Here is a 70625-nt window from a genome sequence, read left to right on the forward strand (position 1 = left end):
AGCTCATGGAGAGGAGGGGATGCTTCTGGACCATGATGCAGGCTCCTGGCGGGTCAGGTGTTCCGGAATGAAAGACTGCTTAGACCTGCATAGGCTCTCTCCCTCCCTTCTTTTCACCTCTCTAATGGAGAATTTGGGAACAAAGGGCTTACCAGAGCTGCACAGGAGGCAGCTGCTTCTAGGAGGAGGGACATCCTAGAGCACAGCTCCATAACTGATACCTAAAATTATGCCATGAGTGTTGCGCCCTCTCCAAACAACTCTTGATGATACAGATTTCTTGGAAGAAAACAGGATCTAGAACACCTTAGTGTAACTGAGTGTAGAGCCAGGATTTTGGTGTTGATAGAACCCCGAAAATAAGAACTTTCATAGGTACAGAGAAGGGAAGATCGGCTGCTTTCCAATATGGCTAATGTCATATGCTGACCCATAACACACTCTGGATTCTCGATATTTATAATAAAACTGATACTGGTGTTTCGTACTGTGGTTTCTCATGTGTTCAGCATACCAAATGGCTCATCAACTTCTGCAATGCATTTTTCTGGTGTCGCCCTCCTTCAGCAGCCCCAATGCTGTTCACAGTCCTAAGTGGGCCATCTCCTCCCTTAAGTTTTCTGTTTCCTACGGTTGCCCCCACCACTTTCCCATGCCCCCACGTCTGCCCTTAGGATGAACCAGAGTGGGATATGGCACCCTCCAAGCACTAGCAGCTGCAGCTGCAGAAAGCCCTGGCCTTTCTGAAGTAGAAGATGGAGTGAGCATAGCTAGAGGAAGTGCAAGCGCGCCGACCGAGAAACTGACTTTACCACCTCCCCCGCCCTGGTCCTTTCCCCCAGTGCTCGAGTGCTCGCCCTTCTCAGAAGCGGCACCTGCCCGGGTCCTTTCAGCATAATGGGCGGGGTTGTCTAGTGAGTCTCGTCCATTCTGGGAGGGCCTCGGTGTGTGACGTCAACAGTTGCCGGGTAGGTTAGGCCCAGCCGGGTTGCAAGGAGGGGCGGCGTTTAGAGGACATCCTCCGTGGTGCTCAGAGGAGCGAGAGTCCTGCGAGGAGGTGCGCGCCCAGAGGGCGGTTCTTGCGGGCGGCCGTAGGTTAGGGAGCCCGTCGGACGAGGAGAGGCCCTGAAGGACCAAGTCCAAAGATTCAGAGGCTGCGTCCTCGCCCTGGTGCCGCCTTCCCCACATTGCGAGTATATTCTGCTGCCGGTTGCCCCAGAACCTGTCCCCACCTACTCCTCTTTCCCCGACTTTTATAAAATGATGTTCCTACGGACGCCCCAAGCCCCGGAGGTGAAAAGTGCCCCCAGCTTCTTGCAGACTTGCAGCTCTCTGGTCGGGGCTAACTAAGCCTTGGGCGGTAACAGCCACCCCCCCCCCCCGTGGTAGCTGCTCCAGGGGTCGCCCGCGGGGCGGCGTGTTGGTGAGCCCGCCGGAATCTCAGCGCCAAGGCGGCTTTCGAAGCCGCTCGCTGCCCTTCGCCCCGTCCGTTGACCGTCTGACACCCTGTGCTCCCCCAGCCGCGGTAAGGGCGGAGAGAGAAGCCTGTTCCCAATACGATCGATATCCCTGGTCTCCAGCCGCCCACTGGCCTCCTCTTGGAAAGGGCAGCGGGATGTGGAAGAAATTCTGGTTCCCTCCCCTTAGGGCTGCGGGGCTTTCGCTTTCGCTTCCTTCTCCGACGGTTTCTGGGTCTTGGGCGACAATGGCGCTGCTGGAGGTGTGCGGGCCCCCCCGAGGGCCGCGGAAGGCTTGCGCTTTCCCCGCCTTGGGAAGCCAGCTGCGCTCGGACCCCGGACACTACAGTTTCTCCCTCCGATCTCCGGAGCTCGCCGTCCCCCGGGGAATGCAGGTCCGCCGTCCCCCGGGGAATGCAGGTCCGCCGTCCCCCGGGGAATGCAGGTCGGGGCCCCGAAGCAAACCGGGGCGGGGAAGGGGGGTGTGTGTTAGCAGGCGGGGAGGAGGCGCAGAGGAGTGGAGGGTCGCCCTTGAGACCACCCAGACGCCGGGAACCCAGGGGAGGGGGCATCCTTTAGTGAAGGAGAACCTTCCAGAACCCGGTGCCAGGGAGGAGGCCACGTGGGAATTGGGGCTGACCGCTCAGGGTTAGAAAAGATTAGGACAAAGAGTTAGAGGTGTGGTGGAGGGAGACCAGAGGGAGACCAGAATCGCCAAGCCTTTCTCCTGGGGCGGTCCTTTGCTCTAGGGGCTGTGGAGTGCCTCGGAAAACCCGGGAACTTTGACTGTTGGCCTCTCTCAGCCACTCAACGTTGTGTGTCTTGGCTCAATCACTTCGTCTAGGTCTGGGGCATTGCTTCGGTAAAATGGGGATATTATTAATAAGACGTGTTGTGAGGGTTAAATGACCTATGAATGGAAAAAAAAAGCATTAAAGTCGGCCTTAAAATGTTTAGTTACGGTTAACATTTATTTCCTTTCTTATCCATTGAGTTGGAAGATGGAAAAGGCTGGCGTCACCTGCTTCTTCTTTTCCTTTTCCCAAGTCACATCCTTGTAGAGATGGGTTATTAACTCTTCCGGTTGTTAATGGTTGGAGAATTTCTGCCTATCTTCTCACTCCCAAATCCTGGTAAATCCTTATCCTTTCCTAGAGCCCTGTGTTTCAGAAGTTTGCAGTGCCCATTTCTCTGCTTTTTCTCTCTCATTAGCCCACTGAGTTCTTCCAGTCCCTTGGTGAGAATGGAGAAAAGAACATTCGGAATGAGATGGTCCATGGCACCACCACACTGGCCTTCAAGTTCCAGCATGGAGTGATTGTGGCGGTGGATTCTCGGGCTACTGCTGGGAATTATATTAGTGAGTGTGTGTGTTCCCCCCGGTAGAATATGGGGAGCTGGGGTGCCTCTCAGCAGGAGCCCAACATCTGCACCAAAGCAGAAGAAGATACTGATTTTGGACACACAGGGAGAGCTGTGGGGGTCAATCTACCTCTCTCAAAACTCCATCTTCTTGCAGGCTCCTCAAGGGTTAACAAGGTGATTGAGATTAACCCTTCCCTGCTTGGCACCATGTCTGGCTGTGCTGCAGACTGTCAGTACTGGGAGCGTCTGCTGGCCAAAGAGTGCAGGTAGGCCAGGCCTCTTATTGCTCTCCTAAGCCCAGTGGTCAGTCCTGGATCTTGGAACCTCCAGATCACTGCTGCTCATCCTTTCACCCCAGTGCTAATGTAGCATTTTGGTACTAATGTAGCATTAGTACCAAAAGAGCCTTTTGGTGATTAAAAACCTTGTCCCAGATCTCAGCTTGTACTCTTGCCAATAAGCCAGATAATTTATCAGTTACTTAGCACTGACATCATCAACCCTGGTGGGACAGTGTCATTTACTAGGATTTCTTTATGTGGTTTAGATTCTTTAAATTCCAGATCTCTCCCTGATCCCAAAACCATTCTTCTTAAATGCTTGTCTCTTTAATTATTTCCTGCACATCAAGTGGGCTGCTCAGACAGCTAGCCTTCTCCTGCCACCTCTGAATCTGCTGCCCCCACCACCCTGTTGTACCCAGGCTGTACTACCTGCGGAACGGGGAGCGTATCTCAGTGTCAGCAGCCTCCAAACTGCTCTCCAACATGGTGTACCAGTACCGGGGCATGGGCCTCTCCATGGGCAGTATGATCTGTGGCTGGGATAAGAAGGTACGTGCTCTCCATTCTTCATATTCCCCCTCGACTGATGAGAGACCAGATTCCCCATGATACACTTCCATCCCCTCGCTTAAAGGATGGGTGGCACATAGAACACTGGGTTATAGAATTGTTCCAGCATATCCATGGACTATTTCTGGGTCCAGATATGGACCATTGTTTTGTAAGCTTGTTCCTTTTGTTGAAATAGCTGATTCCAACTTTTTCCCCCTAAAGTTCTATGGTTGTTACGAAAGTGCTCTCCTAGTTCAAATGTTTCTGGGTAGTTCTTATTCTTTTATCCACTTTTTATGGCTCACACTTGAACCTGTATATTACTAAAAACTCCCTCTCCGACTCCAACTTGGAAACTTCTTGCTTCCTATAGGGTCCTGGACTCTACTATGTGGATGAAAATGGGACTCGGCTCTCAGGAAATATGTTCTCCACTGGCAGTGGGAGCACTTATGCCTATGGGGTCATGGATAGTGGCTATCAGCCCAATCTCAGCCCTGAAGAGGCCTATGAACTGGGCCGCAGGGCTATTACTTATGCCACCCACCGAGACAGCTATTCTGGCGGTATTATCAACAGTAAGAAACCAATGCTACCACCCTCCTGGGTGGGGAAGGGGGATTTGAGATTGGGAGAGTTAGAGGAGGCAGAGTGGTAGAGATAAATAAATAAATCTTTAAAAAGGAAAGAGAAAGAAAGAAAGAAAGAAAGAAAGAAAGAAAGAAAGAAAAGAAAGAAAGAAAATCTTTTTAAAGATTTATTTATTTTAGAGAGAGAGAGAGAGAGAGAGCACATGTGTGAGAGTGGTGGGTGGTGGGCGGGGAGGGCAGAGGGTGAGAATCTTCAAGCTGAACCCACGCTGAGGGCAGAGCCTGATGAGGGGCTCGAACTCACAACCCTGATATCATGACCTGAGCCAAAACTAAGAGTCAGATGCTTAACCGACTGAACCACTCAGGCATGAGGAGGAGGTTTTTGGCATCCAAAGAGGGGGCATTGAAGTTTCAGTAATAAAGTATGTGTTGAGGGTATGTTTGGGCCTATGATGTTGTCATCTTCCACATAACATCATTGACAGGAACTTGAAGTGAAAGGTGACTCCATGTTCATTCTCATTTGCCCACAGTGTACCACATGAAGGAAGATGGTTGGGTGAAAGTGGAAAGTACAGATGTCAATCAACTACTGCACCAATACCAAGAGGCCAATCAGTAACAGGGGTGGCTGGGCATGCCTTTTCTGGCAAAACCTGGTCAACTCAGGGACTTGGGTTGGCTTATACCCCAGAGCAAAGGGAAGCCTAACCTGAGCCCCGAGGGAAAGAACCAGGGGCCAGTGGGGGTAGGGTAGAGTTTACCTTCCTGTGTGTTCTCTTGTTTCAGGTAGCTCCCCCCTACCCCACCCTCTGGGTGCCCCACTAAGTAGAATAAAGGAAAATGGTTATAAATTCATTTGTGTCTTGGGTGAGTGGGGTTGGGGCTGGGATTGTGGGAAGGGGATGGGAGATAGAAAGGCTTTCCCTGAGAAGAGACTTGAACCCCAACCTACGAAATGGGGCCTCACCAAATATTTCTCTTGGGTTTTCCTTCCGAGCTCATTTCTCCATGCCCTCAGGAAGGTCAGTCAAGATCTGTGGACACATATGTGCCATTTAATTTAGGTCAGGGTTCTCCTTATAGGGACACAACCTGAAGACTCCTGTGTGGTCCATTATTAATGGTTTGGGTGTCTGGGAGTAGAGTGCTAGAACAACTGTCTTTGAGTTTGTGGAGTCCACTGAAAAAGCTTCTATTTCACATGTCTATGGTGATTGTAAGCATGATACATTTACTTCAAATAATAGTTTGGGGACACTGGATATTGAATGCAAAGTTGGACATTAGGGGTTCAATTTCATGATGTGTCATGCTCAATTGCAAGATGACAAGACCATGATTGAAGAGGAAGAGGACTCCCTCCCTGAGGAGGGAGATATGAGGGAAAAGTAAGCAGGTTAGGAAAATGAGACAGACATAATGAGGTTTTCTGAATCATGCTGGAGCTGCAAGGAGCACAGACAATGTCACCTCTTAGGGAGAGTGAGTCAAAGAAAAAACTTGAAAGTAGTTAGCAGCTGAATACAGAGCTTGCTTCCCATCCCCACCCCCACCCCCCACCCCCCATTTTGAAGAGATTCTTAAAATCCCAGAATGGCGAGGTTGGAGAAATTTTAATAATCCTTTACTTCAAATACCCCTCCACCCCTGCCTTTAAACTAGAAGGAAGTCACTGATAAACATACTAGTAACATTTCAAAAGGATGGTTTGGAATTCAAGTGATCCTACCTTTGGGGATATTTTGAGTTGGAGAGGCAATTTCTTCTTTCTTTCTTTCTTTCTTTCTTTCTTTCTTTCTTTCTTTCTCTCTCTCTCTCTTCCTTCCTTCCTTCCTTCCTTCCTTCCTTCCTTCCTTCCTTCCTTCCTTCCTTCCGGTTTTATTTATTTATTCATAAGAGACACACACAGAGAGGCAGAGATATAGGCAGAGGGAGAAGCAGGCTCCCTGCAGAGAGCCTGTTGTGGGACTTGATTTTGGGACCCTGAGATCAGAACCTGAGCCAAAGGCAGATACTCAACCACTGAGCCACCGAGTTACCACACTCCACCTTTTTAAAGATTTTATTTTGGGGAGGTAGTTTCAATCTGAAGAGCTATTTCTGGGATAAACCAACCAGCATGTTCCATAGATGGGCTGTGGGTCAGGCAGGAACTATAGAATCCTGTTTAGGGCTTAATGTACAATAGACCAGGAAGCAAAGTCCATTCTCCTCATATGACAGAGGTGCTCCGAGAACATAATTTGAAACGACCTAGAGGCATTCTGAACACGTCCTCTGCTCAAGGTGCCGTATTGAGGAGAGCAGATGAAGATAAAAAGAATCAGGGCCTTTCAGCTCAAAATCTGTGCAAGTGGAAACCCACTTAGGCCCTGGTGAAAGTGTCTGGAACCCTATATTTAGGAGAGATCTGAGTGTTTCTCGCTCAGGATCTGGCTCTGTCTTGATCCCAGACCCTAACACTGGCGCCTGGATTGGAGAAGAGGCAGTTCTCAACATAGGATCAGAGCCTGAGGCAGTACGAGCTTGAGAATCAGAGCTTGAGGCAAGAAAACCCAGTTGTTCTCCAATTACAAAACATTTCAGTCCCTGAAATAGCTTTATTTCACTTAATAACAATTTAAAACCCTTGCAGGAGCTTTCTGTTCCGGGGTAACTTGCTAAGCGCCGGAGGCTCGAGGCTCGCGGCCGGGCGTGGCGAGCGAGCGCCGGCTCCGCCCTGGGCTTCGGCGATCGGCAGGTGTCGCGCGTCCCCGCTGGTCGCCCTGCTGGGAACCGGGGCCCGGTCTGGGGAAGCGAAAGTGAAAGTGTTGGGTGCGGGGCGCCCCGTTTGCCGAGTGTCGCCGGCGCGGACGAAGGTGAGCCAGGCGAGCGCGTTTCCGAGCCCGGTGCTCGGCACGTAGCGGAGAGCGCTCCGGAGCTGCAGTCCGAGGCCGCCGGTGGGTTCGCGCGGCCGGAAGCCGCGAGCGCCGACCCACGCCCCCGCTGGGCGCCCCCGCGCCCTCTCTGCGGGCCCCCGGGCAGCGCGAGGACGCCGGGCGGGGAGCGCAGGCGGCCCCGCGGAACGCGGCGGCGGCGGCGGCGGCGGCGGCGGGCGGGGGGTCACGAGAATTTTATACGGGCCGAGGCTCCCTCCGCGGGCGGGACGCCTTCTGTCTGTCACAAGCGGGGCGTACTGCTGGGCCCCGGGGACGCAGGCGGGCCTTTTGGGGTACGACTGGGTAAAATGAGAAGCCGAGGGACAGGTTGGGCCTAGTCGGGGTGGTGAGCATAAGGGCAAAGATGGGGACCCCACCTCTGTAATTGCTCATCTTCTTCCCCCAGCTAACGCCATGCGGTCCCCTGACCTGAGACCCTGGGCCTTCCTGCTGCTGGCTGACTGGGCTCTGCTCTGGCTGCTTCAGGGGACTCTGGGGGCTCGCCTTCCCCGGGGGCTTCCAGGCCTGTGGCTGGAGGGGACCCTGCGGCTTGGCGGGCTCTGGTGGCTGCTAAAAGTGGGGGGGCTGCTGGGACAGGTGGGGACCCTGCTGCCCCCGCTCTGCCTGGGGACTCCGCTCTTCCTCTCCCTGAGGGCCCTGGCCCCAGGGCTCTTGAGCGCCCCCCTAGTCACAGTGGCTTCGGCCCCCTGGAGCTGGCGGCTGGTGGGGCACGGGGCTGCGTGGCTGAGCTGGGCAATGTGGGCTCTGCTGAGCTCCCCGGAAGCCCGGGAGAAGGAGCAGGGCCAGGAGAACAAAACAGACTTGATGTGGAGGCTGCTGAGGCTCTCCTGGCCAGACCTGCCTTACCTCGTCGCAGCCCTCTTCTTCCTTGTTGTTGCTGTGTTGGGTGAGTCAGGAAGAGGGCCCTGGGAACTGGAGGTGGGCAAGGGCCCTTGGTGCCAGCTCGGTCATCTGTTCTCCTTCATACCTCTCTCAGGTGAGACGGTCATCCCTTACTATTCTGGTCGTGTCATTGACATCCTGAGAGGTGATTTCGACCCTGACGCCTTTGCCACCGCCATCTTTTTCATGTGCCTCTTCTCCGTTGGAAGGTAGGTGATGCTCAATTGGATCCGTTTGCGAGCGCCCCATCTTTACACGGCTGTCCATTTCCTAGCTCTGTTGTCAGGTCCTTTTTGTACACCGAGCATAAAATACTTAAAATATGTGTGAGTTGTTTATTCACCATTCTATTTCACACACTCATCCATTCATTCTTTCAATCCCTGTATTTACCAAATTATGCTTCCAATCCATATTTGCTGTTTGCTGAAAGCAGTTACTCAAAAGTGTACTTCCTATTGATCAATTCACTGCCTTTTTTTTTTTTTTTAAATTCAGTCCTCAGTTCTCTTTGCTTCTTTGCAGCATTTGGCTTTAGAATAGCCTCTTATTATTTTTGATCTCTTTTTTCATTTAGTTTTTATGGACTCTTCTTCTTCTTCTTCTTCTCTTCTGCCTCTCATGGTACACTTTCTCCAGCCTTATATTTCTTTTCATTCTGTGCTTTCTCCTCTGCTTCTCTCACTTATTCTCTCCTTCTCTGCACCGGTGTCCCCTTCTTCCCCCATCTCCTTCTTCCTCCACAGCTCACTGTGTGCTGGCTGCCGAGGGAGCTGCTTCACTTTCATCATGTCCAGAACCAATGTGCGGGTCCGGGAGCAGCTCTTCTCCTCCCTTCTGCGCCAGGACCTTGGTTTCTTCCAGGAGACTAAGACAGGTGGGGCCTGGAGTCCAGGTCTAGGATTCCCCTGGACAGTTCTTGTCCTTTAGTTACCTCCACCCGTAAACAGCCTCTCTTCCCACCTGTACCCATGGTGCCAGGGCAAGGAGCTTCTGTGCTCTCTTTTGGGACAGGGGAGTGAGGTGGCCTCCACTGGTCTCTGCAAGTGAGGGGGGTGTTTGGAAGTGGAGGCTCTGTCAATGGGGAAGGCTGTGACGGGGAGTCCCTGGGGTTCTGCATTATACCTGGTTTCCTCACTGGCACTGTCCTCTACAGGGGAGCTGAATTCAAGACTGAGCTCAGATACCAAATTGATGAGCTGCTGGCTTCCTCTTAATGCCAATGTGCTCTTGAGAAGTCTGGTCAAAGTGGTGGGGTTGTATGGCTTCATGCTGAGCCTGTCACCTCGACTTGCCCTCCTCTCTCTGCTCAAGGTGCCTCTGGCAATAACTGCTGAAAAGGTGTACAATGTCCGCCATCAGGTATGTGGGGATGTTAGGGGATCCCTGTATAGTATTTGTTTTTTTGCGATTGGCTTATTACTTTGGTATAATGTCCTCCAGGTTCATCCATGTTGTAGCATGTGTCAGAATTTTCTTCGTTTTTAAGGCTAATATTCCATGGAGGCATAGACCACATTTTGTTTATCCGTTCTTCTGTTGCTGGACGCTTGGGTTGCTGCCACCTTTTGGCTCTTGTGAATAATTCTACTGTGAACGTGGTGTACAAATATCTGCTTGAGTCTCTGCTTTCAGTTCTTTTGGATAGATACAAGTAGAATTGCTGGATCTGACTGTAATTCTATTTTTAATATTTTGAAGAGCCGTCAGTGTACTAGTTTTCACAGTGCCTGCACCATTTTCCATTCCCACTGGCAATATACAAGGGTTTCAATTTCTTCACATCCTTCTCCAATACTTGTTATCTTCAGTTTGTTTCTTCTTTCTTACATTCCCCTGTATTTAAGACTGGAAGTTTGTACTTTTTGACCACCTTCCTCCAATCAATCCCCTACCCCTGCCTCTAGTCTCTGGTATCTACAAATCTGATCTCTTTTTCTATGATTTTTTTTTTCTTCAGATGGCACATATAAATGAGATCATACAGTATTTGTCTTTCTGTCTGGCTTATTTCACTTAGTGTAATGCCCTCAGAGTCTATCTGTGTTGTTGTAAGTGGCAGGATTTCCTTCTTTTTTATGGCTGAGTGAAATTCTGTTGTATACATTTATGCACTGCTTTTTAAAGAATAATAGCGATTCTTATATTTTTGAGGTGATTTTTATTTCCACCATGGTTTTGATTTGCATTTCCCTAACGTTCAACATCTTTTCCTGTGCTTGTTGGCCACTTTTGTATCTTTTTTGGAGAAATGTCTGTTTAAGTTCTATGCTCATTTTTTAAAAATTGGGTTGTGTTTTATTTGTTGAGTTGTAGGACTTCTTTCAGTGTTCTGGATATTAGCTCCTTATTAGATACCTGATTTGGAAATTTTGTCTTCTATTCTGTGGGTTTCCTTTTCTGTTGATAGAGTCCTTCGATACACAAATCTTCTTTAATCTTAACGAAGACCAATTTATCTGTTTTTTTCCCTCTTTGTTGCTTGTGCTTTGGGTTCATATCCAAGAAATCATCACCAAATCTAGTGTCATGAAGCTTTGCCCTGATGTTTTCCTCTAAGAGTCTTAGCTCTGGTTTAGGTTTTTGATCCATTTTGAGTGTCATTCCCACCTTGTCCCTGTCCCTGTTAGCTAGCTGTGGCTCCTTAGGAAAATTATCCCTTCTTTCTTCACTCAGACAGTGAGGGTGGTGTGAATTACCTTAAATGAAGGAGCAGAAAAAGCCTGTATCCCCTGCCCTATCCAGCACTGAGAGCTCATCATATTTTCTTTCCTCCCTCTTTACTCATTAGTCTTTCTGGAAAGAAATGTGAGGAAGGAGGAAAGAGGACAGTTTGATATTTTTAGGTCAATGAGTGGAGCATCCCCAGGGCAGGGATGAGACATAGGGGTCTCCTGTCTTCTGCTACATCAGCCCCTTGCATCCCCTGGCCCGCTTTTGCAGGCAGTGCTTCGGGAGATCCAGAATGCTGTGGCAAAAGCAGGACAGGTGGTGCAGGAGGCAGTTGGAGGGCTGCAGACTGTGCGCAGTTTTGGGGCCGAGGAGCACGAGGTCTGTCTGTATAAGAAGGCGGTGGAGCGATGCCGGCAGCTGTGGTGGCAACGAGACCTGGAACGCGCCCTCTACTTACTCTTTCAGAGGGTGAGAGGCTGGTGGCTGGCAGGAGTACTCAGTGTGGGGCTGGGGGAGCGATGGGAAACTTCAGGGCGTCCTGGGGACCCTGCTGCTCAGCGTGGTAGGAGTGGAGAAGGCAAAGAATGCGGACTCTTTCAGTGCCTTTCTTTTTGCCCTCCAGATGCTGCACTTGGGCATGCACGTGTTGATGCTGAATTGTGGACGGCAGCAGATCCAGGCTGGGGACCTCACCCAAGGTGGGCTGCTCTCCTTTCTGCTCTACCAAGAGGACTTGGGCCGTTATGTGCAGGTAAGTCAGGAGCCTGGGCATACTCTTTTTTCCCCCATTTTTCTCTCTGGTGAGCCTTGAGCTTTATTTGCTCCCCTTAAAAATATAATACAAATGAAACAAAATCCCAACTGATTGTGTTATGGGGGACTTCAAACATATGCAGAAAAACCAAAATACCTATAATGAGCCTGCATGTACCCATCACCTTCTTTAAAATTATCAACTCATGGCCAATCTATTTCAACTGTACCCCCACCCATATTATTTTGAAGCAAATTCAAGATACAGTTTTATCTATAAAAGCCTCGGTACATACATGTCTCTAAAACTTAAACATTTAAAAAATATAGCCATGAAGCCCTTATCACACCAAAAAAGTTCAAATCAGTAATTCCTAAAATTTATCAAATACAGTGTTTATATTTCCGCTTGTCTGATACATGTAACATATGTTTATATATTACATTTATCTCTCTCATGTATGTCTGAGGTAGCATCAGCCATCAATGTTCATTGCCTAGATCCATTATTAGGGGTTGCAAGACAGTGACACTTTACCATTCCTCCATTTATTCGCTGGAATACATCTATCCAGGAAAGAAGACTTCTCTTCATCCACTCTTTGGTAAACCAGTGGTACAGTCTGAGTAGGAAAGGTGGAATAGCATTTAGTTTTTTTCCTATATTTACCAGATTTCAAAAATAGTTACTTCATCTTGGTCTTTATTTTATAATTTTCCTAGATATTTGTGAGATGTCTTTTATGTATGGAGAACTGTGCTAGGTACTCTGTTGGCTTCAAAGATGAGGTGGGCACAGTGCCTGTTTTTTTTTTTTTTAAAGATTTTATTTATTTATTAGAGACACAGAAACAGAGAGAGAGAGAGGTAGAGACACAGGCAGAGGGAGAAGCAGGCTCCATGCAGGGAGCCCGACGTGGGACTTGATCCTGGGTGTCGAGGATCACCCCTGGAGCAGAAGGCAGCGCTAAACCGCTAAGCCACCGGGGCTGCCCACAGCGTCTGGTTTTAAGGAGCTCCCTGTCTAGTTAGGCAAAACAGAACTTACTGTGCACAAGTAATACAGAACAGTAATTGGAAGGTCTGGGGATAGAAGGAGCGCTGAACAGGAGGAGTATGGACCTCTCTATCCTTTGTGTTGCAAATTGGCACACTGGGGTATTGGGTTGCCTTTACATTCCATCCAAATTGCACATTTCAAGTAGGCAATCCTTTTTGGATGAGGGAAGGAGAAGCCTGGCTTGGGCAGAGTGTGGCCTGGGAGTGTGTGAAAGCTGGGGAGTTGGTTTCTGGTGAAGCAACATTTGACTAGCTGACTCCTCCAATTCTCTTTTCCAGACCCTGGTGTACATGTGTGGGGATATGCTCAGCAACATAGGGGCTGCTGAGAAGGTGTTTCAGTACTTGGAACGAAAGCCAAACCTGCATCCTCCAGGGACGCTGGCCCCTCCCACTCTGCAGGGCCTGGTGGAATTTCAGGATGTCTCCTTTGCATATCCCAACTGCCCTGACCAGTCTGTCCTCAAGGTGCCTGAAAGGGGCCACAAGGAGGGAATGTGGACCCGTGGCTCTCAGGCAGCAAGGCCTCTGAGAAGTTGATCTTACCTTTGACAGAGAGAGAAGGGTAGGGAACTGAGGTAAGCCTCTAACCCTTGCCTGGCCTTTCCAGGGGCTGACCTTCACCCTTCGTCCTGGCCAGATGACGGTGCTGGTGGGGCCCAATGGGTCTGGTAAGAGCACCGTGGCTGCCCTGCTGCAGAATCTGTACCAGCCTACCAAGGGGCAGCTGCTGCTGGATGGGAAGCCCCTCTGGCAGTATGAGCATGGCTACCTGCACCGACAGGTGGGTGGTCATAGAGGAGGAGGAGGGATAGAAGAGAGGAGGGAAGAAGCGTGTGCAGAAAGCATGGGAAAGGGGGGTCAGTGGGAAGAAACCCAAGGAGTCCACTCTGAGAGAGGTAGGCCAAGAGGAGAAGGGGATCCCTGCCACGGGGGTTGATGTGCAGTCCCATGCTCCCATCTCCTCTGCACAGGTGGTTTCAGTCGGGCAGGAGCCTGTGCTGTTCTCAGGTTCTGTGAGAGACAACATTGCCTACGGGCTGCAGAGCTGCAGTGACGAGAAGGTGCTGGCAGCTGCCCAGGCTGCCAACGCAGCCAGCTTCATACAAGAGATGGAACATGGACTATATACAGGTAACTTCAGTCAGTGGAGGACCTGGAGCTGCTTCGTGGGGGCGTGGGTTGTGTCCCTGTGACTCTATCTGCTGTTTCCTTGCCCGATGTTTGGCTCCGACTTCCCCACCTTCTCCAGCACCAGGAGTTCTCAAGTTGCCCATCTGGTTTGTTCCTGACAGCCTCACAGCCATTGGTAGTGTTCCCTCTCTGAGGGCAGCCTAGCAGGCCCTGTCCTCCCTGCTCCTGCTCTCTTGTGAGCACTCCTGATGGGTACTAGTGGAACTGCTGGTGTGCACTTGTCCCTGCTCCTGGGGAGGATGTTGTTGAGGCCACTTGTGTCTGAGGAAAGGTATTTCTCGGTTTTCTCAGATGTAGGGGAGAAAGGGAACCAGTTGGCTGTGGGACAGAAACAATGCCTGGCCATTGCCCGGGCCCTCGTGCGGGACCCACGAGTCCTCATCCTGGATGAAGCCACCAGTGCCCTGGATGTCCAGTGTGAGCCCGCTGTGAGTACTGGTGTGGGAGGGTGGGGGCAGTGGGCGCCTGAGGAGCACCCCTGAAGGATCAGCCTACACAGAACTGGGCAGAGAGAAGATGAACGGCTCACTGGTGGAGGGTAATCACTGGTGGAGGGGTATCTGTGCTTCCCCGGGGGGCAGGGAGTGGAATGGAGGACATGGGGTGTGGAGACACCCTTCTTCCACAGCTTCCTTTACTACCTGCCTCCTGCAGTAGGACAGCTGAGAGAGAAGCGCAGGGTAGACTCTATCATCTACTCTTCCTGACTTTCATCTTTCACACCTCCTTTACCTGATGCTACAAGAGATGGTGCCCAGTTGGGATATGGTGCCCATCCTGTTCTTACTTTTCTTTTCTTTCTTTCTTTTTTTTTTTTTTTTAAGATTTTATTTATTTACTTGAGAGAGCAAAAGTGAGAGGGAGAACACAAGCAGGATGAGCACAGAGGGAGAGGGAGAAGCAGATTCCCTGCTGAGCAGGGAGCTGGGGCTTGATCCCAGCACTCCAGGATCATGATCTGAGCCAAAGGCAGATGCTTACCTAACTGAGCCACCCAGGTGCCCCTGTTCCTACCTCTCTGAGGTATTATGATCCCCCCTCTTCAGCTGCAGGATTGGAAATCTCATGGGGACCGAACGGTGCTGGTGATCACTCACAGGCTGGAGACTGTGCAGAGTGCTGACCAGATCCTGGTGCTCAGGGAGGGAGAGCTGCTAGAGCATGCACAGATCCTGGAGGGGCAAGACCTCTATTCCCGCCTGGTGCAGCAGCTACTGGAGGACTGAGGCCCCAGGGCTCCAGGGCCCTTCTCCTGGCCATCTCCATGATCCAGAGTAGCTCGTGCTCCGAGTTTCCCTGGGCTTGTGCCCCTGGATAGTTGCTCCTGGAGCTGGGGGCATGATGGAAGTTTGGACCATGTGTGCTCCTACCACGGCTGGCAGTCGAGGTGGGGAGAGGTGGTGGTGCTGTCTGTGTCCAAGAGCCTCATTTCCCTGGTGCTGCATAGCATATTGTGGCATGATACATCTATTTAAAAATATTTTCCTTATTATGTAAATAGCACGTATTCATCAAGAAAAGTAAAACTAACCCTTGTTTCATTTCCCAGAGGTCACCATAGCTACTATTTTGCCAGCTATCTTGTGTCTTATGTGTTCTTTGAGAGAGATATTACCCAATGTGACATAAATATTTGTGAGGTTGCCTTTCTGTATCTTTCCCCATTCACACTGATGCCTGATATTTTGGAGGAGGCTAAGGTATGGAGGGGTAGAGCAGGTTCCTAATTAATAGTGTTAATAAAACATTAATAACATCTGTCTATAGAGTTTTAATGTGAATAGGAACTATGCTGAATGCTTTTCAGACATTTTAGTCCTTTTCCTCAACCCTGTGAGATTGGTTATCTCATCTTACAGACAAGGAAACTGAGTCTCAAAGAGATTAAATAACTTTCCCAAGGTTACACAGTGGTGGAGTTGGAGTTGAATCTAGGCCTGACCCCTGAGTCCACAATCTTAAACAATAAATTATGTTATATCCTGTGTTCATAGTCTCAAATCCATAATCAGATCAGGCAAATAGCTCTGAAATCACTGCTTTCTCTCTAGTTCTGTTGTTATTATAACTTTCATTTAGTCTTAGACAATTCCATCTCCAAAGAGCCTTCCCCTCCATTGGTTCACCTCTTCTGGCCATTCTTTGTGAAGTCATTTTTCTTTCTAGCAGACACATAGGGCAACGTCACTTCTGTAACATCCTTCAAGTGTTCTTCATTCCTTTCTGCTCACATCTTCCTCAGAGCATACGAGGTTGTGCAGCCCACTCGCAGCACCCTTTCTGTTGCATTAAGCTCCAGCTGTGGCAAATTCCCTGCCCTCCTCATGTCTTTGTGCCTTTGCATATGGTGTGTGCTTGCCATTTCTTGAACTACCCTTTCCGATTTACCCCAAGTCCTTCAAGACTGAACTCAGGGGTCAGGTCTTCAAGGAAGCCTTTCCTGATCTCAGTCTGGAGAAAGTGTCCTCTCCAGGCTCTTCTATCACTCCAGGGTTTACGTCTTTCAAGGATTAAACTCTTTGTCTTCCCACCCCTCCGTTCTTTCACTAGACCATGAGCTCCTGGGAGGAAGGCCATATATCTTATTAAGCTTTATATCAACTCCCTGGCACAGGGCTCGATTCATAGTAGACCACACAAATTAGTAAAGCTTCTCAGTCCTCCCTTCACATGCCAACCACTGAAGATTCAAGGCTGTGTTCATTACTGCCTTTTGGGAGGGACTTACCTTTGAAGGTTCCTATTCTAGGAAAGAGAAAGTTTCACATTCCCAGAGACAGCAGGTACTTTCCAGTTCTCAAACGAACTAGCCAGAACTTCTGCTGTTTTGCCTTTTTTTTTCTGCTTGGCAACCCTTGGGAATAGGGTGGGGTCAGAGTAGGGAGCTTCTTATGCAGATCAACCTTTGCTTCAGTCTGCTTTTTGTGTCTTGAATATCACCTACCATGAAATACCCACTTTTTTCCTTCTCCTTCATTTTTTTTTTACTTTAAATTCAATTAATTAACATATAATATATTATTAGGTTCAGAGGTAGAGGTCAGTGATTCGTTAATCTTATATAACACTCAGTGCTCACCCCATCATGTGCCCTCCTTCATGTCTGTCACCTACTTATCCCATCCCCTCACCCATTTGGAGAGAGAGAAATCTGGCCTAATTCCTTCCCCCCTCAACCAAACGTCCTTCCTCTATGTATATGATGGGAATAATAATTCCTGTATCTCCCAACCTAATGGAAACTGTTGCCCCTCATGGGGAGGGCATCTTCCTCATGGAAGATGGTCTGTTAAAATTCTTTGATATCCTCAGTATAGTGACACCCATAGACTCCTAATACTTTAAGCCCAGAAGGCATCTTAAAAGTAACATAGCAGTCAAATCTTACTTTACAAAAAGAGAAACTGGACTGAAATTGCATGGCTACTCAGTGATCGAGCTGGGAAGAAAACCCAGACATCCAGTGGGGCAGTTCAGAAAGATGTGGCAAATCTCAGGACCTTAAGGTCTGGAAAGTTGGTTATCTCAGGGAAATTCCTAAGTAGGTCCTATATCAGGGACACATTCTGAAAATGTTCCTGGAGGTCAAAGTGTGGAACTTAGGCAAATACCAACGAGTGTGCTCTGGTCCTGTAACCACAGATAATAGTAATCACCCTGCCTACCATCTAACACCATTTCATCTGTCCACCACTTAACTTCTCCTCCTTATGTACCTTTGTCAATCTTTCCCATTAGGTCATATTTTATTAATTCCAAAGGAAGATATGAATGGAGAGGGGAAACCTTAGGAAAGTCTCATGGATTTCTTTGGAACTCCCAGATGACCTCCCACTCCATCTACTTTGCCCTATGTGGAAATAGTGTTGAATTCCAAGTCCATTATGCCCTAGCTGAGTCGGATAGCCACTTGTAGTCCACATGGCAGTTGTGATTCAAGAGGAGGAAGAGTACAGTTGTCAGAATCTTGGAGAAGTAGGAATGAGGAAAACAAAGATCTTCCCAGTTTTTGGTGCCAAGTGAGCAATAAAAGCACCCATCTGATTGAGTCTGGTGTCCATCTAATGATCCTAGCAAATACTAGGTTTTGAAACTAGAGTTTTATGTACTTATAAATTGTAATAACTTTAATGACAATAATCATTCAAGTACTAGGCTAAGTGCCTGACATATATCTTCCTACTTTAAGATAATCCTAAGTGGCAGATATTACTGTATTAGTTCTGAGAATGAGAAAATGGAGATTTAGGCACATTTACTAACTTGCCTGGGTCACAAAGCTTGGAAAAGATGGACTCTGCCCAGCTTTACTACAAAACTCCTCAAAAGAGTTACCTATATTTCCTCTATCTGCTTATTCTCCTACTATTCTCTTTTTAAAATATCATTTATGCAAATAAGCAATACACTAATGCGATTTAAAATCCAAAAGCCACAAACAGGTATGCAGAGGAAACCCTCACTCCCATCCTTCTCGTGGTTTACCAAGACCCCTTGTATACACAACTCATGCGTAAGCCTTGTGTTTATCCTTCTAGAGAAATTTCATGTATATTTAAGCAAATATGTGTATATACTCTTGTTCCCTATTTTTACAAAGAGCAAGTCCTTAGATCCACTGTTCTGAACTTTATTTTTTACACTTAGAAATATATGGCTATATAGAATATATATATATAGAATATATATAGAGAATATATATATAGAATATATATATATTCTATTTTATGGAAGTATCATATTTCATTTAGCTTGTCTTCTCCTATTGATGGGTAGTTGGGCGGTTGGATGTCCTTAGCTAATATAAGCAATGCCTTCTATAGATATTATAATACACATGTGCAAGAATATCCATAGGATAAAATTTTAAAGGGGGAGTTTCTGAGTCCAAGTGTATATACATTACTAATATTGATATATGTTGAAAAATTGCCTTTACAGAGGTTATATTCATGCACAGTTCCATCAGCAATATGAGTTTATCTGTTTCCCCATATTCTCACCAATACAGTGTTAACTTTTTAGATTTTGTCAATCTTACGGAAAGTGACATCATATGATAGTTGTCATTTGTTTTTCTTTTATTACCACATACATAAGGATACTAAATTCAGCAAGAAAAATTGGGACACAGGAAACAAAGATGAGAAACATACACATATACAAAGCAACAGCAACAACAACTCATCTGCCTAAAATATGCATGAGGAATGAAAAATGTCTATAAAAATCACCAACAATTATGACTATTAAATTTAAGGACATGATGGAATGATCACAGCACGAGAATGAGGCAGATAAAGTAAAACATTCTAAAGTCTTTATCTTGGGCAGCCCAGGTGGCTCAGCGGTTTAAGTGCTGCGTTCAGCCCGAGGGTATGATCCTGGAGACAGGGGATCCAGTCCCACGTTGGGCTCCCTGCATGGAGCGTGCTTCTCCCTCTGCCTGTGTCTCTGCCTCTCTCTCTCTCTCTCTGTCTGTCTCTCATGAGTAAATAAATAAAATCTTTAAAAAAAATTAAGTCTTTGCCTTATTTGGAAGGAGGGTAGAATTTAACTTTGGATATTGCTAATTTAGGTAGTGATGTTAAAAATGCAGGAGTAAAAATAAAGCTACCCTATGACCCAGCAATTGCATTACTAGGGATTTACCCAAAGGACACAAACATAGTGATCCAAAGGGGTACTTGCACCCGAATGTTTATAGCAGCAATGTCCACAACAGCCAAACTATGCAAAGAGCCCAGATATCCATTGACAGATGAATGGATAAAGAAAAGGTGGCATATATATAATGGAATACTACTCAGCCATCAAAAAGAACAAAATCTTGCCATCTGCAACGACATGGATGCAACTAGATGGTATTATGCTAAGTGAAATAAGTCAGAGAAAGACAAATACAACAGGATTTCACTCATGTGGAATTTAAGAAACAAAACAGGATCATAGGAGAAAGAAGGGAAAAATAAAATAGAATGAAAACAGAGAGGGAGGCAAGTCATAAGAGTCTTAACTATAGGAGATGAACTGAGGGTCACTGGAGGGAGATGGGTGGGGGGATGAGGTAATTGGGTGATGGGTAGTAAGGAGGCCACTTGATATGATGAGTGCTGAGTGTTATATGCAACTGGTGAATCACTAAATTCTACCTCTGAAACTAATAATGCAGTATATGTTAATTAAATGGAATTTAAATTAAAAAAATTTTAAATGTAGGGCTAACTCTTAATTAATATAATTAAAATTTAAAATTACTATGCCTGTAAGAGGAAAATAGAGAATACTTAAAAATGTTATCAATTTAATATGTGATGGAGAAAAAAAGGAAGCAAAGAAAGAGCATAACAAAATAGAAAACACAGTATTAGTAGAAGCAAATCCAGAAAATTTAGTAATCCCAATATATGTAAATAGATTAAATTTGAAGTTAAAAGAGGTTTTCAGATTGGATTAATAATACAGTTGTCCTGCTCTTATCTGTGGGGGATATGTTCCAAGACCTCCCAATGGATGCCTGAAACCACAGATAGTAACTGAACTCTATGTATACTTTGCTTTCCCCTATATGGACACACCTATGATAAGGTTTAATTTAAAAATTAGGCACAGTAAGAGATTAACAACAGTAACTAAAAATAAAAGAGAACAAATATAACAATATACTGTAATAAAGGTTATGTATTGCTTCTGTCTCTCAAAATATCTCATCTACTGTGCTCACCCTTCTTATGATGATGTGAGATGATAAAATGACTATGTGATGAGATGAAGTGAGGCAAATGATGTGGGCATGGTGACCTAGCATTAGACTACCACTGACCTTCCGACCTTCTGATGTCAGGAGGAGGATCATTGACTTTTGGGTGGCAGATGACCATGTATCACTGAAGGTGAAGCAGTCAGTAAGGGGATCACAAAGTCCAGTTACACACTTCCCATTAATCACAAAGAAAACCTAAAGACAGGAAAAGGTTAATCAAAACATGCAATAAGATATAAACAATCAACACCAACAGAAGACAATGTTTGTAGTTACTTTGATACCTAGAAATGTAGTCTAACATCAAAAGAATTAGTAGAAAGATGATCATTGAATAATGATAAGAAGTTACTAGAACATTATATTAAAACAGATCAGTTTACACGTAGCAAAAAATAGCACAAAATATACATACAAAATATGTAGGAAAATATAGATGGAATTATAAAAAGAAATTGACAAACAGAAACTTATTTCTCAATAATTACAGATTAAATGGAAAAATGAGTAAGGATGTAGGATAAACCTATTGGTGACTTTGTCTATAATTATCTGGGAGTCTAAAATTATCTCACAAAATGGATAAGCCAAGTATTAGCATTTAGAACACATTAAGTGTACAAAGGTAAACACAAAAAAATGGAAAAGGAGAGGATTTAAGCTGTCAATTTTATGATGTTCATAACCAACAGAAACTAAAGAAAGAGGAAACTAAATGAAGAATAAAATTATCAGGACAATCCCAAAATATACACCATTTAAAATATCTGAAAAACTGCAACTTAGAAAACACGAGGCACAATGAAAGATTTTCTAAAAAAAATACTCATATAAATGGTATATTTAACAGAAAATAGTATCACAAATCACAAATTACACTGAATTTCTTTGCTAAAATTGCAAATGGGCTTAACTGATATATAAAATAAAAATCTTTTTAGATTAGATTGAAAGAAAAACTACTGTTTGTAATATACAAAAAACACACCTAAGAGTGACTCAGAAAGTTTCATTTGTTTATTCAAAAAATAAAATCATGGGAAAGGCATAACAAAAGAATGCAAACAAGAAACAAACAGAGGTCACAACACCATTGTTATAACAGGCAAAATTCAAACGGAAAAAATTGAGTGAGACAAGAAGGCACTTTTTAATGTAAAATGTAAAATTCATAATGAGTATATAAGAGCATAAGAGATGTGCATTTAAGTTTAGACAGCACATAAGTAACTCTCATTAAGCTGAAATTAAGGGAGATACAAGGAAAACATTCAGAAATGTACTAATATTAGGTGACTTTAATTTGCTTTTCTCAGTGAACAAAAATAAGTATGATCACAGAAGATATTCCAACAGTATAAAATTAGATCTGATGGATCTATATTAAGACTTCTTCATTAAAAGTACAGAATACATCTTTTCAAATTCCAGCAAAACATTAATGAAAATGGACTACATACTATGGTACAAAGAGCCTCAATAAGTTCCTAAAAGTAGAAATGATATAGATACTATTCTCTGACCATAATGGAACAAGCCAGATAACAATTTAAAAAATCAGGAAAGAGAAATACTTCTCCACATAGAACCTTAAAGAAACTGTGTCTTTCTTGATCAGAGAGAAAAACAAACATGAAAAATTTCTAGAAGAATTATAATTAAAAATCATATATCAAAAGTCATGGGATATAGCTAAGGCAGTACTCAGCAGAGAATTCATGGACTTAATTGCTTAAATTGATTAAAGGAAAGAATGAAACCAAGATTAAGTGAAAAGAACAATACAATGAATCACAGGTAATAAAAATAAAGCAGAAATTAAAGAGTTAGAAAATGGAAAAATAGAATAAATTCAAAAGCTTTAAGAAATTTCAGTAAAATAAACCACTGACAAACCTAATCAAGAAAAAGTAGAGAAAATAAAAAATGACTAGGACAAAATTAATACATGAACAGGGGAAAATTATAGATTACTTTGTTCAATTTTATAAAAATACACTTAAAATTTGGATTAAATGAATAATTGTCTTGAAAAGTTTAGCAAAACCAATCCCTTTAGGGGTAGACTATTTGTGGGACGCCTGGGTGGCTCAGTGGTTGAGTGTCTGCCTATGGCTCAAGGCATGATCCTGGGATATGGGATTAAGTCCCACATTGGGCTCCCTGTGGGGAGCCTGCTTCTTTCTCACTACCTATGTCTCTGCCTCTCTCTCTGTGTCTCTCATGAATAAATAAATAAAATCTTAAAAAAAAAAGAGGTAGACTATTTGTATAGAATATTTCCAATGAAGAAACAGGAAAAATTGTAAAAGAGCTACCCCCGTAAAATCTCCAGGTACAGATATTTAGGGCAATACAATAAAGACTTTAAAGGAAAAAAAAGAGAGAGAATTCTAATCCTAATTAAATGGTTCAAGAGCAGTAATTCCAACAGTATTCTTTTAGTGAAGTAAGTATAATATCAATGTTAAACTATGACAGTGCACAAAAATAAAAACTATAAATAAGAGACACCTGGGTGGCTCAGTTGGCTAAACAGCTGTCTTCAGCTAGGGTCATGGTCCCTGGGTCCTGAGATTGAGCCCTACCTTTGAGCTCCCTGTTCAGCAGAGTCTGCCTCTCTCTCTCCGTCTGCCTCTCCCCCAGCTCATGCTCTCTTGTGCACTCTCTCTCTCTCTCAAATAAATAGATAAAATCTTAAAAAAAAAAAACTGAGAGAACAAAAAACCTAAATGAATTTACTTATTAATATTGATACAAAAATTCTTAAGAATATTTACAATATTCTGTTTACAACAGAATCTAGCACAAGTTGGAAAAAAAACCACCTCAAAATAGGGTTGAGTTTGTTTCACAGAGCCTTTTTAAAGTTCATAATATTATAATTTAGTGGATATTTCCTAAGAATAATGAGTTCAAATAAACAAATAAGCAAAACAAAATGCCACCAACATTCACTTTTCCAGCATAATGTGATAGACAAAACCATCCTAGGAGAAATACTGACACTAAAGCACAAATTAATACATTGGGTGGATCCACCCAGTCAGCAGTCATATCAAAGAAGTGATAGCTGATTAGAGCCCAGACTTTTGGTTCCTCATTCCCAAATTTATTCTCACTCACTAAGATCACGAATTTGCTTCTGGCACCCCAAATTCTTTTTTTAAAATTTAAATTCAATTAGCCAACATTGACTACATCATTAGTTTCATATATAGTGTTCAACAATTTATCAGTTCTGTATAATACTCAGTGCTCATTACATCACCTATCCTCCTTCTCAGCCAATTACCCCATTCCCCAGCTACCTCCCATTCAGCAACCCTCAGTGTGTCTCCTATAGTTGGGAGTCTCTCATGATTTTTCTCCCTCTCTGATGACTACCCATTCGGTTTTCCCTGAATGGTAGATTCCCTTCCCTTCCCCTATGATTCCTGTGCTGTTTCTTATATTCCACATATGAGTGAAACCATATGATGATTCTTTCTCTGATTGACTTATTTTGCTCCGGTTCCATCCATGCCGATGTAAAATGGTATTTATCCTTTGTGATGGCTGAGTAATATTCCATCATGTGTATACACCACATCTCCTTTATCCATTCATATGTTGATGAACCTCTCAGCTCTTTCCACAGTTTGGCTATTGTGGACATTGCTGCTATGAACATTGGGGTGCAGGTGCCCATTGGATCTCTACATTTGTATCTTTGGGGTAAATCCCTAGTAGTGTAATTGCTGGGTCATAGGGTAGCTCTATTTTTAACTTCTTGAGGAACCTTCATGCTGTTTTCCAGAGTGGCTGCACCAGCTTGCATTCCCACCAGCAGTAGTAAGAAGGTTCCCCTTTCTCTACAACTTGACCAACATTTGTTGTTTCCTGTCCTATTAACCATTCTCACTGGTGTAAAGTGGTATCTCATTCTGGTTTTGATTTGTATTTCCCTGATGACAAGTGATGTGGAACATTTTTTCATGTGTCTGTTGCCCATTGTATGTCTTCTTTGGAGAAATATATGTTCATGTCCTCTGCCCATTTCTTTACTAGATTATTTGTTTTTTGGGTGTTGACTTTGATAAATTCTTTGTGGATTTTGGATACTAGTCATTTCTCTGATATGTCATTTGCAAATATCTTCTCCCATTCCGTAGGTTGCCTCTAAGTTTTCTTGACCGTTTTCTTTGCTGTGCAGAAGCTTTTTTGATCAAGTCCCAAGAGCTCATTTTTGCCTTTGTTTCACTTGCTTTTGGAGACGTGTCTAACAGGAAGTTACTGCAACCTAGAGCAAAGAGGTTACTGCCTGCATTCTCCTCTAGGATTCTGAAAAATTCCTGTCTCACATATAGGTCTTTCATCCATTTTGAGTTTATTTTTGTATGGTGTAAGAAAGTGGTCCAGTTTCATTCTACTACATGTGGCTGTCCAATTTTCCCAGCACCATTTATTGAAGAGACTGTCTTTTTCCCACTGGATACTTTTTACTGCTTTATTAAAGTTTAGTTGACCATAGAGTTGAAGGTCCATTTCTGGGTTCTCTATTCTGATCCATTGACCTCTGTGTCTTTTTGTGCACTAGTACCATGCAGTCTTGATGATCACAGCTTTGTAATAGAGCTTGAAGTCTGGCATTGCGATGCCACCAGTTTTGGTTTTCTTTTTAACCTTCCTCTGGCATTTTGGGGTTTTTTTTTTGATCCCATACAAATTTTAGGAATATTTGTTCCAGCTCTGTGAAAAATGTTGATGGTATTTTAATAGGGGTTGCATTAAATGTATAGATTGATCTTGGTAGCTTAGACATTTAAACAATATTTATTCTTCCAATCCATGAGCATGGAATGTTTTTCCATTTCTTTGTATCTTCCTCAATTTCTTCCATAGGTGTTCTATAGTTTTTAGAGTACAGATCCTTTACCTCTTTGGTTAGGCATATTCCTAGGTATATTATGAATTTTCAGTGCAATTGTAAATAGGATTGATTCCTTAATTTCTTTTTCTTCAGTCTCAGTGTATAGGAATGCAACTGATTCCTGTGCATTGATTTTATATCCTGCCACATTGCTGAATTGCTGTATGAATTCTAGCAATTTTGGGATAGAGTCTTTTGGATTTTCCTTGTAAAGTATCATGTTATCTAAAAAAGAGTGAGAGTTTGACTTCTCTGCTGATTTGAATGACTTTTATTTCTTTTTGTTGTCTGATTGCTGAGGCTAGTACTTCTAGTACTATGTTGAATAACACTAGTGAGAATGGGCATCCCTGTCATGGTCCTGACCTTAGGGGAAAAACTCTGTTTTCCCCCATTGAGAATGATATTCACTGTGGGCTTTTAGTGATGGCTTTTATGATACTATGTTCCCTCTATCCCTACACTTTGAAGAGTTTTAATCAAGAAAGGATGCTGTACTTTGTCAAATGCTTTTTCATCATCAGCTGAGAGGATCATATGATTCTTGTCCTTTTATTAATGTGGTGTATCATACATTGATTTGTGAATGTTGAACCACCCTTGAAGCCCAGGAATAAATTTCACTTGCTCTTGGTGAATAATCATTTTAATGTACTATTGGATCCTATTGGCTAGTATCTTGTTGAGTGTTTTGGCAACCATGTCATCAGGAACATGGGATCTTTGTCTGGTTTTGGGACCAAGGTAATGCTGGCCTCATAGAATGAGTTTGGAAGTTTTCCTTCCATTTCTATTTTTGGAAATAGCTTCTGAAGAATATGTATTATTTCTTTAAATGTTTGTTAGAATTCCCTGGGGAAGCCACCTGGCCCTGGACTCTTGCTTTTTGGGAGGTTTCTCATTGCTCCTTCAATTTCCTTGCTGGTTATATGTCTCTTCAGATTTTCTATTTCTTCCTGTTTCAATTTTGGTGGTTTCCAGGAATGCATCCATTTCTTTCAGAGTGCCTAATTTGTTGGCATTTATTTGCTCATAATATGTTCTTAAAATTGTTCGTATTTCCTTGGTGTTGGTCGCAATCTCTCCTCTTTCATTCATGATTTTAATTTAGGTCCTTCCTCTTTTCTTTGTAATAAGTCTGGCTAGGGATTTATTGATTTTATTAATTCTTTCCAAGAACCAGCTTCTAGTTTCGTTGATCTGTTCTACTGTTCTTCTGGTTTCTACTTCATTGATTTCTGCTCTATTTTTTATTATTTCTCTTCTGCTGGGTTTAAGTTTTATTTGCTGTTCCTTCTCCAGCTCCTTTAGATTAAATGTATGGTTAGCTTGAGTATTTGAGATTTTTCTAATTTTTGAGAAAGGCTTGTATTGCAATATACTTTCCTCTTAGGACTGCCTTTGCTGTATCTCAAGGCTTTGAACAGTTGTGATTTCATTTTCATCCATTTCCATTAATTTTTAAAACTCTTCTTTAATTTCCTGGTTGACCCATTCATTCTTTAGTAGAATGCTCTTTAACCTCCAAGTGTTTGTGTTCCTTTCAAATTTCCTTTTGTGATTGAGTTCCAGTTTCAAAGCATTGTGGTCTGAAAATATGCAGGGAATAATCTTTTGGTATCAGTTGAGACCTGATTCATGACCCAATATATGATCTATTCTGCAGAATGTTCCATGCGCACTCTGGAAGAATGTGTGTGTGTGTGTGTGTATATATATATATATATATATATATATATATATACTCATAGAGACACACACAGAGAGAGAGAGAGAGAGAGAGAGGCAGAGATACAGGCAGAGAGAGAAGCAGGCTCCATGCAGGGAGCCTTCACTATCTCTGTGAAGGGTTATTATTATGATTCTCTCTCTATTCTTCCCTTTTTTTCTCTTTCTCTCTACCCACCTTGCCATCACCATGCACAGACACAGACATTCACAGGGCTTAGAAAACTGACTCATGGGGTGCCTGGGTGGCCCAGTTGGCTAGGTGTCTGCCTTTAGCTCTGGCCATGGTCCTGGGGTCCTGGGATAGAGCCCTGTGTTGGGCTCCCTGCTTAGCGGAGGTCTGCTTCTCCCTCTGCTTCTCCCTTTGTTTGTACTCTCTCTCTCTCTCTCTCTCTCTCTCTCTCTCTCAAATAAATAAATAAATAAATAAATAAATAAATAAATATCTTCTAAAATTAAAAAAACCTGACTCACAATGTATGATCAATAAATATTAGCTATTATGATCATGATGTAGGTAAGTCAGATTTTAGAGTTTATGAACCTTAGACACGTTCACACCAGAAGTAGAAAAGAACAACCTTCCTAACTTTTTGGTTCAGCGTTCACATCCTCCAGTGTCCCCTCAGCATCTCTTGCCATCTATCAACTCTTTCTCTTCCTCTAAATCCACAGACAAGCACACCTTTTATCTGTGTTTTCTAGGCCTCACTCTTTCTTCCCTCCTCAAGATCTCTCTCTCATCCTTGAGAGAAAGGGCTGAAGACCAACTACAGTATTGCCTGAAGATAAGATAATAAGCTCATTGTTGAATCTCAATAAGCATGCAGAATGAAGCAAAACAAGTACAGAAAAAAAACAACAACCATATACTTAATAATGCCTTATAGAAAATACAAACTAACCTAATGTAAAGGAAAGAAAATTGATGATTGCCTGGAAGGCTGGAGAAGGCAGAGATTTTATGAGCACAAAGTAAATGTGGGTGACAGATAAATTGATTTTCACAATGTAGTTTCATGACTTTATACATGTCAAAACTTATCAAATTGTTAACAACAGATAAGTGCACTTTGTTGCATGTCAATTACACAAATTATACCTTAACAGAGCTTTAAAAAGTATTCCAAAATACAAGCCCAGATGTCCCTCTTTCAAAAGCTTAGAAAATTAGGTTGGCAACCCTATATGGACACTACCATCTCTTTTCTCATGCCCTGGGAGGAGCAATCTTGCCTCAGTGGCAGGATGCCGTCTTATGCCTTTGCTGCTTCTGATAATCTCCATGTCGGAGTCTCATTCACTTAGCTTCAAGTAAAATATTTTTCTCCACTTCCAGATGAGATAAAATAACATGGGAAAGACTAAGGCCGGTGTGGGTAAGAAGAAGAGAGGAAGTTAAAGCTCTGTGGCTTGAGCTTCCTCTGGTTGTCACCTTTTCAATCAGTTCTACATGTGCCCTCACAAATGGGAGCAACACAACCATTCACCTCTAGAAGATGTACCCACAGTCATGGGTCCTATACTCTGTGGACAGAGTCTCCCAGTTTTGCCTGTGCTCAGGCTTCTAACTCATGAATATTCAAGTATACCTGAGGGATGTGGAGGGGCAGGTCAACAATCTTATTCTCGTCCTATATTAGTTAGGATAAGTCAGGCCAAGCTGTGGTAACAGCCCTTAGAGCCTTAAACAAGCAAAACTTCTCTCTCATTCATATAACATCCATTGTGGGTTTGGGTGATTCTCTAGGGCTTCTCCTCTTTATGATAACTCTGCTAATTAGCTCATTGCTTTTATATTCCGATTCTACTATTTCAATACAAGGTTGTCTTGGTTGACTTGGCAAGGGAAAAAGAGAAGAGTCATGCAAGGGTAGCTAAAATCTTTGTCTAAGAACCTTTTTATTCACTATTGTCTAGAACTAATCACATAGTTCTGGGAAACTAGGAAATATAATTTTCCATGTGCCCAGGAAGTAGAAGATATTGGTGAACACTAGTGATGTCTTCCACACCTCCTCATCTTTTTCCAGGAGGAGGAATTATTATTTTGATTGGTCAGATTCCAGGACAGGGCATATTTACTCAAAGTGCAAGGGTCACAGTACTTAAATGTATGTAGTTACATTTCACTTTTTTTCTGAATCCTATTTTTGCCATCTTGAACAGAGCTCCTTTGTGACCCAAACTATTACTCTTATGTTGAGGAGTTCTTAGTCCTTCAGGATTTATAGCTGGCTAATGGTACAAGTGGGATTTAAGAGGGAACATGAGAACTTACTTGGGCCTCATGCTTCAGAGAAGTTTACCATAAAACCTTCTATTGGGGTATTAGAGAGTTGACCAATCAACAATAGAGTCAGTCTTTAATTTACAAGTTAGTATTACTACTTATGGGTAGAGATTTCCTGAGGGCATCCAAGCATATTTGGCAAAGCATAACTCAAGTATTCTTGGGTGTTCTGGTCAACTACCATCATAATCCTACCTTACATGGCCATCAAAGCATGTGTGTTCTCTTAAGGAAATGAAAAAAAAAAACATATATTTTCCCATTTAAAAAATATTTTATTTATTTATTCATGAGAGACACAGAGACACACACACACACACACACACACACACACACACACACACAGAGTGACAGAGAGAGACAGAGGCAGAGACATAGGCAGAGGGAGAAGCAAGCTCCATGCAGGAAGCCTGATGTGGGATTTGATCTATCCCAGGACTCCAGGATCACACCCTGAGCTGAAGGCAGGCCCTCAACCACTGAGCCACCCAGGCATCCCTATCTTTTCTTATTCAATGAAGTAGTATGCATGTATTTACTTATTGCAGACAATTAGGAATTTGAAAGAGAATCCAGATAAACTTTTTGTTTAACTGTTTATCTGCTTTCTATTTGTCCACATGTACTGGGTATCCCAAATTCTAAAAATCTCTGCTTGTTATGTCACTTGTATCAACTATCAACTTTATCATGAACTCTATATTAAGCTAAAATGTACTCTTCTTATGTGCCCAGACATTGCCAAATTCATCTCATTCCTTCTGACATCACAGTGGATTGTTTCCTTGTCACTTTGCTTAGGCTATATATTTCTTGAGAACAAGGAACATGTCTGTGTCATTACTGCATAACCCATAATATTGGTCATAGATGACTGTGTGCTAAATAAATAAAAATGTACTTATAGACTACTTTGGTTAAAAAGATTTTCTTCCAACTCCTTTCTAGCGGAAGGTTTTGCCTTATCCTAACTGGAGTCCATTGAAGTTATACAACTAGAACTTCCTCACTCCCCTCTTTCTTGCTTCCAATCCCCCTAGTCGCTGAACAAGTGCTCCTTTTTATAACCAGGTCTGACAATCTCTTTGGATTCCATTAGGAATTCTGGAGGTAATTTCTCTTTTCTTCTCTTTTTTATCTTCAATTTCTCCCATGTACAGATGCCTTCTACTTGACTTCACTGAGAAACTAGTTAAGGTCCTTCCTTTTTTTTTTTTCTATTTCAAGGTTTTATTTAAATTCTAGTTAGTGGGGTGCCTGAATGGCTCAATGGTTGAACATCTGCCTTCGGCTCAGGTAGTGATCCTGGAATACCGTGATCGAGTCCCGCCTTGGGATCCCTACATGGAGCCTGCTTCTCCCTCTGCCTGTGTCTTTGCCTGTCTCTCTGTGTCTCTCATGAATAAATAAATAAATCTTTAAAAAAAATAATTCTAGCTGGTTAACATATAGTATAATATTGGTTTCAGGAGCAGAATTTAGTGATTAATTACTTACATATACCACTCAGTGCTCATCACAAGTGCCCTCCTTAATACCCATCCCCCATTAAGCTGTTAAGGTTTTTCTTAAAGATAACTTTCCTTTTGTGTGGCTTTTCATTCAAGGCAGATACCATCTTTTCCCTTGTTTTCATTTTATATTCTTTTTTAAAAAGATTTTATTTATTTATTTATTCATGAGAGACACACAGAGAGAGGCAGAGACACAGGCAGAAGGAGAAAGAGGAGAAACAGGCTCCTCTAGGGGAGCCGGATGTAGGACTGGATCCCAGGACCCTAGGATCACAACCGGAGCCAAGGGCAGATGCTCAACCACTGAGTCACCCAGGTTCTGCTTCACTTCACATTCTTGAAGGGCTGTTTATATCTGCTGCCCTCATTTCAAATACTCAATGTCCTACTGAAGGTTGTTGGTGCTCCACTAATTATAAAACACAATAATGCTTCTTATATTTTATCCTCTTGAACATTTTTAAAGAGACTTTATTTGGGGTACTTGGATGGCTCAGTACTTGAGCATCTGCCTTTGGCTCAGGTCATGATCCCGGGGTCCTAGTATGGAGTCCCTCATCAGGCTTCCTTCAGGGAGCCTACTTCTCCCTCTGCGTATCTCTGCCTCTCTCCGTGTCTCTCATGAATAAGTAAATGAACTCTTTTAAAAAATGATTTTATTTATTTACTTGAGAGAGAGAGAGAGAGAGACTGCACAAGTGAGAAGGGTAGAGGGAGAAAGGGAATCTAAGCAGACTCCATGCTGAGTGAGAAGCCCAACTCAGGGCTCAATCCCAGAACCTTGCAATCATGACCTGAGCCAAAGTCAGATGCTTAACTGACTGAGCCACCCAGGAGCCCCTTTCTTGAACATTTTTGCAGCATTTTATTCTGTTGAGAATCTTCTCTTTATTTTCTTTTTTGTGGCCCTCTCTTGGTTTATAGGAAATCATACTCTCCAGGTAGTTCTCAATCTCTTCTATATCTTCTCTGATAATCCCTTCATTAAATCCTCTTGAGGCAAATGCTTCAGAATCATGTCTACCTTCTTCTTTATTTGCACACTCTGTTGGCAATGTCAACCATAGAAGAGGCGTGTTGGTTAAAAAATAGAATGCATAGTAAACAATCTACATAGTTCTTCTAGGACCACATACTATGTACACTATTTAAAACATTTTTGTCTCACAGCCCATTTTCCACACACATTAAACTACCGTCAGTAATTCTGCAGGTAAACAACTCTTGAGTGGTATACATGACTTTATGAGAGTAGTCTACCCAGCACCTAATGATGCAAAACTCTTCTATCATGATTGGTTATCAGTGTGAAGAGTTTCCAATCCTGAGGAAGCCAGAAAGGTATTCATACTCTTAATAAATATTTTTTGACTGAGTTTTGAGGGGGTAAGCCCCATTTTGAAGAAGTTGATGACTTTACTATTTAATTTTTTGTTTTTCCTTCCAGAATGGGTTCTGAGTGGGTTCCATGGATGCTGGCTCTGTTAGTGAATGTAACTGGATTGGATTCTTCCATGACTCAAGGCAGAGACTCTCCAGGTAAGAGCAGAGCAATTTTTTCCCCAGGTATGTATGCAAGAATTGGCATGGGGGATGGATGCTTTTCCCTGTACGTCCAGGCTGCAGCCCAGACTGGAACTGGCTTCTGGTTTCAAAGTGTTATTCCTTTTGAAATTCAGATATGCCTTCCCTCTTTACCACACACAACGGACTGCTGGAAAAAGGGAACCTCCTGCAGCAGAGCCTCAGCTTCAAGGAGTAGGGTAGCAGGAAGAAGGGAAACATTTTGTCTTGCTTAGTATCCTTATAATATCAGTGTCAGTCTCAAGAACTGTATAAACTAGGGGCAGTCTGAGAATAGTCATAATTTTTCCAGACAGGAGTTGCTCTGATGATTGCAACTCTTTTTATGTCTATCCAACTGAGATACATGTGGACAAAAGAAATTGGATACAAAGATTTCTTCTTTTGGTATTTATTAACCCCAGTTTTGAGTAATAAGAGAAGTTCAATGCATTATGCCTTCCTTAGGTTCCTGGATATGTGTATTTATTGCTGTTATTTTTCTAGCCAAGGAGATGGGCTGCACGAATATGAGGCAGTATTACACCCTGAAAACATACTTATCAGTAGAAAACAGGATATAATGCATTAAAAACAGAGGCTGTTTGAATGTCAAGGTCTCATTAAACACAAAAGAGGAACAAACCTGGGAGGGCAGGGTGAGTAGGAGACAATGGTTATTCTCCTAGAATAGAAACCTCTCTGAGCTTACAATGTCCCTTAAAGAACAGGTCTTGGGCAGCCCCCGTGGCGCGGCGGTTTAGCGCCGCCTGCAGCCCAGGGCGTGATCCTGGAGACTCTGGATGGAGTCCCACGTCAGGCTCTCTGTATGATGCCTGCATCTCCCTCTGCCTGTGTCTCTGCCTCTCTCTGTCTCTATGAATAAATAAATAAAATCTTTAGAAAAAAAAAAGAACAGGTCTTAACACAGACACAAATCTGACCCCCAGATAATTTTCTTTTTCTGATTTAAACTGTTAGAAGGAAGAACATTGGAGGTTACAGCTGACTTTAGCTGCTAAGTGCTGATCCAGGAAGGATGCTGTAGTAGTTCTTAACGCTCAGCTCATTAGTTCCTGGAGGAGGCCTCTGAGTTTAGAAATGAAAGCAAATTTACAACTCGGGGTTGTTAACGATTATCCTCATACCACTTCTTCAGGGGGATCTTTTCTGACCAACCTACATTATCAACCCATTTGAATTTCCTTTTAGTATTGTTGTTCTCGAGTGTATACAGAGAATTGCGTCAGTCTTACCCAGTGGGTTCACAGCACTTTGCAATCATTTGTCGGTCCAAGAAAGGACTCTCTCCTCTTTCCTGGTCTGTATTTCCACTCCCTCCTTTCCTTACAATTCCATTCTAATGTGTCTGATGTAACTTCAACTATGGGGCTGGCCTGTAAGATTATTCAGAATTGTTTTTCATGTGTATTTTAAAATTTTAATAAATATCATTGTGCATTGAACCAAATTCTGCTTCTTTTGTCACTTAATACTATGCTTTCGAGCTCAGCTTCAGTGTTGTTTGCAAGGGAAAGCAGGTCAGGGAGGGTAAGTGGCTCTGTGTAAAACTGCTAGATATAAAACTAGAACTAAGATCAATGGAAACTTAACCCAGGACAATTTACCAATTTGTCACTTAGAATTTTTCAGATCTTCAAATCTATGACAGATATCATTGTGTCTCTGTCCATTCTGGCTGCTGTAGCAAAATACCACAGACTGGATGGCTTATAAACAACAGAAATTTATCTCTCACAGTTCTGAAGGCTAGGAAGTCCAAGATGAAGGCATCAGCATGGCTGTGTTCTGGTGAAGACTGTCTTCCTGGAGAAGGTGGTACCTTCTTCCTGTGTCCTCATGTGGTAGGAGGGGCTTGGGGTCTCTATGGAGCCTCCTTTATAAGAGCTAATCCCATTCATGAGAGAGGGCTCCAACCCCCTGACCCAAGCACTTCTTAAAAGCACCTCCTGCTGATAATATCACCTTTAGGGGTTAGGATTTCAACACATGAATTTGGGGGAGGGGCCCAAACACTCAGACTGTGTACTCAGTGAATAAGAATTATACTTTTTCTTACCAATGAGGACAGATTACATAATTTTTGAGTGTTAAATTACATTGAAGAATATAAGCAGAGTAGACACTATGAAGAAATATATAGCTCAAACTAATCCCTATCAACATTAGTAAGGTACTCCGAAAGTAGAAAATCATAATGGACAATGTAATGGCTATGTTTCATGTAAAAACCCCCAAAGAAGGTTTAAGCTAACCAGGTATTCCCTGTCACCATGTTGTTGTAGCTACTGGAATGGTAGGTATAGTGCCAATGATGCTGATGATAATATTAATCTTTGAGCCATGGGTTAGTATTATTTTACTTCGCACCAACAAAACTAATGAAATCATTACCTTAGCCAACAGAGGGGTGAGCTCTTTAAGTAAAAGTGCAAGGGGAAAGGTCCAAAAATAAAGGAATTCTTGGAGAAAATCCATAGTGAGTGAAAAGTAGGATGGGAGTTAATTTCACATCAAATGTGTACCTAGTCTGTATTTCTTTTCAACCCCCCCCCCCCATCACTCCTTCACTTCACTCCAGATGGAATGTATAGAATGAACTTGCTAAGGACAAGTGTACCACTGAATTATTTCATTTTGGGATGGATGGTTCTGACTTGATAACAAAGGGAAGTAAAAACTTTGGGTTTCTGAAAACTTGGCTTGGAGAAACCAGCACGGTGTCAGCAAAACATGAATGGTCAAGAAATCTTTGTGGAATGAATATTTATGTCTCTTGGAACTTCCTCTTTGGCTTGCCTTTTTTGGGTTACATGTCTTCTGTTTGGCTGGCCTGGTAGGATGGATGTCAGGCTTCTTTCCACAATGAGTGTCCCTTTGCTAAATGGAACTGGAGTGGGGCTCAGGAGAGAAGAGGATACTTTGATCTATTTACTGAGGTCAAAAGGCCTCCTCTCAAATCCATGTGATCTGGCATAATTTACTATGTATGGGTTTCCTAAAGGTGGAGGTTGGTTTATAGTCTTTTTTGCTGTTGTTTTCCAGAAGATTTTGTGATTCAGGCAAAGGCTGACTGTTACTTCATCAATGGAACAGAGAAGGTGCAGTTTGTGGTGAGATTCATTTTTAACCTGGAAGAGTATGCACGTTTTGACAGCCACGTGGGAATGTTTGTGGCATTGACAGAGCTGGGGAAGCCTGATGCTGAGCTCTGGAACAGTCAGCCGGGTATATTGGAGAGGAGTAGAGCTTCTGTGGATTTACTCTGCAGGCATAACTACGAGCTCGGTGCACCCTTCACTGTGGGGAGAAAAGGTGAGGTGGAAGGTGAAATCTGGTGGGGTTCAGGAATCTCCCACACATGAACCTGATCATGGGCTTTACTTCCTGTGATAGGCAATTTTCAGCTTCAGAATAAATGACTTATAAGCAGGGGATTCTGGGTATATGTTCTGTCCCCAGTTGTGATTCACTCATTATCCTCACAGGTCAGGTCACTTTGGTCTTGGTCCCAGACCCCCAAAGTTCTCAAGAATGTTAAGGACCAGTGGGGTCTCAAATAGAAGGGGTAATTGTGGGAGTATCTGATAAGGCCTAACTCCTTTTTTTTTTTTTTTTTTTTTTTTTTTTTTTTTTTTTTTTTTTTTTTTTTTTTTTTTTTTTTTTTTATTTATTTATGATAGTCACAGAGAGAGAGAGAGAGAGGCAGAGACACAGGCGGAGGGAGAAGCAGGCTCCATGCACCGGGAGCCCGACGTGGGATTCGATCCCGGGTCTCCAGGATCGCGCCCTGGGCCAAAGGCAGGCGCCAAACCGCTGCGCCACCCAGGGATCCCCTAACTCCTCTTTGAGGTCCTGACATACCCAGTTTCTGACTCTTGGGGGCAGACGTTTCCTTACCTTTTCCAGTTTCTACTTGGGTGGTGTGAGAAGGAGATTAGGGGCAGAGGTAGTCTCTCAAAGAACTCCTGTCCTGGCATGGTGGTTTTCCTTCACAATGTCTCATTTTTTTCTCCTTTCCCAGTACAACCAGAGGTGACAGTGTATCCAGAGAGGACCCCATCCCTGCAGCACCACAATCTGCTGCTCTGCTCTGTGACAGGTTTCTATCCAGGAGACATCAAGATCAAGTGGTTCCGGAATGGGCAGGAGGAGAGAGTTGGGGTCATGTCCACTGGCCTTATCAGGAATGGAGACTGGACCTTTCAGACAATGGTGATGCTGGAAATGACTCCTGAACTTGGAGATGTCTACACCTGCCTTGTTAATCATCCCAGCTTGCTGAGCCCTGTTTCTGTGGAGTGGAGTGAGAATCAGATCCTTGTACTCTCTGGGTTCGACTCAGAGTGATGATGACTTAGCACAGGGCCTTGTGTGACCTCTGCATTCATCTTGGTCCCAACACTTTTGCTTCTTTCCCCTGATTTGAGGGAGTCATGGAAATTGGGGTCTTTGGGTTAGGGGAGGAGAAGACATGGTGGATAGCTATCCTTGTATCTTCTAAGAAAGAAGGAGATCTAACCACCTCATCACTTATTTCCAGCTGTGAGAAATAGTATCCTCTAATACTTCGTCTTAGTATGTTAGGGGCCATTCTTGTGGGCTGCAAGATTCAGTAACAGAAACTCCATGGGGGCAAACCTTGGCTCCAAAGAACCATTTCTAAATGTATTTCTTCTCTAGATAGCATTTGATTTTGTGTCCAGTACAGGCTCTGGGATTCTAGGAAGGCACATCAAATATTGGGAGCTTTTTACTAATTTAAGACCTGTTTCCCACAGGAGCTCAGTCCACATATTCTTGGAGAAAGATGCTCAGTGGAATTGCAGCCTTCCTGCTTGGGTTGATCTTCCTTCTGGTGGGGACTGTCATCTGCCTCAGGGCTCAGAAAGGTACCTGAGCCTCTCAGGAGTATCCTGCCCCTTGCCCTGTAGCTTCTCCCACTCCCACTTCCCCTAACTTCAAAGATATGAGACAGGGAAAGCTGATTGTACTTCTCAGGGATCACCAGGATAGTCTTTTCTGAAGCCAGAAATATTTCAGGGGGTCTGCAGAAATGGCATTCTGATATTTCAGGTCATCCCCCACCCTTCAGGATAATCACAACATTTGGTTCTAACAAGGGCATTCTGTTTCTTTCCTCTCATTCTAGGATATGTGGAGACTCAGTTTTCTGGTGATGAGGTAATGTTTTTTTCCTTCTCTTTGGATGGCTGATTGTTCTCCCAATGCTTTAGCCAGAGGGAGATGTCTTGGGGGTAGGATGTGAGGGTGGCTGTGGCTGGGTGTCACTGGGTGCTGAGTCTCTGGAATGGGAGAGTGCGGGCCCTCCTGAGACTCTGATCACTGTCCCTGCAGATCTCAAGAGCAGTTCCTTCACCATAGCCATGCTAGGTTCCCAACCAAAGCTTCCTGCCCCGGAGCCTGAAGTAGTACTGAGGGGCTTGAGCCCTGGACTACATAAGGGGCACTCATGAGGTCAAGGTTCTGGAGCAGCTTGCACAAGGCCTTGGAGAGTCCTGACCAGATTCTGGAGTTCTGTGTTCTGAGATTATGCTTCTCTCACTCTTCTGTCCTTCTTCCTCGTACTTGTGTAATTAATCTCTGTTTCCAAGGACAGCATGCAGAAATTCCCCCCAGAGCTGGCTCCTGAGAGCCCCAAACTGCATAGTTCCTGTGGTCCAGCCCTAAGCCTGTGAGTTATCTTCTTTCCATTCTCTCCAGAAGACAAATGCTCAGAGGCACTGTTTCCTATTGACTGTTTTTTTTAATGACTTTTTTTATTGTTAATAAAACCGAAATAAAAATAACCACACAAAATGTAGAATTCAATGAATTATTGAAGGGAAAAACCCTGAAATCACCACTCAGATCAAGAAATAGAACTTACCAGCCCTGCAAAGAGTCTGCATGTGCCTCAGACCCATCAAACCCTCTCCCTCCTCTCAAAAGCAATCCTATTCTGACTGTCAGACTAATCACTTGTATTTTTTTATTCCCTATTCACTCAGGTATGAATTCATGATAGCATAGCTTAGTTGTCTTTTATGTTTCATACTTTACAGGTTTCTCCTGCATCCCTTTCCACCCGGGATGATTAATATTTTGAAAAGCCTGGAGCATTTGACCTGCAGAGTTTCCCACAGTCTGGATTTTACCAACTGCACCCACCTGGTGCAGTTTAGCATGTCCTTCCATTCTCTGCATTTTCTGCAAGTTGGCAACTGGATGCAGAGGCTGGATAGAATTAGATTTAATCTCTTTGGCAAGTCTGCAGGTGGCATTGTGTTTTTTCATCATGAGGTACACACTGTCCAGTTGTGTCTTTTTTTATGCTACCATCACTGTTAGTGCTCCTTGCCTAGACCCTTTCCTTCACTGGGGTCTGCAGAATGAGGATATCCTCATTCTGTCATTCCTTCTTCATTTGTATGCTTTATTGCTTCTGTAAGGAGACACTTCCCTTCATTTACTGGTGGGTTGCCCAGTGATACAGTGGAAAGAAAAGATCAGTGTTTAACTTTTTCCCTTTATTCATTTTCAAGTTCATGAATTTGGTTCCTACTGTTATCCTAAGGCGAGCAGCTAGGTTTTACTTTTTATTTTTATTTTTTTGTATCATTATAAATTCAAAGATTTGAATGTATTTGATGACTTTTAGCTCATGGTAGTTTTTAGCAATGAGTTTAATAGTATCATCTTAGGTGCACGGAAACTTCTTCAAGTGGCTCCCAAGTCCTTTTGACACAAATCTTTGGTAGTTTCTTTGTTTTCTGTTATATGACAAGATGTTCCAGGTTTATTCTGTATATTTCCTGCCCAGAACTGCAATCAGCCATTGTTTTAGAAAGCCCTGGCTTATTTTAATAGGAAATGTCACTAAAACCATAAAGACATCACTATATCAAGTCTTTCTGGTGGAAATATAAATGTTTATGTGCAATATTCATATTTATAGAAGTATAAAGTTTATATATGTATAAATAAAAAATTAATCTCTTCTGTATTACATTTGTGTCTCCTTCCTTTCTTCCACATCAACAATTCTGGTTTTCAAAGACATGGGAATACATACAATTAGAATATCCACCCGTACTCATTTGCTTTTACCAAATGAACGCACATGGCAGTCTGAGGATAGTGATACTCATACTGTAACCACCAAAATGATGACTGAAAATAGTTAATATTCCTTTGCTTTGTTCTCCTCATCATTCCCCTTTTTATAGTTGTCCTATATCTACATTAATGGATCAGATACCATTACAGAGGATACTTGCTCCCTTTTTAGTCTTAGTTCTGTGAGTAATAACGTGTTTAATGCTAACTACTATTCCATTATGTCAGTGTCTCTCCAGTGCAGTGGTTTTCAAGTTGTGGTCTGTGGACTCCTTGGAGGTCGCTGAGACCCTTTTGGGGGATCTGCAAGGTCAAAACTATTTTTGTAATAGTAATAAGCTCTTACTTGCCCTTTTCACTGTATTTGTACTGGTGATGCAAAATCTACAGTGGGTAAAACTCCTGGTGCTGTAGCACGAATCCAGGCAGTGACACTAAATTCTGCAAGTAGTCATGGTATTTTTGGCTGTCATGTACTTGCAGTGAAAAATCTTCAAGAATGTCAGTTTTACCTAAAGAGAGCTTTGGTGAAGCAATAAAAATCATTAGTTTTACTAAATATTGAATCTCAAGTAGGCATCTTTTTAATACACAGTGTGACAAAATTAGTATTTTTTCTCCAAAGTGATGGAAACACATTTATATTGTGGAAAATTACTGTGTAATTGCTTGAGGTCTGGATAAAACTAGTCACCTCTTCTTTTTCTAATGGACTGCAATTTTTCAAAGAGTGACTTACAGGCACACTGTGGTTATTTAGTATTTTTGGTAGACATTTTCTCAAAAATAAGCAAAAGAAGCCGGTCACTTCAAAGAAAATGATATTGACAGTGAAAGTCATATTTTCCAGAGAAAATTAAAATTTTTGAAAACTTGTGTTTGCCCCAGCTTCCTAATAATAAATATTTTTTTGGTTGAGATTGATGGTGATATTACCAAATACGCTTTTTTCATATTTAGTGAACTGTGTCAACGTTTTGGAGATCTGCATAATCCTGTGAACCCCTTTCCAAATGATCAATTCATGATACTGCTAAATTATCAAGCATAAAGGGTCCATTCAAAGTGCAAGGTAGATCAATGAATTTTAACATAACAGAACATGAAAAGACCATTGCTAAAATTTCAGATTCCACACTGCAACTAATTTGTAAAAATCTACCATTTGTTGAGTTTTACCATCTTATCAAAGAATATACACAATAGCTGAAAGGCTATTAAAATTTTTCCCTTCTTTCCATCTGAGTGAGGCCACATTTTCTTTATGTGTTTTAACCAAACGACATATTGGTGCAGACCAAGTGTAGAAGAATTTATGACCAAGTGAGTCTTTACTAAATGAGACATTAAAAAGATTTTTCAGGGGCACCTGGGGTGGCTTAGTTGGTTAAGTGTCAGAATCTTGATTTCAGCTCAGGTCATGATCTCAGGGTCGTGAGATTAAGCCCTGTGTTGGGCTCTGTGCACAGCGAGTCTGCTTGAGATTTTCTCTCTCTCCCTTGCCCTATGCCCCTCCCCCTATTCACACTCCAAATTCATACATACATACACACATACATACATACATAAAATCTTTAAAGAAGAAAGAAAGAAAAAGAGACTCAGGGCTGTATACCACAATCCTGAGCTTAAATCAAGAGTCATCCAGGCATCCCACCATATTCTCTTTCTATATATTGTTCAAATATTTTTTTATTTTAGGAATGTTTTATTGAGTGATTTTTTTTATATTTTCTTTGGTTTTCCTTTTTTAGAAACTCCTACATTTGCATATTAGATTTTTTTTGCATATCTTCAATATTTGTCATTTTCTTTTGGATCCTCTTTACCTCTCATTTATTTTTTCTTTAAATTTTTTTTTCTTTTTGCCTTCTTTCTGTTGAGGCCTTCTTTATTATGTCTATTTGTTCTTCTGTTTTTTTCTTCATTTCTGAAGTGGATTTTATTTCTAATTATCTCCTGAGTACTGTCATCATATTTCTGAAATTAAAAAATATTATTTTCTTATTTGATAAATTTGATATGCTACATTCGTAAACTTCAAATGTACAGTGTGTTATTTTGATATACCTATATATTGTGGTATGATTGTCACTGAAGCAATACTTAGTACATCATTATAGTACATCTTATAATACAATATTATTGTCTGTATTGAGATCTTCTAATTCTGATCTATGTTGCTATTTCACATCTTCTAACACTTTCTTAATGACATTTAGGTTGTTTTGAAATAGGTTATAGTTTAGTGTTTTTGGTGGCATGATTTTTCTGGTGTGCTCTGTCTGCAAGGATCTTATTCCATTCCATATTCTCTTCATATTTATACTCACTTTGTAAAAGATATAGCTTCAGTCGTTTTCTGTTGCTTTTTTTATATATGAAATTAACCTCCTTCAATTTTATTTATTTTTATTTTTTAAAAAAGATTTTATTTATTCATGAGAGACAGAGAGAGAGGCAGAGACATAGGCAGAGGGAGAAGCAGGCTCCCTGTGGGGATCCCTATGTGAAACTCCACTGCCCGGGGATCAAGACCAAAGCCAAGGCAGACGTTCAACCACTTAGCTATACAGGCATCCCTTTATTGTTGAATTTGAGAATTCTTCATACATATCTAGGACTAGTCCTTAGTCAGTTATGTGATTTGCAAATATTTTTTCCCAGTTAGTATCTTGTCTTTTCATTCTCTTAAGAGGGTCTTTTGCAGAGAACAAAGTTTTAATTTTGATGAAATCCAATTTGTATTTTTTTCATGTATGAATCATGGTTCTGGTGTCTAGTCTGAGAACTTTTTCCTTAGTCCTAGATCTTGAAGTTTTTTTTCCTAAAAGTGTTATGGATTTACACTTTACACATTAGTCTGTGATCCATTTTTTTTTTTTAATTTTAAAAATCTGTTGAGCATATTGCATGGGTCTGTTTCTGGGCTCTTTATTCTGTTCCATCAATCTAGGTGTGAGTGCCTTTGCCAATATCACACAGTCCTGATTACTCTAACTATATAATCAGTCTTGAAATTAGGCAGAGAGATTCTTCCCATTATCATTCTTTTTTTCAAAAATTGTTTTTATCTGCTCTAATTCTCTTGCTTTTGTATATAAACTTTAGCATAATCTTGTCCATATCTAATGTCTCTCCGTTTATTTAGATATTCTTTGATTTATCAGTATTATGTAGTCTTCAGCATATAAATTTTGTATGTTTGTTAGAATTATACCTACACATTTCATTTCTGAGTGATTTTCAAATCTATAATGTGTTTATTGGAATGGTTTCCCACTCACCTTGATTCAGGGTGGGTTAGTGCTTCATTTATCTGAAGGATTATCTTCTATAAATTTACTTTCTCTCTGGTAGGCTGGCAGAGGACTGTAGAACATTCAACAGACAAAACTACTATTTGTGCGTGGCTAAAGACTGTAGTAATTTTATAGTATCCTGGGCACTTCACACCCATAAAGTAAGAATTGGGGCTCTTTGCCAAGTGCTTCTTTTGTGTTTCCTCTTTTCTTTTGGAGATCTTCTGCAAGAAGCATGCTCTTATGGGGACACCACCATCTCCAGAAAGGCTTAAGTGATTTAAAATGGTATTATATTTTTAATTTTGGTATTTGTGTGTTCTTTGCTAGTATATGGAGATACAATTGATTTTTTTTATGTTTATCTTATATCATACAACTTGCTGAATTCAATTTTTAATTCTAGTAGTTTATATGTATATTCATTGGAATTTGTACATAGCCAATCATGTCGTCTGAAAAGAAAAACAATATTTTTTCTTCCTTTACAATCTGCATGCTTTTTATTTCCATTTCTTGCTATTGCACTGGCTAGAAGTCCCAGTACCTTTGAATGAGAGTGGAGAGTAGAAATCCTTGCCTAAAAAAAAAAAAAAAAAAAATTCCTTGCCTTGTTCCCAGTCTTAGGGGGGAAAGCATCTAGTCTTTCACCACTGAGTATGTTAGCTGTAAAATTTTTTGTAGATTCTATTTATCAAGTTGATGAAGTTCCTTTCTATTCTTACTTTTCTGAGCATTTTGTCCTAAATGGATGCTGAACTATGTAATTTAGTACTCTAGATATGTACTTCATTAACTTGAATTATACTTTTCTTACAGCTACCTTTTCTACTGATTATCAGATGGGCTATAGTCTTTCCATTTAATGCCTATATACAGCTTTGAACATGGACTTGGTCATATATTTACTTCCTTTCAGGTTTTCGATACAAATTGGTACTATTTCAGGTACATAAGCACTTCTTGTGGTCTATGGGTCATACAATTTAGTTTTTTTTTTTTCCATACAATTTAGTTTTGTGATGAGTGCACACATTTGATTCCCTTTTATATTCCTAAAGCCTTTTTTTCTTAAGTATGTGGTATGTGTACTTGGATACACAATATTTATGTCCTCTATTATCCGGGGTACATCTTGTCATGTATTGTACCATCTATTCCTGAAGTGTTCCATTGGGTTGAGTTTTCTTTAAGACAAACCCTCCATGTTTTTTGAGGGTCAAGCCTACATTTAAGGTTATTCAAGTGGATATAATTTCCATCAATAAAGCACTCAATCTCAACAAGATACTAGCCAATAGGATCCAACAGTACTTTAAGAAGATTATGCACCATGACCAAGTAGGATTTATCCATTGGATGCAAGGCTGGTTCAACACTCATAAAGCAATCAACGTGATGGATCATATCAACAAGAGAAAAAACAAGAACCATATGATCCTCTCATTAGATGCAGAGAAAACATTTGACAAAATACAGCATCCATTCCTGATCAACACTCTTCAGAGTGTAGGGATAGAGGGAACATTCCTCAGCATCTTAAACGCATCTACAAAAAGCTCACAGCAAATATCATTCTCAATGGGGAAGCACTGGGAGCCTTTCCCTAAAGATCAGGAACAAGACAGGGATGTCCACTCTCACCACTGCTATTCAACATAGTCCTGGAAGTCCTGGCATCAGGAATCAGGCAACAAAAAGAAATAAAAGACATTCAAATTGGCAAAGAAAAAGTCAAACTCTCCCACCTTGCAGATGACATGATACTCTACATAGAAAACTCAAAAGACTCCACCCCAAGATTGCTAGAACTAATACAGCAATTTGGCAGTGTGGCAGAATACAAAATCAATGCCCAGGAATCAGTGGCATTTCTATACACTAACAATGAGTCTGAAGAAAGAGAAATTAAGGAGTCAATCCAATTTACAATTGCACCCAAAAGCATAAGATACCTAGGAATAAATCTAACCAAAGAGGGAAAGGATCTATACCCTAAAAACTGCAGAACACTTCTGAAAGAAATTGAGGAAGACACAAAGAGATGGACAAATATTCCATGCTCATGGATTGGCAGAATTAATATTGTAAAAATGTCAGTGTTACCCAGGGAAATTTACACATTTAATGCAATCCCTATCAAAATAGCATAGACTTTCTTCAGAGAGTTGGAACAAATTATTTTAAGGTTTGTGTGGAATCAGAAAAGACCCTGAATAGCCAGGGGAATATTGAAAAAGAAAAACAGAGCCAGGGGCATCACAATGCCAGATTTCAGGTTGTACTACAAAGCTGTGATCATCAAGACAGTGTGTTACTGGCACAAAAACAGACACACAGATCAATGGAACAGAATAGAGAACCCAGAAATGGGCCCTCAACTCTATGGTCAACTACTATTCCACAAAACAGGAAAGACTATCCACTGGGAAAAGGACAGTCTCTTCAATAAATGGTGCTGGGAAAATTGGACAGCCACGTTCAGAAGAATGAAACTGGACCATTCTCTTACACCATACACAAAGATAAACTCAAAGTGTATGAAAGATCTAATTGTGAGACAAGAATCCATCAAAGTCCTAGAGGAAAACACAGGCAACATCTTTTTTGAACTTGGCCACAGCAACTTCTTGCAAGATACATCCATGAAGGCAAGGGAAACAAAAGCAAAAATGAATTATTGGGACTTCATCAAGATAAAAAGCTTCTGCACAGCAAAAGAAACAGTCCACAAAACTAAAAGACAACCTACAGAATGGGAGAAGATATTTGCAAATGACGTATCAGATAAAGGACTAGTATCCAAGATCTATAAAGAACTTATTAAACACAACAGCAAAGAAACAAACAATCCAATCATGAAATGGGCAAGAGACATGAGCAGCAATTTCACAGAGGAAGACATACACATGGCCAACAAGCACATGAGAAAATGCTCCGCATCACTGGCCATCAGGGAAATACAAATCAAAACCACAATGAGCTACCACCTCACACCAGTGAGAATGGGGAAAATTAAAAAGGCAGGAAACAACAAATGTTTGAGAGGATGTAGAGAAAGGGGAACCCTCTTGCACTGTTGGTGGGAATGTGAACTGGTGCAGCCACTCTGGAAAACTGTGTGGAGGTTCCTCAAAGAGTTAAAAATAGACCTGCCCTACATCCCAGCAATTGCACTGCTGGGGTTTTACCCCAACGATACAGATGCAGCGCAATGCCGGGACACCTGCACCCCAATGTTTATAGCAGCAATGTCCACAATAGCCAAACTGTGGTAGGAGGCTCAGTGTCATCGAAAGATGAATGGATAAAGAAGATGTGGTCTATGTATATGATGGAATATTACTCAGCTGCAGAAATGACAAATACCCAACATTTGCTTCAACATGGATGGAACTGGAGGGTATTATGCTGAGGGAAGTAAGTCAGTTGGAGAAGGACAAATATATATGGTGTCATTCATTTGGGGAATATAAAAAATAGTGAAAGGGAATAAAAGGGAAAGGAGAGAAAATGAGTGGGAAATATCAATGAGGGTGACAGAAAATGAGAGACTCCTGGCTCTGGGGAAGGAACAGGGGGTAGTGGAAGGGGAGGTGGGCAGGCCGTTGGGGTGACTGGGTGACGGGTACTGAGGGGGCACTTGAGGGGATGAGCACTGGGTGTTATTCTGTATGTTGGCAAATTGAACTCCAATAAAAATATACAAAAAAAAAATATGAAGCACTCAAAAGTCATAATGGGGTTTAACTTTGGGAATGATTCAAAAAAAAAAAGGATCTGATTTATTATCCAAATGTTCTATAACTCAAATGATCTATTTGCATTTATTTCTATCCTTGACAAGTTTTTTTTTTTAATTTTTGCTTTCTTCTGCTGTCAGAACTTGTGATTTTCTTAGCTTGTATAGCTTACTGTCCAGTAGAGTGATTGACATTTGCCAGTTTCTTAGTATATTAAGAATATATCGGGGTATATTAGAATGACATTAAAATTGTTTTGATAAATTAATTTTTATTGGTGTTCAATTTACCAACATACAGAATAACACCCAGTGCTCATCCCGTCAAGTGCCCCCCTCAGTGCCCGTCACCCATTCCCCCCCACCCCCCCGCCCTCCTCCCCTTCCACCACCCCAAGTTCGTTTCCCAGAGTTAGGAGTCTTTATGTTCTGTCTCCCTTCCTGATATTTCCCACACATTTCTTCTCCCTTCCTTTACATTCCCTTTCCCTATTATTTATATTCCCCAAATGAATGAGAACATACACTGTTTGTCCTTCTCTGATTGACTTATTTCACTCAGCATAATACCCTCCAGGTCCATCCACGTCGAAGCAAATGGTGAGTATTTGTCATTTATAATGGCTGAGTAATATTCCATTGTATACATAGACCACATCTTCTTTATCCATCATCTTTCGGTGGACACTGAGGCTCCTTCCACAGTTTGGCTATTGTGGACATTGCTGCTAGAAACATCGGGGTGCAGGTGTCCCGGCGTTTCATTTATATGCAACTTTCTATGAATCTCACAAGTACAGTATTTACTTTTTTTTTTTTTTAATTTTTTTTAAATTTCTTATTTATTTATGATAGTCACAGAGAGAGAGAGGCAGAGGCAGAGACACAGGCGGAGGGAGAAGCAGGCTCCATGCACCGGGAGCCCGATGTGGGACTCGATCCCGGGTCTCCAGGATCGCGCCCTGGGCCAAAGGCAGGCGCCAAACCACTGCGCCACCCAGGGATCCCAGTATTTACTTTTTTAAAAAGAGGTTTAAAAATTAAATGCATCAGAGTTTTCACCTTAGGAAATAGAAATGATGGGTGCCTGGGTGGTCCAGTTGGGTGAAGTGTCTGCCTTTAGCTCAGGCTCTGATCCCAGGGTCCTATATCGAGTCCCACATCTGGCTCCCTGCTCAGTGGAGAGCTTGCTTCTCTCTGCTCATGCTTTCTCTTGCTATCTTTCTCTCTCTCTCTCTCTCTCTCTCTCTCAAATAAATAAAATCTTAAAAAGAAAGAAAATAGAAATGAAAGTCCCCCCCTCTATATTTCCCTAAGTATTTTAATATTTGGGGCTCATTTAACCTTTTTTTTTTTCTTTTGAGGGAAAGACAGAGTTTGTGAACACAAGTGGAGAAGGAGCACAGAGAGAGAGGTAGAGAGAATCCTGAATAGGCATCACACTCAGCATGGTTCAGAGCTCAACACAAAGCTCGATTCCAGGACCTTGAGATCAAGAGTTGGATGCTTAACTGCCTGAGCCACCCTGGCGCCCCAGAAATCATTTAACCTTTTAAACAAAGTTATAAATAGACATGGTTAAAATGTCAGGTATCAGGCTTGTTATGAAGAACAGCAGACCTCACTGCCTCTCTATTTTCTCTTTCCAGACAGAGACTTTATTGGGCAGTCCCATTTTACTGGTGAGAAAATAGAGGCTTAGAGAGGTTTACAGACACCCAAGTTCATATGAATAGGAAGTGATGTAGTTATGATAAGAACTCAAATCTCTTTGACTCCAGAACTTGAGCTCTGAGCCCTATTGCTTCGCAATTACAAGATGTAACTGTTTCCTATTTCTGTTGTAACAAAATGACTACAAATTAAGTGAGTTAGAACAATGTAAACTCATTGTCTGGCAGTCCTGGCGGTTATAAGCCCGAAATAGGTCATATGGGACTAGTCAAGGTACAGCAAGTCTGCATTCCTTCTGGAGGCTCTAGAGGAGAATCTTTCTTGTCTCTTGAAGCTTCTAGAGGCCACCTTGAGTTCTTCACTTGTTGCTTCTCCAGCAATTGCTTCATTCTGACTTCTTCTTGTCATCACAACTCCTTGGACTCTCTGCCTCCCCTTGTCTGAGTTACCTCTGCTTGTTGTAATGCTAAAGTCTTCACCCTAGGAGGGGCACAAATCTCATTAACATAACATAGGATGCAGGTATGGACACATTTTGTAAGTATGCCAGAGCATCACAAGCCTCCCTTTACATGTGATGATGAGGATTCTTTTCTGAATATTCATCCTAAACCTTAAAAAAACAACAACCTGCTGAGTCTTCTTGGAAGAGTCTTGACTTTGGAAGTTATCCCCCACAAGCTCCTGGTTTGCTGCAAATAAAATTTCCTTTGTGTGACAACTCCACCTGATGTAGTCTGTATTTGTGACAGACCGAGGAGTGAACTCAACATTAGTGAAAGAGGACTTCAACCTCCTCCATTTGGACCTCAAATTTTCTGATTAAGTACTTCCTTCTGGTTTATCTCTTAATTCAGGCAAAAGACCCTGTGGGCAAAGCATCGTGTAATGAGAGCCAAAACTACCTCTTCAAGCACTAAGGGCCAGCCTGAGCCAGCAAGACTGCAGTGACTGCCCCCAGTGCGATGATTGACCTGACCTCTGCTGCCCACCTGTATGTACCTACCAACCTCTGCCCCACACTTCTCTTATAAACCTGGAAGTATTTTCAGCACTTTGGAGAATGTCTTTGAGAGGCCAGTCCACTGTCTTCCCGTGTTGGCTTCATTGAAATAAACTCCTTTCTTGTTTCACCACCACTAGTCTCTCTCCCGATGGATTTTGTCAGTGGCAATTGGCCGAACCTGGTCTATTTGGGACCCCCTGGAGCCAAGTGTTCATGTATTGTGCCCAAGATTGCGAATCCGAGAAACCACCAAGGAGCCAACACTGATGCAAACACACAAGGGTTTATTTACAAGCTCGAGCTTGGGTCCAAGTATACCCGATAAAGTGGAGCAGGGACTTGGACCCCAAAGTGGGTTACAGCTGGGTTTTTTATAGGCTGGTCTAGGGTTTTTTTCAGAAGGGGGGAAGGAATTTCTCAAGTTCTGTTTACATTTTGATATGGGGCTTTCAAGGGCATTGAGCTCTGTTCTTATTCTAATAGGGGCTTCCTGCCCTTGGCTTGGGCTCTGTTCCTATTCTAATAGGGACTTTCTAGGACGTTAAGCTGTAAACTGTTTTCTTCCTCTAACTGAAGTAATGTAAATTTCAGCTCTTATTCACAGGGGCCTGGGGTGGCCGTACTTGTGCTAACGCTAAACTTGAGGTGGAATGGCCTTGATTTTTCTGGGCTGCCACACATGCACCCCTGGGCCCCAGTTACATTAGTTTGGTTACAGGAGTCTCCAGTATCTTTTATATTCTGATTTAGGAGGTAAGCAGCAGTGTAGATCACATCAGTCTTACTTTGCCTCTACTGTTAAGTGTTTTGCTCTTATTTTGGAGGCATAATTTTTGACAGATTGTCAGTGAAAGACTTTCATGGTCTCCCTCTGGTGTCCATAGAAAAGCACATTTTCTGCTATTCATTATTGGTCAACTGTGCATATGTGATTTCTAAGAGAGTAAGATTCCATGATCTGTTCCTAACAGAATTTGGCTTGATACTGCACTTGTGCCCACTAGTGTTGGACCCTGGCTCACGGGTGCCAACGTGTCCCGGTGGACGCCCCAGAGACTCAGACCCCAGACAGGCAGATGCAATTAGCAAGAGGGTTTATTGAACGTTTGTGCAAATGGGCTCTCCACCCCAGAGGTGGAGGAGAGCCCAGATTAGCAATTACAGGCATCTTTTAACGGCAAAAAGACCGCGTAAAGGCAAAAGAACCGTGGGAGTCGCATAGCATTCAGGTTATTGATTTCTCAGAAGGTCAACATGAACCTATTCAGGGACATTTCAATCAGGGTGTGGGGGTAAATGGTTTTCTTATCACAAACAGAATGCTTTTTGTTGCTAAAATTTCAGGAAGGCACCTGGATGGGCTGCCTCTGGATTAGGGCTGGTCCTACTCACAGGGGGTTTCTTCATTCCCTCCTCTTTGTTTGGGCTGATTTTAACCTTAAAATCTTAGGGAACATTTATTTCTTCAGTTTGGAGGGCCTGATATTGTTGAGTTAATACCAGAGCTTGGGTAATAGACAATCTTTCTCGGATGAACTGGAGCAGGCAGTTGAGGATGCAGGGGCCGAAAGTTAGCAGCAGGAGCAGGATAACTAGAGGGCCCATAATGGTAGAGATTAGGGTGGTCATCCAGGGAGACTGGTTAAACCAGCTTTCAAACCAGCCCTGCTGGGCTTCTCAGTCCCTTTGTCTTTTATTTAGCCTATCCCTGAGTTTGGCCATGGAGTCCCTGATGACTCCAGAATGGTCTGCATAGAAACAACATTCTTCTCCCAGGGCCGCACACAGTCCTCCCTCTTTCAGGAAGAGTAAATCCAAGCCTCTCCTGTTTTGAAGTACTACTTCTGAAAGTGAGGTAAGGGACTGTTCTAACTTAGAAACGGACTGCTCTAGTGCCCGTAGATCCTCATCTACAGCTGCTTGGAGTTCTAAATAACGTCGTGAGCCCTGGATCAGAGCAGCTGCGCCAGTACCCACCCCAGTAGCGACCCCTAGTCCCAACATAACGGCTAGGGTTAGGGAGACAGGCTCGCGCCGAAAACGGGTGGGATGTTCGTCATATTGATTTTCTAGAGTTCCGGCAGGGTGATAGAATACCTTGGGTATGATCTGCACCATGACACAGAAGTCGTTTGAGCCACTTAGAACCTTAGCTGACACACAGGGGCTGAGGCCTTTGTTGCATGCCCACCAAGTTCCCGGCTGGGGCTCCAGGTAAGAATCAGTCCCTAAAATCGGGGCGGTAGTGTTGCAGAGTTCCTGGTAACCCCGGGTGAGTATAGTTAACCTTGACAGTGATGTAATCCCAGGAGGAGGAGGGCCTCCCATCCTGTGTCTCCCGTAGTCTCGCACCCCCAATTTTTACAATAGAAGTGTTCCCCCCCTCCACAGGTGGGATTTAGCCTGCGATCTCTGTGGTACTCGGGACAGACATAAAAGGAAAGAGTGCTTAGCATGGCCCTTCTGTCAGGCGTGCCACATCCTCCCCATGGGTCTAATCCCAGTCGCCCTGGGGGGCTTTCTCGGTTGGGGGCCATTGAGGTGTCCAAATATCCCTCTAGGTCCCATGGGCTGGGGGCCCCTATGGTTAGCTTACATAAGTCAGGATATAGGTTAGGCCACCAGGTTCCCATGGGAGCAGTCGTTAGTTGTGGACCAGACCTCGTCACCCCCAGACATTAGTACCTGCCAGGATAACCTTTTGGGGGCATGAGGGTTACCTTTGGCGGGGGTGAAGAGCGCTAGGAGAGGTAGGAATATAACAACTGTCATTGAACAATTTTTGAAAGTCTTATCTTGAGCGGGTTTTGGGTGCAGTGGAGCTTCCATTGGCGTGGCTCGCCGGGTCCGTCCTGGCTGGCGTGAGCGGTGCTCGTTGATGGGGCGCGCTTGACGTGTGAGGCGTGGACCCAAGCAGCAATACCGTCTACTTTTAGGGCGGTTGGGGTGGTTAGTAGTACAGTGTATGGGCCCTTCCAGCGGGGGGTCTAGGGTCCTGGACTGATGTCTCCTGACGTAGACGGAGTCACCGATCTGGAACGGGTGTGGGTCGGTTGTGTCTCCGGGGCGGTAAACAGCTGCAAGGGGTTTCCAGATCTGGTGCTGGATAATCTGGAGCACCTTTAGCCTGTCCTGTAAACCAGGAGTGTTAGCAAGAGGGTCAATAGCAGAATCTAGTAAGTCCGTCACTGGTGGGGGACCTCCATAGAGAATCTCGTAAGGAGTTAGCCCATAGCGCGCAGGAGTGTTCTGGACTCAGAACAGAACCATAGGGAGGAGTTGGACCCAGTATCTAGTGCCAGTCTCCAATGCAATTTGGTTAGGGCCTCTTTAATTGTTCTATTTATTCTTTCTACCTGCCCTGAGCTCTGGGGTCTGCATGCGCAATGTAATTTTTAATTTATCCCCAGTAATCTGGCCACCAACTGACTTACCTGGGAGAAGAAGGCAGGGCCGTTGTCCGACCCTATTACCTTGGGCAGTCCAAACCGGGGGAAAATTTCTTCTAGGATTTTCTTGACAACCACCTGGGCAGTTTCTCGTCTGGTGGGGAAGGCTTCTGTCCATCCTCCTGTGGGCCTAGTGCAGCGGCTCGTGCTGTTTCATCAGCCATCCTGTTCCCCTCTGCTACTGGGTCGTTGCCTCGCTGATGCCCAGGACAGTGAATTATACTCAATTTTCTGCTGTCAGTATAAATGTTGACCTTTTTGTCCTTAGCCTTTTTAGGGCCTGAGTTAGGGCTATAAGCTCTGCCCTTTGAGCTGAAGTCCCAGGCTTTAGGGCACTGGCCCAGATGACAGTTTTTTTCATCTACCACAGCCGCCCCGGCTTTACGTTCACCATTTCGTAGAAAGCTACTCCCATCGGTGTACCAGGTTGCTTCAGCATCTGGCAAGGGCTGGTCCATCAAGTCCCCTCTGGTGCCGTGGACCTCGGCTAGGATCTGGTGGCAATCATGCATTACCAGAGAGGGGGACTTGGTTTCTGGAAGCAAGGTGGCTGGGTTTAGGGATGTAGCCGTTCCGAACCGTATCCGCTCGGAATTCAGTAACATGGCCTGATAATGGGTGACCTGAGCATTTGAGAGCCATCAATCAGGGGGCTGGCGGATGACTGTGTCTATGGCATGGGGGGGGACACCACAGTGAGGGGTTGGCCGAAGGCCAACTTATCTGAGTCTTTTACCAGGACTGCCACAGCCGCTATTATTCGGAGACATGGGGGCCATCCTACAGCCACGCTAATTTTTTGAAAAGTATGCCACGGGCCTTTTCCAGGGTCCCAGTTTCTGAGTTAGGACCCCTTTGGCTATTCCTCGGCATTCATCAGCATATAGAGTAAATGGCTTGGTTACATCTGGGAGGCTCAGGGCAGGAGCGGTCAATAAGGCCCTTTTTATTTTGTCAAAAGCCAATTGTTGTTCCTCTCCGCAGTGGTAGGGGGTGTTAGATTTCGTGAGAGGATATAGGGGAGCCGCCAGCTCTGCAAACCCGGGTATCCAGAGGCAGCAGAACCCGGCACTGCTGAGGAACTCTCGTAGCCCTCTGGCATTAGTGGGTGCTGGGATTAGGGCTACAGCCTTTTTGCGGCCCTCCGTCAGCCACCTCTGGCCTCCTTCCAGGAGATATCCCAGAGAGGTCACTTTTCTCTGGCCTATTTGGGCCTTTTTGGCGGGGGCCCTATACCCCAGTCCTCCCAGTCTCTCGAGCAGGGCCCCCATACCTTTTACACAATCCTGTTCTGTCTTAGCCGCTATGAGCAAATCATCCACGTACTGCAGGAGAACGAGGTCCGGATGGCCAACTCAGAAGTCTGCCAAGTCCTGATGCAAGGCTTCATCGAACAAGGTGGGGGAGTTTTTGAATCCCTGTGGTAGCCTTGTCCAAGTGAGTTGTCCTGAGAATCCCGCCTCAGGATCTTTTCATTCAAAGGCAAAAATAGGCTGGCTTTGAGAGCTTAACTTTAGGCAAAAGAATGCATCTTTTAGATAGAGCTCAAGGGTCCTTCTGCCTCAGTTAAAACTGAATGTTGAGCTCCCGTATCAACCAGGAAGGTCACTGGTTGGCCCCACCACTTTAAGGGTTATCCGAGGCTGGGGGGGGGCGGGGGGCTCCTGGCCCTGACACCCCTAATCTTCATCTTCTAGGGACAGAACGGGAATGGGCTTCTTTTTAGGTCCCTGCGTTTGGCCCTTCTTTGGACAATCTTTAACCCAATGTCCTTTTTCCTTGCAGTAGGCACACTGGTCTCCTTCAACCCGTGGTTTTCTTTTGTCTCCCAGGTCCTTACTCTGTCCTGACTTACTCTGCCCTGAGCCCTGTACTATGGTGGCCAGTATCCCAGTCAGTTCTTTACTGCGTTTCTTTTATCTTTTTATCTCTTTTATTCTCTCATTCCTCTTGCTCTTTACGGATCCTTTCCTTCCTTTCCTCTGGGGTCTCCCTCTTTCTCTCTCTTTCTCTCTCTTTCTCTTCCTCTCTCTTTCTCTTTCTCTTTCTAAGTATACATACGGTAGCCTTCCATTAATCTTTCCAGAAAACTTGCTGGCGTCTCATCTTTCCCCTGCGCTATAGCACGTACCTTTGCCAAATTGGTGGGGCGTCGCCCTGCCCCTCTGAGACCCGCTAGGAGTACCTGGCGATAGAGACGGAGCCGCTCCCTACCAGCAGCAGTGTCGTAGTCCCAGGTCGGGCGAACCAAGGGGAAAACATCCTCGATTTCATTAGGCAGCTGGGGCGGCCTCCCATCCGCCCAGGGGACGTTTTTCTGCAGACGCGCGGTCTCTCCTCCGAGGTGAGGAGAGCCTGCAGGAGCTGATCAGGGTGTCCATTGGGTCCTGGCTGAAAGACCAAGACCTTCACCTGCAAGATAATGTCAATATTAAAAGTTCGTTCCTGGGCCACCCGACGTTGAAAGTCGGCCACTCTGAGGAGCAGAAGGTGACCCATTTACGTCTTCTGACTTCGTCGGAAAGACTGTGTGCCCGGCCGGCGACTTCTTTCCAGTGATCTAGAGTGAGGCTTAAAGGGGTGGTTACAGTTTGCCCCATGGGTGTAGAAAAGAGGTAAGCGGTGAGGAGGAGGACAGGAAAGGAAGAAAGACACAGAACAAACAGACGCACACGAATGACAGGACTGGCGCGGCAGATTCAGATGGGAGCGGTCGCGAACAACGACCCTCCCGAAGAGGAGGGAGAGCCGGGGCTCCGACCTCTTCCAGACTACTCCGGAGTCCGACTCCAGAGGGGGACCAGGGGTCTCGGCACGTCTGCCTCCCCTGCTGGTCCAAATACAGAGTACAGAGTCCTGCAGGCACAATACAGACCTGGCACAATACAGACCTGGCCAGTCAGACAAACAGACGAGACAGATATGACATTTAGCGAGCTGGGTCTTACCTCCTACCGGTCTTAGGATTGAGCCTGGGGCGTCTCAGATCCTGGACGAGCCCCCAAATGTTGGATCCTGGCTCACGGGTGCCAACGTGTGCCAGTGGACGCCCCAGAGACTCAGACCCCAGAGAGGCAGATGCAATTAGCAAGAGGGTTTATTGAACGTTTGCACAAATGGGCTCTCCGCCTCCGAGGAGGAAGAGAGCCCTGATTAGCAATTACAGGCATCTTTTAAAGGCAAAAAGACCGCGTAAAGGCAAAAGAACCGTGGGACTCCCATAGCATTTAGGTTATTGATTTCTCAGAAGGTCAACATGAACCTGTTCAGGGACATTTCAGTCAGGGCGTGGGGGAAATGGTTTTCTTATCTCGGACAAACAATATTGTTTTGTAGCTTAAATTCCAGGAAGGCGCACCGATGGGCTGCCTCTGGATTAGGGCTGGTCCTACTCACAAGGGGGGGGGGGGTTTCTTCAGGCAGAAGTGTTCTAAGAGAATGATGAAACAAGTTTTTGTAGGTGAGAGCATATGCTTCTAGTGTGGGGCGAGAAGATATGTTTCTCAGGGTCCCTGTCCAGGTTATAAGTGTGCTGAGGTCATCCTAGACTTTTGAGAAGGCTCTTATCCAGCCTTGTATTTCTCAATACCTTGGCATACACCACTGCCATTGCTGGCAGGCTGTGAGGTGACAAGAGACTGTAAGTGTACAATCAGAACTAAGATGAAATTTACCACTCAAGTGTCCATGTCATTTGGATGATAAATGTAGACACCATGAAAGCCTACCTGCCTTTTTTTATTGATGGGGAATGATCCTTTGTGCCTCAATGTGTCTCTTCCAACTACTGGCTTGAGGAAATATCTTATCTCCTCAGACTACAGAGTATGGGAGAAAGTATTGTCTCCTTAGGTAAAGGAAATGCAAGCTGAAAGAAGGAAATACGTAGATTAAACAGTGTGGGTGAGAAGAGTAATTATAAGGCATGTAGTAAGATCAGGAAAAGATGGGAGTTCTTCCTTAGTTCTGCTTGTTCATCATTCATGGAGAATTTTAGATTTACATAGTAATTTTAGAATTTTATGTGATATTTGATTTCTCTTTTTTCTCTTACCTTTTCATGCTACACTAAATGAAAATTATTAACACTGAAATCAGAGACGATGGGATAAACCATCTCCATAGAAGAACAAAATATTTCCAAAAAGAAGCAGCATTTTTATAAATTAAGCAGTACAGTGGATACAAAAGCTAATTATTTATAAAAAGTACACGGCATAGTGTCAGAGACACACACACTTAATCATTCATTGTTTATTTACGAAAATTTTGAATACTGACTTTCAGAAACACATTATTAATTTTTAGGTTGTCATGTAGATCTTGATGGAAACTGCATTAAATCCATATATTTATATTATATTTCTCACTGTGAACATTGTATTCTGCAGGACTTTTCCAACTTTGGTGTAGTTTTGTAATGTTTTCTCTGATGACTCTTTACATCGTTGTTAAATATATGACTTAGTATTTTGTTTTTTTTTTTTTTTTTACTGTTTTCTTTTTAATGGATACGTTTTACTTCTCATACATCTAAACATTTTTTTCTTATGCTCCTTCGTGGCTTAGTCTGCCAGAGACCAATGATGCTGCCTCCCATGTGGTTTTCATTTGTCTGAGAGGAACGCACCCAATGTCTTATTTTGGTTTCACTTAAACCCAATTTCCACAAAGATTGTCAGCAGAGCCTGGCTAGAGAGAACTGGGGTATAGAATTGCAGATTTGGGTGAAAAAAACGTGATAGCACAGACAATATGGGTGTGCCTTTCAAAGTGCTCTGCTTCTCTATTGATAAAAATGTTCCATATGCAAAGAGAAGCAAAGGGCTCAGCAATCAGATAAGGGAATACATATTACCCCTCTGATCTAGGTCACAGTGCGTCTGCCCTTAAACCAAGGGCGGGCTCACAGTCATAGGTTGGTGGGGTAATGACAGCTATTAATACTGACATCTTAAAGTGTTTCCACTTCTAGAAACACAGAGGAAGCTTTATTTAATTATGTCTGCTCAGTTTCAGGATATCCTCCGCTCACCGATCTGCCAATAAACCCCCAAATCAACTACACATTTGACCTGAATCAATCAGGGGTAAGGCTGATTCTTGCAGTTTTCAGCGTCAACCAACAATTTCTGGGACATGTGAGTGGTGCAAAGGAAATCAGGGAGGGAGGGAGTGAGGAAGTGGATCCAGCCCTTTCCCTTCCTTTCCTATTGCTGGTTAATTTCCTGGAGGTGAATAGGGCAATGGCAGGACCTAAAGCATGAATGGCTGTTCCCTACTCCCTCCCTCCCTCCCTCCCTCCCTCCCTTCCTTCCTTCCTTCCTTCCTAACTTCCTTCCTTCCTTCCTTCCTTCCTTCCTTCCTTCCTTCCTTCCTTCCTTCCTTCCTTCCCTCCCTCCTTCCCATCCCACCTAATGTAAAGAAAGTGAGGCTATCTTAGCTTTGACACGGAGAGTTTACTCCCTGAGGTATTGGATCCCAATCAACCAGGCTAGTGAGAGAGACAATAAAGACAGATTGCCAGGTTATCCTTGAGACCTGATAATTAATTGAGAAATATAGGGATGATGATAATAATCATAATCATAATAATGTATAATGTTTGCAGAGTGATTTCTATATGCCAGACACTCTTGTAAGTGCTTTTCCTATACTAACTGTCTTCATCTTCATGATACCATGAGGTAGGCATATTATTATCATCTCCCTTTCCCATTATACCAGCAAGGAAATTGTAGCATGGACATTGCCTAAGGCTGTACAATCAGGAAGGAGTGGTGCCAGAATTCAAACTCAGGCAATCTAACCTCAGGGTGATGTGCTATAGGGGCAGCTGTGCTGCACTGTGAACCAGAAGGACATTTGTGCCACACTCCCCTCACAGGCATTAGGCCACAAATTCTCCTAAAGAAGGAATTGCTTAGACCTCGGGCCACATATGTACACCTTCCAGTGCCTCCACCTGGCAGTGTTTTACCACGATAAGCCTGGGCACCTTGGGGTAAAAGAGCTCTTCCTCCTCTCTCTGTTTCTCAAACCGGACAGCATTTTGTTCATGCGTGCGTGGATGAACACTCCTGGTCAGTTCTAGTGTCATTTACTAAGGGTTCTTCAAAGAGATGATACGTTTTGGAGACATCCATGCTCAGCTGAAGATTCTGAAGTTGTATTCAGTCAGACTAGACTAGGTTCAAACTCTTGGAGGCCAACACCACTCTCCAGCTTCATCAAAATCCCAACAAGTGTTCCTGTGCCGAGACCATTGCTAACTGCAGCCAGAGTCAAGGCTTCCCGCCCATCACAGAAGTTTCAACAAAAGTTGCTGTGCCTTCACTCCAGACGGGGCGTTTCTTCGGAAAGTTTCCTTTTGCAGGGAAAGGAACGTCAGCAGTGTTCATGGGTTCTGAATTTAAGGCTTTATTGGATTTGAGGAGTGTTCATGTTTTTCTTCTTTGTATCTGGGAGGTACAAAGGAGTAATTCTTTTAGTTCTCTGAAGTGAGTGGATCAAAAAGGCACACGGTGAAGGGAAATGAGAGATAGAAATGACTAAGATCTATACAAGGATTGCAAAGTGGGCGGGAGCCCAACCAAGTTCAGAAACTTTGTGGCCATGATCCCTGGGGGACCATGACATCCTGTGGGAGAGAAGAAAGGCAGGGGAGTCCCAGTGGGGACGGCATGGACAGTAACTTCAGAAATTCTGCACGATGCTCCATAAACAGCATACACCGATGCATACACCGATTTTTCTGAACTGAGATGTTAATAGAATTTCTCTCCCCTGCTCTGTCTGCCTCCACAGGTTTGGGTGTGCCTTCTTGATGGTTTACTGGGAGACTAAACCAGAGACAAATGACGCTGGCTTCCTTCATTTGCCTTGTGAGCTGGGAGGAAATGTATTTAACAGAGTATCATGGTTTCATGTAAATGTGGGCTCTGCAAAGATTGATGTCATCACCCTTCCTCTTCTACCTCAACCCTGGTCTAATAACTACTTCCTATGTCCAGACAGCTTCTTCCCTTCCAACAACCATCCAGGGTGTTACTGTTTTTTCTGACGTTTTCAATGTAAATTTTAGACAATAACGTAGTCTTTGGTCGATTCTCCAAAAGTTTCACAAAAGAGGTGAGGACCATCAGGGCAAACTGTAAGTAAAGACACCCAAGGAGTGTAGGCTACTACTCCCAACTGTGAAGGCAATTTTCAGTTAAACACTGTACTTTACAGAACACCTTCCAGGCCTCTGAATCCAACATATTAATAACCACACTGCAAAACTTTCTAAACGCATTGGGGATGCCCATTACAATAAGTAGAATCTGGGATTGTTTGGCCCAATAGTGAGAGTGTGTTCAGCTCTGGACCAGACAGCCTTAGGGCCACTGTCTCAACATCTGAGAGACTGTGCTGGAAAGGTAAAGACTACATTAACCAGGAGGCTGGGCCTGTAGAGCCCCCCCCTGAACAGAGATGGGAACCGTGTTGACTGTCAACTCAGGGTCTGGGCAGTAAAGGATCCCCTGCTGGAGGTGAGCATATGAATACATGCTGGCCATCAGTAAGGGCACCTGTGTGTTTTCTAGAACACATAGCTCTTTAGGGCCTGGGCTAAATTATCCAGCACCCTCCTCTCCCTCCACTCTATTACTATTTAGCCAATGGCAAATCTGATAAATCAGCCCTCATTTGCCCTGTATTATAGAATTTTCTAAATGCAGTAGCTGGTAATTTGAGCCAAGCTGGTTTCCATTGCTACTGACTCAAGAACAATGTGGGAATTGAAGTATAAGAATAGGATTTTGTATTGCTATGCAAATTTATCAGTGAGGTAGTATATCTCACTACCCATTCATATACCTGTTCTTTGCTGGTGCTGACTAAAGATACATGACATTAAGGAGCTGTAAACGAGATTGGTACCATGAAAGGTTCACTTGCAGCTGTCCTGGATTTTCTGTATTACAGTTTGTTGTATCTTTCTCACTCTTGCTGAGGCATCATCCAGTAAGCTTGCAAGTTCTGTAATCTCTTTGTTCTGGTCCATTTCCTCTCTTTAAATTTAAATGTAGTATTATGAATCCTTTCTGACCCTTGGACACTGAGAAGAAGCATCTCTCTATTCCCTAGTTTACTAAAAGGGGCCTTCTGATCAACTGGAGACTCTGCTCACCCTAGCCAAGGATAAATTTCTCTGCTAATTACCTCAGTTATTGAGGGTTCCTTAATATGAGAGTTCTTACTATATCACATGGGGAAAATGAAGGACATGACGGAGCTTGCTGGGTTGCTTTGGGGTGGTCTGCTGCACTGTGTCCAGTAATTCAGTGAAAGGCACTGTTGTCTTTTCCTACTCTGAACATTTTGATGGGAATATATCCTTCCCAGGAAGCCTCCATGCATTCCTGGCAAATGGTGAAGAGATTCTCAGAGAGTTTTTAAAAACCTTTTCCATGATAGAATTTGGTTATTTCATATTGCTCTTTCTTCTTCATTCCGTTTTGCTCATTTGTAATTTTTGAGAATAGGTCCAGTTTATCCAAATTATCTGATTTATTTGTATATTCATGTTCATATTATTGCCTTTTTAAAAAGTTGATATATAATTGACATATAACATTATCTTAATTTCAGGTGCACAGCTCAATGTTTCAGCATTTGTATATATTGCAAAATGAGGACCATAATAAATCTAGTAACATTGTCCACCATACATAATTACAAATATTCTTTTTCTTCTGATGAAAACTTTAAAATTTCTACTTAACCTTCAAGTGTGCAGTACTCTGTACTGAACTATAGCCAACATACCATACATTACAACTCTGTTATTCATTTTTTTAAAAACCTGGAATTTAGTATCTTTGACCCCATAAACCATTTCACTACTCTCTATGCCCTGCCTCTGGCAATCACCAATCTGTTCTCTGTAATATGAGCTTGGCATTTTTGTTTGTTTGTCCCTGTTTATTTTCAATTAGCATAATACTCTGAAGGTCCATCCATGTTGTCAAAATTGACCAGATATTGTTTTTGATGGCTGAGTAATATTCTGTTGTGGGTATATACATTTCTTTATTCATTCATCAGTTGAAGGACATTTATGTTGTTTGCTACCCTGCTTTCATGAATAGTCCTGCGATGAATGAGTGTACAATATCTCTTAAGGATACTGATTTCAATTACTTCAGATATGTACCCAAGAGTAGGATTGCTGAATCATATGGTAGGTGAATTTTAATTTTTTAAAGAACCACCATACTGTTTTCCATAATGGTGCTACCATCTTGCTTTCCAACCAGTAGTGTAGAAGGGTTCCTTTCCTCCATATCCTCACCAACATTAATCTCTGGTCTCTTTAGTAACAGTTATTCTAACAGGTGTGAGGTGATATCTCACTGTGATTTTGATTTGCATCTCTCTGATGATTACTATTACATAGGTTTTATATACCTATTGATCATTTATATGTCTTCTTGCAAAAATGTGTTCCGGTACTTTTCCTATCTTATAATGAGAACATTTGTTTGCTTGTTTGTTTGTTTTCCTGCTATGAGTTGTATGAGTTCTATAATTTATATGTTTTGGTTAACCTCTTATCAGATATATATGCATTGTGAATATTTTCTCTCATATCGTAGGTGGTTTTATCAATGTATTGATGGTTTCCTTTGCCTTGTAGAGCTCTTTAGTTTAATGTAGTCCTAAATGCTTATTTTAGTTTTTATTTCCTATGTTTTCGATGTTTTATCCAAGAAATCATTGCCAAAACGAATGTCAAATATCTGTTTTACTAAGTTTTCTTCTAGGAGCTTTATAGTTTCAAGTCTTATATTTAAGTCTTTGATACATTTCTAGTTCATTTATGTGATTGGTGTAGGTTAGGGACCCAATTTCATTCTTTGTATGTGGATCCCAGTTTTCCCAAGACCAGTAATTGAACAGAATGTCTTCCTCATTGTGTGTTCTTGACATCTTTGTCAAATATGAGTTGACTGTATATGTGTAAGGTACATCTAGGCTCTCTATTCCATTCCATTGATCTATGTGCCTATTTTTCTGCCAGTATCATAGTGTTTCGATTACTACAGCTTTGTAATATAGCTAGAAAACAGGTAATGTGATGCCTTCAGCTTTGTTGTTTCTCAGAATGACCTTGGCTATTTGGAGTCTTTTGTTTCCATACATATTTTAGGATTATTTTTTTCTATTTCTATGAAAAGTGCCATTGGAAAGGTTTTTTTTGTTTTTGTTTTTTGCCATTGGAGTTTTGAATGAGATTACTTTGGATTTGTAGATCACTTTGGGTAGTATGGATATATTTTTTTTCAATATTAATTCTTCCAGTCCAAGAATATGGGATTATCTTTCCATTTATCTGCATCTTCTTCAATCTCTTTCATCAGTGTCTTATAGCTTCTGGAGTACAGTTCTTTAAATTCCTTGGTTAAATTTATTTCTATGTATTTTATTGCTTTAGATGCTTTGTAAATTGGGTTGTTCTATCTATTTCTATTTCAGATAGTTCCTTATTACTGTATAGAAATTGCAGCTTATTGCTATACATTGATTTTGTGTCCTGCAAATTTACTTAATTCATTTCATAGTTCTAACAGTCTTTGGTAGGATCTTCAGGAATTTCTATATCAAAGATTATGTAATTATAAATAGTGGTTGCTCCACTTCCTCCTTTCTGGTTTAGGTGCTTTTTATTTCTTCTTCTTATTTGTTTGTTTGTTTGTTTATTATTTATTTATTGACTTATTGCTCTAACTGGGACTTTCAGTATTCGTTTAAATGAGATAGCAAGAATGGGCATCCTTGTCTTGTTCCTGATCTTAGAGGAAAATCTTTTAACTTTTCATCATTGAGTATGATGCTAACTGTGGGCTTTGTCACATATGTCTAAGATGCATGGTTAAATTACTGATTAAAAATGATTCCTCCTTTCTTAATATAGGCATTTACAGCTCTAAAGTCCCCTCTTGGCACTGTTGTAACTGTGTCCCATAAGGTTTGGTATATTGTTGTCTTCATTTTTTTTTTTACCTCAAAGTATTGCTTGCTATGTCTTTTTTTAAAAAGTATTTTACTTATTTATTCATGAGAGAGAGAGAGAGACAGAGGCAGAGACACAGGCAGAGGGAGAAGCAGGCTCCACGCAGGGAGCCCAATGGAGGACTCGATCCCGGGTCTCCAGAATCAGGCCCTGGGCTGAAGGCAGTGCTAAACCGCTGAGCCACCAGGGCTGCCCTAATCTCTGCCTTTTGATAGATTATTAAATCCATTCACATTTGATGTCTTTTTTATATAGTTGGAAGTACTTCTGCCACTTACTCTCTTTTTTTTTTCTTTTTTAAAGATTTATTGATTTATTTATTAGAGAGAGAGAGAGAGAGAGAGAGAGAGAGAGAGAACAAGCCAGCAGACAGGGAGAGGGAGAAGTAGACTCTCCACTAATTTGGGAGCCTGACATGGGGCTAAATCCCAGGAACCTGGGATCATGACCTGAGCTGAAGACAGGTGTTTAACCAATACAGCCACCCAGACACCATGACTCTTTTGTTTTCCTGTGGTGTATATTTTTGTTCCTCTATTGTACCTCTGCATCTACTATACTTTTATATTGAGTAAATATTTTCTAATGTAGCATTTTAATTTTGTGAGTTATATCTATAGTTTATCTACTCAGTATATGGTAGCTTAATTTGAGAAATATATATAAACATATAAATGCAGGCATTCAAGTATGACATAATGAACAACAGCTGCTAGATTACATAGACAACCACAATCAAAGCAAGATTTATGCAGATCCACAACTAAAAGGAAATCCTGGAGTAAGCGATTACAATCATGAAAAATTCCATACTCTGCTTAATACCTGCTCAGTATGGATTCTTGCTGCTAAACAACACACACACTCAAATGCTCTGTAGAAAGGCTACAGTTCTTATAATCAATCTGCTGATTCAACAATGGGTATGAATTATGAAGCAAACCTAGGGCATATCTTGGCATGCTGCAGCCTCTGGCTAGGAGACTGTTCAAAATGTATATATATACACATATATATATCTTCTTTCTACAAATCTCTGTTCCTTTATGCTTTTTATGTGGTATTATTATATGTATTACATCTATTAACATTGCAAAACCAACAGTAGGTTGTTATAATTATTTATCATCCATTATCATTTCGTTAGAACACTATAACTTTGCTCCCTCCTACCTCCTTTTGCTGTTTTGACTATATATATATATATACACACACACACATGTTTATACATTATAGACTCCATAGTATATTATATGTATATTATTTTATGTATTTCTTTTAAACCAGTTAAAGGAAAAAATTGAGAAAATATGCATTTAGTGTCTTTTATAATTCCATAATTTTCTTTAGCAGTGCTCTTTGTGTGGATCCAAATAACTATCTCTAGTCCTTGCTTTCACATGAGGAATTTTCTGTACTATTTACTGTAAAAAAAATCTAGAGACAGATTCTCTCAGTTCTTGATTATCTGGTAAAGCTTTTATTTTTCCTTCATTGTTGAGTGATAGCTTTCTGGATACAGCATTCTTTGTTGATAGTTTTTTTCTCTTTGAACACTTTGTTATCTTAGTTCATTATGGCTTGTATTATTCCTAATGATAAGTAAGCTGTTGACTTTATTGGTGTTTTCTTGTGAGCAATGAATCATTATATTTTCTTGCTGCTTTCAAAATGTTCCCCTTGTCATTGACTTTCTACATTTTTTTTACTATAATTTGTCTGTGACTCTCTTTATATTTGTTCTACATGGAGTCAGTCAACCTTCCTGTATGTGTAGGATATTATTATTCAACAAATTTGGGAAGTTTTCAGCTATAATTTCTTTGAATAATTTTCTTCTTTCTCTCTTTTCCTACAGATATTTCCATTATATATAAAATGACGCATTTAATGGTGTCCCACATTTTACTGAGGCTCTCTTCATATCTGTTTGTTCTTTTTCTTTTTTTTTCTTTCTTCTCTTTTCTTTTCTTTTCCTTAGCTTTCATTTCATTTCTCTTTCTTTCTTTCTTTCTTGTGCATAATTTCTATTGATACCTCCTCTAATCCCTCTAATGATTTCTTATTTTAGTCATTGTACTTTTCAGCTCCAGAAAATTTTTATTTGTTTTTTTCGAATAGTTTTCATCTTTATTGATATTCTCTCTTTGACACTACATTATCACTATATCTTCTTTTACTTTTGCAATCATACTTTCAGTTATGTCTATGAACTTAGTTGTAAATGGCTACTTCAAAATCTTTTACTATTAAACCCAGGATCTGGTTATTCTCATAGGCAGTTTCAGTTACCTTCTTTCTTTTTTTAAGATTTTATTTTAAAATAATCTCTCTGCTCAATACGGGGCTTGAAATTATGACTTCATGATCAAGAGTCACATGCTCCACGGACTGAGCCCACCAGGTGCTCCTGCCTTCTTTTTTTTCTGATGCATTGGTCATACTTTTCTATTTTTCACATGTCTCATAATTTTTTTTGGGAAACTGTATATATGAGGAAATATGACATCTTTGGATACTATCCTTGCCTCCCTGGAGCTTGTTATTTGTATAATGATTTGTATAATGATTTGTATAATGATTGGTTGGATTCTTTGTGATGTCTGTTTTCCTTCCTTCACCCCATAGAGCTAAGCCTTTGATATTTCTCCTTAAGGAGATGCAGTGCAGTTACCTTGGAATGACAATGGTACTGATAAGGCCTCTTCCACTCTTTTCCTCACCACATCCAGCTGTTAAATTCTACTAATTGCCATTGCTTTTAGAAGTGCCTTGGGGCATAATTTCTCTACAATCTAATTTAATAAGATTGTGAGTCTTTCTATGAAACAGTTTTTGAGGTCAGTGGTTGATATTTGTTCTGACCCAAGGAGGACTCCTCTCAAGGGACTTATTCCCAGTTCTTACCTGCAAACTGGCTAACTTACAGTCTATGTTGTATCTTCATTAGATGCATGAATCTCTTCCCCATTTCCTTTCATCCCAATCTCTACTGCTTTGGGGATTGTCTTTGGTTTAAACTATTCTCCATTCTCTGTTTTTTTTTGTTTTGTTTTTCTCCATTCTCTGTTGCAAGTGAAGTCACTTTCTTAAGTACTATTATAGGAGATATTTGTTTTATAGCCTATCTCTCACCTCTGGTAAAATATTTGAGCTAGGACTATGGAACTAGGTGTGGGGACATTGGTAAGCTTCTCTCTGTGACATCTCCTCTCTAAGGGCACAGCACATGGTGCAGGTAGTGGCCAACAGCTGGAAGCTCTCCTGGCTTGACTCTCCTGTCATGAAATCACCACATTTTTAGTTAAGGAAAGGGCTAGTGGGGCGGCGGGCGGGCGGGGGGGGGGGGGGGGGCATGCAGTATTCTCAGCATGTCACACTCAAGGTAGATCTTCCATTCCCAACAAATGGTGGTTGGGCAGAAGATGAGACTTCCCACCTCTTGACTGAACTCATTTGGGACTTTGCCTCGGCAACAGATAACTGAAGACGGAAAGAGTTATGTTGAAGTCCTGCTTCTCCTGGGAAGAAGATCCACTGGCTTGGATCTTGGGGGAGTCAGAATCCTTTGTTCTTGGCTGCAACAATCTGGAGTGAAGTCTCTGCCTTGCTAAACCGCCAGTGTTTCTTTTGAAATACCACAGACTCCCTTTTTTCTTACTGATCTTTTATAGATTTTCTTGAATAAATATTTTATCATTTCCTGTTTGCCTCTAACCTTTGAGCCAGTGACTTTAATTTTTCTAAAACTTAAGTTTCTTTAATTTCTTTCGGGAGCATGTCAGTAGACTTCTTTACTTTTCATACTGTTGTGAGTTAATCTCTTTGTATAAGAAATTTGAAATGGAAAAAATTATAAAAATGAAGCACAAGTTTGTATTTGCCAAAGGTTAAGGTGAGGGTTGGGTATGGGTGTGGGGAATGGAAGGGAAGTAGATGTGGTTATAACAGGGCAATATAGGGGACCTTTGTGATTATGGAAATGTTCTGTATCAGGACTGTATCAATGGGAATCTTCTGGTTGTGGTACTGTAGTGTAATTTTTAAAGTAGTTACCATCTGACTAAATTATGTAAATGGTACACAAGATGCCTCTGTATTTCTTGTTACAACTTCATATGGGTCTACAATTATTCCAAATAACAAGTGTAATTAATAAAACATGCTCCACATTAGCGTAATAAATTATGGCAGAGAGAACGATGGCACAGGTCTTCATGAATAATTATTCAGGCCTTAGAACACTTATAGAGAAAGAAAAAATGGGGATATGGGGGAAATATTTAAAACATAGAGTTAAGGAAACTATGCAAATAAAATATTCTACATTATAAACTCACTTTAAAACAAATAGAAATATATATGTTTTGGGAAAAGACTGAAATATACATTAAAGTGGTTGTAGTGGTTATCTGATGGTAGAGCAGACAGGAGATTAATTAGTTAATATTGTTTGGCCATATTAGGAAATTATTTCCTTCTGGAATAATTAAAAATTTTATCTTTATGTGGCTAGATACCCGCTAGTAGGATTGGTGGATCATATGGCAATTTTATTTTTAATTTTTTGAAGAGCTTCCATACTGTTTTCAACAGTGGCTGCAGCAGTTTGCATTCTCACCAATAGTTCACCAGGGTTCCTTTTTCTCCACATCCTTCCCAACACTTAATGTTTCTTGTATAGTTGAATTTAGTTATTCTGACAGGTGTGAGGTGATATTTCAGTGTAGTTTTGATTTGCATTTCTTTGTAAATAAGTTGATGTTGAGCATTGTTTCGTGTCTGTTAGCCATCTGTATATCTTCTTTGGAGAAATGTCTCTTCATGTCTTCTGTCTTTTTTTTTTTTTTAAGGATTTTACTTCTCTATTTATGAGAGACACAGACAGAGAGAGAGGCAGAGACACAGGCAGAGGGAAGAAGCAGGCTCCATGCAGAGAGCCTGACGTGGGACTCAATCCCAGGTCTCCAGGATCAGGGCCTGGGCTAAAGTCGGCACTAAACCGCTGAGCCACCTGGGCTGTCCCATGATTTCTGTTTTTAATTGGATTATTTGGGGGCTCTTTTGTGTTGAGTTGTGTACATTTTTTTTTTTTTACATAATTTAGATACTAATCGTTTAGCAGATATACCATTTGCAAATATCTTTTTCCATTCAATGGGTTGACTTTGAGTTTTGTTGATGTCTCCTTTGCTGTGCAAAAGCCTTTCATTTTGGTGTACTCAAAATAGTTTATTCTTGCCTTTGTTTCCCTGCAAAGGATACATATCTAGAAAACTGTTCTTATGACTGATGTCAAAGAGCTTACTGCCTATGTTTTTTTCTAGGAACTTTGTGGTTTCATTTCTCACACTTAGATCTTTACGTTTTTTATATTTTATTTAAATTCGATTTGCCAACATATAGTATAAGACCCAGCGCTCATCCCATCAAGTGCCCTCCTTAGTGTCCATCACCCAGTTGCCTCATCCCCTTCTCACACTGAGATCTTTAATCATTTTGAAACCATTTTGTCAAAAAGAAAGACAAATATCATACGATTTCCCTCATATGTGGAATTTAAGAAGCAAAACAAGGAAAGAAAACAAAGGACAAACATTACAAACAGACTCTTGAATATAAAGAAGAAACTGGTGGTTGCCAGAAGGCAGGTGAGTGGAGAATGGGTGAAATAGGTAAGGGGATTAAGAGTACAATTATTGTGATGAGCACTGAGTAATGTATAGATTCACTACATTGTGGGCCAAGTAGTATAACACAGTATGTTAACTACACTGTGTTAGGTTTTTTAGTAACTAAATGGAAATGGCCCGCCAAGGCAAGCGAGGGTCCAAGAACAGATTTTATTGCAGGCACCCTCGGGCGAGGTTCCACGACGCAGGGGGGAAAGAGTGAGTCGGGGAAGTCGCGCCAAGACAAGGTGGCAGGGGGTTTACATAACGTTGTAAGGCAGAACGGTTTCCTATTGGTCGGCTCATATGCAAAGGGAGGATTGCAATTCGGTCAGTCAAAGGTGACTTCCTCCTCTGGGGTTTGAAGGGCATTGGGTCCGGTTGGGGAAGTCCAAAGGAGAGGTCTAAGGGTCTGCGTCAAGCTGTCAGCAGGTCATTGGTCCATTGACGTCCCAGGTGGAGGCGGTGACAGGAACCTCAGCCATTTTGGGGTATCCGCCATCTTGAGGAGTTTCTCTTCCCGCCTGGCCCCAACACACTGGAATCGAAAGAAGAGTAAAATAAATAAATAAATAAATAAATAAATAAATAAATAAACAAATAAATAGAATATTAAGTGTGTTTAGCAGGTCAAATAAAACTGAGAGCTGTAGTTGTGTTGCCCTGATTATAGGTGGTACCACAAGCTTGGTGGAGATGAACAAAGGTACAGAATAGTTGTTCACTTACCTTTAAGATTCAGCCTATTATTTTAACTAATAGCTCCACATGCAGATCTCATTTAACTCTTATGTCTTTATTTATTTTTTATTTATTTTTTGAAGTTTTATTTATTTATTCATGAAAGACACACAGAGAGAGAGGCAGAGGCACAAGCAGAGGGCGAAGCAGGCCTCATACAGGCACCCCAATGTGGGACTCGATCCCAGGACTCCAGGATCATGCCCTGGACTGAAGGCAGGTGCTCAACTGATGAGCCACCCAGGCATCCCTAACTGATCTGGTTTTTTTTTTTTTTTTTTTTTTACTGATCTGTTTTTAAAGCCAACCA

General features: G+C 42.2%; 4 protein-coding genes across 8 annotated transcripts in view; all 4 read left to right on the forward strand.

Annotated features, from left to right (window-relative positions):
* Positions 1-480, forward strand: part of TAP1 (transporter 1, ATP binding cassette subfamily B member) — an 8262-nt gene extending 7782 nt beyond the window's left edge. The window contains exon 11 of the mRNA XM_041766864.1: positions 1-480. This exon is cut by the window's left edge and continues 142 nt beyond it. Coding sequence (XP_041622798.1) covers positions 1-71 — 71 coding nt within the window. The 3' untranslated portion in view covers positions 72-480.
* A 1086-nt stretch (positions 481-1566) lies between these two features.
* Positions 1567-5109, forward strand: PSMB8 (proteasome 20S subunit beta 8). Of its 2 annotated transcripts, none has more exons than XM_041761618.1 (6): positions 1567-1852; positions 2670-2817; positions 2977-3088; positions 3526-3655; positions 4032-4236; positions 4785-5109. In XM_041761618.1, exons 1-6 carry the CDS (start codon positions 1616-1618, stop codon positions 4871-4873), a joined length of 921 nt encoding a protein of 306 aa, XP_041617552.1. In that variant the 5' UTR covers positions 1567-1615; the 3' UTR covers positions 4874-5109. The 2 variants fall into 2 exon arrangements, with proteins under 2 accessions (XP_041617552.1, XP_041617560.1); XM_041761626.1 differs by lacking the exon at positions 1567-1852 and adding an exon at positions 1884-1902.
* A 1871-nt stretch (positions 5110-6980) lies between these two features.
* Positions 6981-35722, forward strand: TAP2 (transporter 2, ATP binding cassette subfamily B member). Of its 4 annotated transcripts, none has more exons than XM_041761590.1 (12): positions 6981-7112; positions 7579-8079; positions 8170-8284; positions 8822-8952; positions 9232-9437; positions 11019-11216; positions 11371-11499; positions 12840-13028; positions 13171-13344; positions 13535-13694; positions 14046-14182; positions 14801-15512. In XM_041761590.1, exons 2-12 carry the CDS (start codon positions 7587-7589, stop codon positions 14978-14980), a joined length of 2112 nt encoding a protein of 703 aa, XP_041617524.1. In that variant the 5' UTR covers positions 6981-7112; positions 7579-7586; the 3' UTR covers positions 14981-15512. The 4 variants fall into 4 exon arrangements, 3 of the variants coding, with proteins under 3 accessions (XP_041617524.1, XP_041617513.1, XP_041617534.1); XM_041761579.1 differs by having other exon boundaries at positions 7070-7193; XM_041761600.1 differs by lacking the exon at positions 6981-7112 and adding an exon at positions 7346-7465.
* A 692-nt stretch (positions 35723-36414) lies between these two features.
* Positions 36415-39557, forward strand: LOC121494772 (HLA class II histocompatibility antigen, DO beta chain-like). The gene is made up of 4 exons (XM_041761638.1): positions 36415-36854; positions 37330-37440; positions 37701-37732; positions 38614-39557. Exons 1-4 carry the CDS (start codon positions 36527-36529, stop codon positions 38647-38649), a joined length of 507 nt encoding a protein of 168 aa, XP_041617572.1. The 5' UTR covers positions 36415-36526; the 3' UTR covers positions 38650-39557.
* The last annotated feature ends 31068 nt before the right edge of the window (positions 39558-70625 follow it).

This window comes from Vulpes lagopus, chromosome 1 (genome assembly GCF_018345385.1).
Source record: "Vulpes lagopus strain Blue_001 chromosome 1, ASM1834538v1, whole genome shotgun sequence".
NCBI lineage: Eukaryota > Metazoa > Chordata > Mammalia > Carnivora > Canidae > Vulpes > Vulpes lagopus.

What these genes read in the sequence shown, in the direction of transcription:
- PSMB8 (XM_041761618.1), top strand. Translation starts at nt 1,616, where the DNA reads ATGTGGAAGAAATTCTGGTTCCCTCCCCTTAGGGCTGCGGGGCTTTCG. An exon ending in CCGTCCCCCGGGGAATGCAG is followed by an intron (nt 1,853 to 2,669) that starts GTCCGCCGTCCC and finishes CTCTCTCATTAG; the next exon opens with CCCACTGAGTTCTTCCAGTC. An exon ending in CTGCTGGCCAAAGAGTGCAG is followed by an intron (nt 3,089 to 3,525) that starts GTAGGCCAGGCC and finishes TGTTGTACCCAG; the next exon opens with GCTGTACTACCTGCGGAACG.
- LOC121494772 (XM_041761638.1), top strand. Translation starts at nt 36,527, where the DNA reads ATGGTGGTTTTCCTTCACAATGTCTCATTTTTTTCTCCTTTCCCAGTA. An exon ending in CCCTGTTTCTGTGGAGTGGA is followed by an intron (nt 36,855 to 37,329) that starts GTGAGAATCAGA and finishes TGTTTCCCACAG; the next exon opens with GAGCTCAGTCCACATATTCT. An exon ending in CTCAGTTTTCTGGTGATGAG is followed by an intron (nt 37,733 to 38,613) that starts GTAATGTTTTTT and finishes CATACTTTACAG; the next exon opens with GTTTCTCCTGCATCCCTTTC.
- TAP2 (XM_041761590.1), top strand. Translation starts at nt 7,587, where the DNA reads ATGCGGTCCCCTGACCTGAGACCCTGGGCCTTCCTGCTGCTGGCTGAC. An exon ending in ACTTGGGCCGTTATGTGCAG is followed by an intron (nt 11,500 to 12,839) that starts GTAAGTCAGGAG and finishes TCTCTTTTCCAG; the next exon opens with ACCCTGGTGTACATGTGTGG. An exon ending in GGAACATGGACTATATACAG is followed by an intron (nt 13,695 to 14,045) that starts GTAACTTCAGTC and finishes CGGTTTTCTCAG; the next exon opens with ATGTAGGGGAGAAAGGGAAC.